Below are 59,057 nucleotides of genomic sequence, written 5' to 3' on the forward strand. Positions count from 1 at the left end.
CAGCAGCTCTCCATGTCTTCTAATATTATTACTGTAAACATTGTTAGAAAGGCAGTGAAATAAGTATATGTAACCTGGAAAAAACACACAGAACAATCAATTTTGAGTGTATGAAATACCAGCAGACATTGTGAGCTAAAAGGAGAAGCTTTGGAAAATGTTTTGAAACTTTACCTAGTGCATCACCTTACTTCTTTCCAGCAGTGATGCAGCTAGCAGTATAAATCGCACTGTAAATAGAAATATTAATTATCCTTTTTTTTTCCATGTTGTGTTATATTTCATACAGGTTGTTATGATGGCTTAGTGTATGTGCTTCAAACCAGTGATGGAGAAATACACTGGACTTTTGTCACAGAAGATACTGTGAAAAGTTCTGCAGTTGTAGACCCTTTCAATGGACTAGTCTACATAGGATCACATGACCAACATGTGTATGCTTTGGATATTTATGTAAGAACACTGACTAACTTGTATGTATAGAAGAATAAATATTCAACTTAGACTCTGTTTGTAGTATAACAAATGAAACTTCACTGGTGTTAGTATTCTCAGGAGTCCACAATTATGCTTTTGAAGTAGTTATGCCTTCTTGAAGTGGTTAGAATTATGTGGTAGCAGTGTTGTCAGCTGTGGTTCTTGTGCTACTATTCCTGGTTGAAACCAAATCTTAAATTTCTTAGTTATTAAATTCTCTGTGAGCGTTTTCAAATAGGGTGCCCAGCTGGAACCAAGACTATGGCTTAATGGTGGAGAGAGTATCTTACATTCTAAAAGGGTAGATGAAGGGAGATGGAAAATAAGACAGGCAGATACTGCCTCTTCACTAGCTGAATTTCTTTACTAAGGAAGTAGCCAGTGGAGTTATGTGTTGCTATAATAGCATGTAGATTGTATCTTAAATTCTTAACTAGTATTTGTTGAGTAAATGTAGTGCTTGATAAGCTTTGACATTTGAAGGTCTTTGTAAGAGTGCTGAACTTGAACTCCAATTGAGGTTTTTTCTTTTATCTTTTTTCTTTTTCTTACAGAAAAAATCATGTATATGGAAGCTGCATTGTGAAGGTGGAGCTGTGTTTTCATCTCCTTGTCTAAGTTCTTTCCCACATCATCTTTATGTTGCTACACTAGGAGGACTATTGCTGGCTGTAAATCCAGTATGTACCTTTGCTTACTTGCCTTTGATCTCAAATTTAAATGAAACCAAATTGCGTTTCTGAAGCTAATATTCTGATGAAAGGAACTGGATCATCATATGTTACCATAAGGTATTTTTCATTTACGGGCCTTGTTATTATACACAAGGTTAATATAATAATTCCTGTATTTCAGAATATCTGGTGATAAGGAGAACTGAAATGACTTGCTAGAATTCACATGCTGACTGTAGACCAAAGTTTGAATCCATGTCTTCTCATTACCTTATACTTACCTTATCAGTTAAACCAGTGAGTGAGAGCTTCTCTATAGATCTTTTTTTCCCCTCCCTCCCTTTGACAATAGGATTAGAAAAACAAAATACACAGAACTTACTGAAATAAGAATAAAGAAGCCCCTTCATTCCTCTTGCTGTTTTCCTCCCCATCTAAGGAGCTGTTCCCCTTAAGCTTGGAGTGCTGTTCTGTTCTCTGCACTGGGGAAATTGTGTTCTTGATAGATGTGGAGCAGTTTCAGGGTTTTCTGCAGCATTGTTGGCTTACAGCTGGTCCTGCCTGATAAAAGGAACAGTCACTTGGAGCAGCTGTTCGTGTTTTTGTACTTGCACAACCCAGAGCATCAGTCCTAACATCTTCACCTCCCACCCACTACAAATTTCCTCAGTAATACTTAGCCTAGTGTTAGAAAAACAGTGTGTGGTTTTGCAGCTTCGGTGGGCTATGGTTAATAAAACACAGGAGTTTTTTTCATAATGCTGTGTAACAGGTACTTGAGAAACTCAGCTGTAACTCCAAGTGATTATTTAGAAAAATAGGAATGTGCAGGTTATGTTAGTAGCTCATTGTGGCAATCACAGATCATGGGTTTCAGCATTTATAGTTTATGACATAATAAATATTACTTGCTTTCAAAATATCCTCTTCTTCATTGATCTTTGTCACATTGAGGAGCTGGGAATGGAATAAAAAAAATTAATCTGTAGTTTATTAGAACTACTACTATAGTATTATCATTATTATTTTGCCAAGGTGGAGGAAGAGAAGGATGAAACAGGAGTATTGCGTATACCAGTGAAAGCAGTGTTTTGTTTTTAGTAAGATTTGAAAAGTGCTTTTGCTGCTGGTATGTGTTTGGGGTGGGAGATGCCTGCTATTCTTTATTGTTGTGGTATTTTCCCCCCTGATTCTTAAGGGATAGGTCAAGCTGTGAAGGGTTGTTCAGCTTCTTACAGTTCTGTTAGGCATCAGATATTCCATGCTGCCAATTCCAGGTGATGGGAAATAAGATTTGGAAAAGCTTCCTGGGAAAACCACTCTTCTCCTCTCCTCATTGCAATGAGAAGTATGTTTGCATTGGCTGTGTGGATGGAAACTTGCATTGTCACACTCATTCTGGAGAAAAGGTAAATGTGGCGGTGTTTTGTTTTTTTTAATGTTCACCACAAAATCCTGAGTAAGATGCTTTATTCATACTGTTTTCTGAGGTTTCATGATTAGCATATACGTTTTCGTAAGCTAAGTATGTCTCTGTTGTTAAAGAGAGGAGAAGGCAGAAAAACTGTTTGCCTAGTGTAGTTCAGGCAGTTCATAGCAAAACTGCAAACTCTGAAGTTGCAGTAACAGAATCTCTAGTTCAGAGCTCACACCCAAAGTAAATGGTTGAGAGTAGTGCCAGCAAATGAAATGGTATGGTTTTGTTTTTGAAGTTTTTCAAGCATGTTTAAAGCCATCACTTGTGTAAGATGGTGGCTATATAGAAGTAAAGATTTCCAACAATGTTTATGCAGTTATCAAAAAAACGCCAAATCATAATTCTGGCAAAATATGTGTCAGCTTTCATGTTGAATTAAATGAGAATAGTTTTTTTATTTCCTCAGAGATTAATGTGGTTTGTATCTGGTGCTGAAAAAACTGATAATGTTTCTGTTTGCCTGAGGTGCAGTATACGTGACAATTCCTAAGCCTTTTCTGTGTTAGCCCATGTCCTGCTGTCTGCTTGCAGCAGTGTTGCAGAACTGATGCTCTCTTAAGGAGGAATCTGCATCATTAGCATATTTGCCTTTTTGAGAGAGCAGCATGTTAACATATTTCTTCACTACTAATTATGGTACAATAGCCCAAGAATAATCTTTTCCCAAGATGTCCATCTTTACATGGACCTCACAGAAGACTGTAACTCTTGTACATCTGTTTTATGAGTCTTTTATCACTCTTTGTGTAAAACTCAACTTTTTAGTAAGTTGACAAGTGTTTACCAGCCCTCACTGAAATCCAATATGCTTTTGAAATAAAATGCTCTCCTCTCAACAACTAATCTATTAAAAAATACAATTGCTGTCAAACTGATAATATGAACAATCTTTGATAAAGGGTGGTTATGTCCTTTCTGTAGGTTTGGCAGTTTTCCACTAATGGACCAGTGTTTTCATCTCCGTGTATCTCCAGTTTAACTGAGCAAGAAATATTTTTTGGCTCCCATGATGGCTTTATCTACTGTTGTAACATGGAGGGTAATTTACTGTGGAAATTTGAAGCCACTTCAAGTGTATATGGAACACCATTTGTTTTCCAAAGTGATGAGTTAAAGAACAAAATTCTTTTGGCAGCAGTATCTACAGATGGCAAAGTGTGGATCCTGAATGCCAAGAGTGGAACAGCAGAAGGAGTAGATAAGCTTCCAGGAGAGGTCTTCTCTTCCCCTGTAGTATGGGGAACAAAGCTTGTTGTGGGCTGCAGAAATGATTATGTTTATTGCCTAGATTTGTATGTAACAGGAAAAAAACATTTAAGATGTTAGGTTGTTTCCTCTTTATTGTTTACATTTGTAAAGTAAGAACTCAGAAGTGCTCTCTGTTTCTCTGCCTGTTTTACTGGAAGCAAGAGGTGCTCTTTGCAAACTTCTCAGGTAGCACCAGGCAATGTCCAGAGTAGGTAAAGATATGTTTGCTGACTTGCTGTACTGATTGAAGGAGGATGGCTGCTCAGCACCAGCCAGAAGTTCCACTCTCCCTCCCTCATTTCCTAGCTTTGAGTCATGAAAGAACGTTTTAGATGGTTTGGATTTGAATGTGATGCTTTGACCTGTGTAGTAAGAAAACAAAAGTCAGTAGTTTGTCTTCAAACACTTGCAGGACTGTGAGAAACTATGCTAAGGTGCCATTCTCTGCAGCATGGAATAACATGCTTGGCTCCCTGAGGGACAAATGTGTTGCTCTCTCTGCATCCAGCCTAACCTGCGCCTGGCTTTTCCATGCATCACACTGGTGTTAGTCTAGTCTAACTTTTATATGTTGTGGCAAGGTAAGCCAAGTCCTTTTCTGATTCTAACTTTTAACTTGATTTCTGAAGACATTGCCTGTGTTGCATATACCTGGTAGTAGTGACCTGTTTACTATAGTTAGCATACACTGGATAGTTTATCTTTTGTGAACCTGGGTCCTCCTTGGCTTCAGTTCAGCCAAGCATATACTTAATTCCGTTGAAGTCAGTAGGAGTTACTTTTTGTATTTTAAAATGGAGAATATACTTACACATGTATATTTATTATATTTCAATGAAGGGAACAGTATGAGTTCCAAGATGAAGTATGCACTGCTGAAATCAATGATTGTAAAATCATTTTTTGAGATACTTGAATTAATAACGCTCTCCCAGTGGCTTTACAGAGAACTATTAATAAAGGGTGTAAATTTGGTTTGGTTGTCTTTACTGCCTTAAAAGGAATTACCAGTGGTCTCAGTAATGTGAATCGAGTATTTGCAGTGACAAAGTACACTTAACCGAGAGTGTCTTCCTGATTATGAGTCCTCTAAGAGAACTATGGTCAAAAGTATTATCCCAGTCTCTCTGAGGAGCCATCTAGTTTGAATTCTAACATCTTGAATTAAAGAGTAGAGTTGCACTGGCTGTGTTGCTCCATCATGTCTGGTTCCTTTGTTTTATCATTAACATAAATGATTAGGCAAGACAGTTGTAGCTCTGTAAGAAGTTCTGTTTATAAAGCAAACCTGAACCACATGGTTAGCAAAAGGTGACACAGAATACGTAGATCACCAAATAGATAATTTTGACTGGGTTATAGTTTAATAAGAATTAAAATGACATTAGTATAATAAACAATTGCACTTTAAAACATTTTAAAAATTAAAAAAGTACACAACAAATACCCCACAATTATACATCTTACAGTTTTTATACATTACTGTATGAACATAGAGGTTAATCATATATAACCTTGTCAGAAGAAATGGTATTTTTTGTGTATAAGTTACAAAAAATTGAGACAATATACTACATAGTGGTTTGTTCGGTTCTTAAAACATTTTTGCTGTTACGTGGTAGTAATGATTCGGTTTTACTTTTACAGTTTTCCAACACTTTATCAGAAATGGTTGCAACAAAGCTAAAGCAAAGTAACACTTCACTTCATTGGTATTTAGTGCAAATTTCTGTTAATTTAACATGAAATGTTGCTGTCGAACGTATACACTTCAGAAATGTTTTCACCAATTACTGTACATAATACAGTTTTCCTTATTACACTAGATACCTTTATGGTTGAAAAAAATCCCTCTGCTTTGAAGTTTTAGATTAAGACCATCCTTAATGAAAGCTCTATTTTATGTGCTATAAATGTATTGTATTGGAAAATTGCATCCTTATGTCATGCACGATAGCACCTAATTTTGCTATGCTCTTCAGAATACCAGTCTCTTAATTCTTTAATTCTGACTTACCTCACCTTCTCTATAGTTGTGCCTGGCTCCTTCTCCTAATAAACAGTTATAAAGATGGCTTTCAGGCAGTTTAGTTCTTCTAATTACAAATACATACTGCAGCTTCTAAACTCAGAATTGTAAATATAACTTAAGAAGCACTAATTCATGGTGCTAGCAGAGCAAAAATGGGCCAGATTCTTTCTTCAGGTAAGTCTGCAGAGATTTGACATTGAAGGCATTGTTGGGTTTTTTCCCAAGCATTTGAGAGTAGTGTTGCCCCATCTCTGTATAAAACATTTTAAATACTTTTATTAAGGGTAAAAAGTTACTCTAGATAACTCTGGTTTTAAATATGAAACTGAGCAAAGTAGATGGCTTAAGAGATGCCAGAAAAACCCACCCCATCTTGCTGCTGCACAGCTGCTCAATCTAACATGTTTACTGTTTGTGCTATTGTAACCATGATACTGAACCACTGTTTTCTGTTTGGTGGGAAATTGTCTTCAAAAATTACTTTTGCTGACAAGCCATTTTTGATTCTTGGAACAGATATGGCAGATTTCATTCTGTTTTCTGCATAATTTAAAGTGCTACTCCTCATGCTGCATACAGCAGTTTGGCTAAAATACTTCTGTGAAACACATCACTGTATAATTTTTTTCTCATGAAAATGTCTTCCTTTATGACACTGTAGGCTTAAAGGTTCCTTTGAGCCTTGTGGTTATAAGGAGATGTTCTAATTTGTTAAAGGCTTCCTTGTAAAATAAACTTGGGTGTGTTACATATTTATTTACTAGGGTACATTTAATATTTCTGTGGGATGTTGAGGATAGTAAAATTTCTATTACATTATGGACTTTATCCTTTTCTATAAGAGGGAAAGAGGTGAACATTTCTATTTTAGTTACAAGAAGTAATAAAGTGTTCAACTGCCACAGGAAAAACCTGAGATAGCGAAAGTAATCTTCTTTCTGAAGTGTTATGGCTGTGTTGGTCAAAGTACAGGAGGTTATCGGAACCATTGAAGTTGAACATGCAGTAAAATCAGGAAGAACGCAGAGTTAAGACTCTTGAGGCTCTCTCTGACTTACCTTTCAGTTCTCATTTAATTTCAGTTCTGCAAGTCTTACTCCTGTGGGAACATACAGAGACTAATACTACAGCTACACAAGCACAGGAGTAGTTTCACTTAGTTTCGTTCCAGTCGATTGATTTAAAGTTGTCATCTGCAATCACTGTCTCTGTGCATCTTAAATATGGCCAAGAATAAACAGTGATGCACTTAAAGGACTAGAAGAAACACTGATGCCCTGGCTTCTTTCTGAAGGCTTTCTCACTTTTGTTCAAATAACTCTTTTAGTTAAGTAGGATGAACTGTTTTCTTCCTAGGAGTAGGGAAGTACAAACATAGTGATGAAAGATCCTATGATGAAAGAAATTACCTCAGCATTTGGAGGGTACCGTCTTGTCATTTGCAGGTGAAAAAATATCTCCTGAAGTTCTTCATTATGGAAGGAGCCATCAGGCAGGTAGAACTGACACTTCATCCAGTTTAACACTTTAGAAAAATTAGGAATAAGAGAAGGGAACACGCATCTTGCCTTAGTTTTCAACAGTGGAGTGCTGAAAAAAATTCTGAGATCTCCACTTAAGTGTGGAGATATAAAATTCCAGAACCAAATGCTCATGGAATTTAAGGAGCTTCTGAACTGAAGTTCTTGCCCTTTTAATGATACATGCTAAAATTTACATCCAGTGTCTGAGCATTCTTGTTTTTTGAGTGTATGGCTCTGAAATTTTTGCCATTACCTCATTTAGCTATTTGTCAAAGCAATAGAATATACAACTTGAGTAGACTTTACCATGAGCTAGAGCAAAATGGTAATCAGTTCAGTTTTCAGTCCTTCAATACATGCATTTTCAGTTTTGTCATGTGTAAAAAGCTGAATAAATAAAAAGAAAGCAATTAATACTCAGCAATAGAGATGTGATTTTACAGTTTACTTTATGATCTGTGGACAGTCACTCCAGGCTTTTGCTTTCCTCTTGGCTAATGCAAGCCAGGCTGGTTCTGTTGACACAGGGTTAGCATCAGGTGTAGAGAACCTCTTGGGAACCTCCTTTGCCAGTGGGGTTGACGGAACAGAATCTGAAATTTCCACTGTTTTTGATGGGGTGGAGAGGGAAAGATATAAAAAACCAAACATTAGCTGAACCCAGTTGCAGGATTCTAGAAGGTTTCACTTCTGTTCTATGTAGGTGTTCTTATCTAACAGTTCATATTTATTTCCAACCCTCTTAATTAAACCTTGCTTTTTATTATCTTTGCAAAATAATCAAGTTAGAAGGAGCCGAGTTTCCCTTTTCTGATGTTTCTCCAAGTAATTAATGTAACTGACAAAAATAGCAACACAATTTTGAGTCTCTGAGATCCAGAGAAACCATTTTCAATTCACTAGTCGTCGTCTTTAGATCAACTGTTTTAATTACATCTACAACGTAGCAAACAATGGGAAATAAAGCTGTTTGTTTTGTTTTCTCTCTTTGGTAATGCAGCTTCTGTGAACAAGTGTAACCAAACTGTATTCAGTAGATTGCATCTTAAATAAGCACAGAGAGGAGAGAAAGTGGTCCCAGTTTTCTGCCTCAGTTAACCACTCCTGTGATACCACCCTGAAGAAGAAATGAACCAGCTTTCTCCAACAGCTGTTTGTCACATTTTCATTAAAATAATGTAAGACAAAGAGCTGCCCTAGCAAGAAAAGGTGTTGAATAAGGAACTGATTTCTAACAAGCAGCTTCACAGAGCAGAACCGTGGAAGTATATTTTAGAAGTCAGGTGGGAATAGTGTTTTATTATGAGACAGTGAATTCTCTGGAAGGCAGCCTGGATAGAATGAGTCCAATCTGAAACCTGTGAGGTAACTCTAAAAATCTTTGTTACAAAATAACTCCTCACTAATACCCCCTCACGTGTTTTGTTCTTTATGAGCCAAAAAGCTTTTTTTGTGTCAATGTTTATAGGCAGTCTGAATTAGTTATAGTTGCATTTAATTTTCAGGTTTTGAATGGTTTAAAAATATTTAAGTTTATTTTTCTTTTTAGTACTTCTTTAATCATGTAGCAAATGCAGCAGTGCAACTTTTAAAAACCTGTTAAAACTATGCACATCCAGCATAATGGCCAGCACATCAGACTGGACAAACGGTGTTGCTCCTTGGTGAAAGCAAATGCATATGTAATTCTAGGAGTATTACAGGAGAAAAAAAATAAATTATTCACTTTCTTAAAAATATGCAATACTATTTCTGAAGTGTATTAGTCATACAGTAAATTTGAATCTCTCACAGTACCTGTCACAGAAGTTGGAAGGGTGTTTGACTTCTTTAGCTGCTCCCTTCTTTCTAGTCTTGACACAGCAGTCTCAGTTTTCTTCTCCCCTTCTTGAGTGGTAGACTTCTGCAGTGTGCTTGTTTTGCTGCTGCTGCTTTTATTATCTGACTGATTGCTTAAAGCAGCCTAGAACAGAAAAGGGAGACTGCTAAATGAAAAACTGTCAGGTAGTGGCTACAAGTAAGAGATGTTACATTTGATGCTTTCATTCATCACCTGTCCTTTCCGTAACCTCCCTTTTCAGCAAAGACTAAAAACATTCTGGTACTTCCAAAACTAGCAGTTATTATAGACTGTAAAAAAATCCCCACAAAGTTAAATTTGTCATGTTGTCATTTCAGTCAAAACATTGAACAGTTTGAGCCAGCCCTACCTATTAAATACAGCCCTGAAACAGTGTGCATCTGTGGGCACTGACACCAGTTATCTATCTCTGTAATTATGCACATGTCCATCAGTAATTCAGGTCTCATAACAAAAAACAAAATATACTTAGTTATCCACATAATCTCCCTTTTCACCACCTCTGGTATCTATATACAGCATCACTGCCTGTATAGCATCATTGCTGTACTGTAAGTAGAATGTTTTTGTTACTAATAGAAAAACCATGGATAGTAAATAGTTGTTTAGAAAACAGGAAAGATATGATACTTTAATTCAGTGCCTGCTTTAAGCATTCGGATGCTTCACATAACAGTTAATTTCTTCCATTTGTCTACATTTTATCTAAATAATCCATGTTATGATAAATTAAAACTTGCTAATATTCACCTATAAATTAGTACTCCAGCTGTTATCTACTCAGGCTTTGGAAGAACCATGCTGCACACAATTTTCCTGTTCCATCACCTGTGCTTATGATTGCCATTAACTATCACCTGATACTAAGGCTTCAGGTTTTACACTTGAATTGCCTCACTACTGCACAGTGTCTTCTCCTGGAAGTCTCAGTTTTTCAAAAGGGAACTCCAAACTTTCAGACTATTTTTACTCACTGTCATTTTAGCTTTTATGAAATCTTGCAAACCAAACATTAAAAAAAATATATCCTTTCACATAATAAAACCAGCTAAGAGTTATAATTCTGGTGTCAGTATTTCTAATGGGCAGGTTTCAAAATATTATTTACATTTTCTTTAGCCAGCTTCTCTGCTTGCTTTGCCTCTCTGGCTTGTCTCCGCTCCTCCCTCGTGGCTTGCTGCTCTCGAAATCCCTTTTGCTTTTGCAGCGCTAGCGTAATCCAAAGTGGTTGTGAAGTTTCAACTTTTTCCATCAATTTAGAGCCATCTAAAGAGTGCCTGCTCTGGAGGACTGGTTTTTCTGAAAGAAAATGGAAAAAAAATGGTTAAATGGTGCACATCTCTTGTTTCAAGCAAACCAGTACAACAACTTCGTTACCTTGTGAAAAACTTGGAGCTGAGCCTGCTGAATGCCATGCCATTGACAGACCTTCTTGGACTGTGTGTCCAATCCTGAAACAGCTTTTGTGCCTCAACAATAAGACCTAATTCAACACACTTCTACAGTTGTCCAAAATTACCCTATTTTGTTAAAAGCCTACTCCAGAATCTTAAGCTATAGCCTGATGTGTACTTCCGCTGCCTGAGCTATTTGAGTGAAAGTGATACATAAGCACTGATTGTTCACACCTCTGATAAAAGGAATCCAGCCACGATATGCTGCAGTTCCCTGGTTTACCAGCCACACTTAAGGGAAGAAGTCAAAACTTCAGGCAAATAAGGGGCACTGAAATTGTGTATGCCCATAAATGCAGCCCCTCTTAAAAAAAAACAACAACAACAAAACAAACAAAAAAACCCCAACACTAAATTGTCATTTGAGCATTTGACTTTCTGTATCCTGCATGAAATGGGAGTTAGCACCCCGTATGGAGCTGTGAGTGGCAGGGAGCAGCACTGGGGTGCAGAGGTGCTCCCACAAGGCTCAGTGAGTGCAGAAACACCCCCAATAGCGCAAGCCCTGCTAACCCAGGCCAGCAGCTCTGCCTCCATTGAGTTTCCATAAATCCTCCTTTTAAAATTGAAGTGAAAGAAAAACATGTAAAAAATAAACAGCAGTTCCACTGAGATATGGTTTTAGAACTGTATTGAAGCTTACAAAATTCAAGAATGGAAAAGATTTGGATTTCCCAATTAAATGCTGAATTTCTTGCTCTTTTGAGTGTTCTTAGGCTTAAAGGACAGCCTTTAATTTTGTGAAGAATACTATTTCAGGACACGGGGTCTTTAAGCCCTCCTCTGAAGAGTCTCTATGGCTACTGTAATTGTTTCTGTTACTAAAGAACGCCTCTGAAATGCAGACTCCTGTGCTCAGCTATATTGGATTAGAGAATTTGCCCAGGTTAGGCACTATACAGGGACGTAGATAATAATATTTTTTAAGCTAGATAAGATTCCCCTAAAAAATAGAAACAACATAATGTAAATTATAAAAAGTACTCCTTTTGCTGTGATGACACCATTGCATGTGGAACACAGAGTCCATCAACTGAATAACTAGGTAACATCTCTGTCAAGGAAAACACACATAGTCTTCAGTTACCTCCTTGAAACTGAATTTCTTAAGCCAGTCACCCTGTTCACGCTGAGTTTGTGTGTGTTGGAATTAAATTGTGGGCATGTGGGAAGTTCATTCAGACACCCCTAGGCAAAATAGTGGTACTCCACAAATTATATGCCAGGTAAAAATTACACCTTAAGACCAAATGTCTGAGTCTGGACCTCCAGTATCTCATCTTGAAAATGTGGACAATAGCTAAATGACCTTCAACAAACACATACCTTTCTTCAATGGCTCAGGCTTTTTGTCATTTTTTTCCCTCCATGGAATGCTTATAGATGGGAAAAATGACTTCTTTTCTCTGATTTCTTCCTCTTCATTTTTGTACTCATTGGGTGGTGTGGGGTGCACTGCATTTGCTCTGTCTTCTTTTCTCCAACCCCTGTCTGATTCAGCTTTCACGAACCTTTGCCCGAGCGTATCAGCTAGGTTTGATCTGTTCATTTTAGAGAGAGGAGATGATGGTGGCGTCTGGCTGGTGGGCTTTGGAGCTAAAGCAGGTTTCTGTGGGACCAGTGACTTGCATGCAGGTTTCTCATGAAGGGCTAAAGCACTCTGGCCTATGGCTGGTAGGACCACTGGTGAGCCTGCTGGTTGTGAAACCTCCACCACAGTAACTGGAGAGTCTTTTGAGTCTTTTAAATTACCAGGGACTCTTCCCATGCCAGGGGATGTACTCTCTTGTGGAGCAAAAACAGGGGATTCTTTCTCATCTTCCGTTGTAACTAGTGGGTCAGGCACACCATCAAAACTATCTCCTGCACTGTATCTTTTCTTTTTCTTCTGTTCTGCCTGTTGATCATAATGGAAACGTAAGGAGTAGTTTGTCCTTCGTAACTTTATCCCAAAAGGAGAAATATTTTCTTCTCCATTTGGTGCTGGTTTATCCACTTTTTTGGTGTTGTTATTCTGCTGATTTTCCAGAGCACTGGGAAGTTCTGTCTGGGGTAGTTCTTTACCCGGAGAATGAGAAAAGCTTGGAACAAGGAAAGATGGAAGATCTTTTGCAAATTTACAGCCTTCTGTGTTGTCTGTCATTTCACTACGGGTTTCCATTTTCTCCTTGGCCTTTTCAGTTAAGTTATCCTTAGAAGTGGAAGCCGCATCCTCCTTCAAATCAGTGGATGAGCCAGTGATTCTATTCACAGCCACTGTTTCACTGCCTTTTGCAACACTTACATTCTCAGTGTGTGAACTGGATTTTGAAGCTTCTGAAAATTTCTGCCATGCTGGCGTTATCGAGAACTTTGCATTCGCAGAGAGGGTTTTCCTCAAGTTGCCATGGGGACCACCTCGTCCTCGGGGTGTCCAGTCATCACTGTGTCTGCAGACACTCCCTCGGTCTCTCTCGTTGTATTTGCCGTTTTCTGCGTTCTTCAGGATCCTGGAGCGGATAGAGGCCCACTCAGCAAGTACTGCCTGGTTGTTCACTGTTTCCTGTGCATATTTAATTTTACTGCTGCTGGTTTTGGGATCCTGTTTTTTTTTCTGGGCCTTCTCTGGTGAGGGAATATCCACATTTTTTCTCTCTTCTGTTAAGCCAAGTAATGATTTACAAGCCGTGTCCTTTATCTGGTTCAAGTTAACTGCTGTGCCACACAGCTGTGCTCCCGTAACCAGAATAGCTGTATGGGGTACACACACAGATGATGGAAGTGTATGAGAGACCTTGCTGGAAGTGTGTGTCCTGTAGTCTTTGATGGATGAAGAAGACAGTCCTGCTTCCTTGACAGGCATGACTGGACTCAGATTTACTTTCTGAAATATGATCTCTTTATCTCCAGAAGACACCTGAAATGTGAAGGGTCTGGATGTGGTTTGTCTTTCATCTACCTCTTGCCACCTTAGTTCTTCCCCTATTCGCTTTTGCTCCTGAGCCTCAACTTCTCTCTTCAGTTTCTCGGCTAGGACTTCTTCTGCTGTTTTATTTCCTTTTTCTGGCTGTTTGAGTTTTGGGGATCCTGATCCTTCTTGAAGCTTCTCCTGTACTGGGTGCCTATCACCCCCTCCAGTACACAACTGAACCTTGTCCTGTTGCTGTTCCAAGAACTTTTCTTGTTGGTTTTGCTGAAGGCTTTTTCCTTTTGTGTCTACTTCCTGCTCTTCCAGCTTATTCCATTCTTGTTCATTGTGTTCCTTTAGCTGCTTCAGTTCATCTTGTGGCACAGTTTCTGCACTTTCCATGTGCATTTGTTTTGTGAGTTTGTGTTTTCTCTGCCCTTCCCATTTCTTTTTCTTATCCATTACTTGCTGGGGATGTTCATTCTCTATCTTTTCTCCTTTCTCTTTCAAATGCTGCCTTTGTTCCTCCTGTTTTTTCTGTTGTTTGAGGCTCTCAGGTTTTTTCTCCTGTCTCTTTATTTCATCTTCTGGAAACTCTTTCTCTTCTAGCTCTTGTCTCTGTTTTTCTTCCTTATCCTTGAGTTCCTTTTGTTTCTCCAGCCAATTTCTTTCTTCTTCCTCTTGATGCCATTTTTCAATCTCTTGTTGCCTTAATTCTTCCTGCTCTAGCCTCTTCTGCTCCTCCAGCTCTTGTCTCTGTTTCTCTTTCAGTTTCTTGCACCTGTGCTCTTCCCATTCCTGGTGCTTCTGTTTCTCCAACTCCTGATGTCTCTGTTGTACCTCCCGTTCTTGGAGCTTCTGCTCCTCCAGTTCTCGTCTCTGTTTTTCCTCTTGTTCTCGGAGCTTCTGCTCCTCCATCTCTCGCCTCTGTTGCTCCTCCTGTTCTTGGAGCTTCTGTTCCTCCATCTCTCGCCTCTGTTGTTCCTCCTGTTCTTGGAGCTTCTGCTCCTCCATCTCTCGTCTCTGTTGCTCCTCCCGCTCTCGGAGCTTTTTTTCCTCCAGCTCTCGTCTCTGCTGCTCCTGTTCTTGGAGCTTTTTTTCCTCCATCTCTCTTCTCTGTATCTCCTCCTGTTCTCGGAGCTTCTGCTCCTCCAGCTCTTGTCTCTGTTTTTCCTCCTGTTCTCGGAGCTTCTGCTCCTCCATCTCTCGTCTCTGTTGCTCCTCCCGTTCTCGGAGCTTCTGCTCCTCCAGCTCTTGTCTCTGTTTTTCCTCCTGTTCTCGGAGCTTCTGCTCCTTCACCTCTCGTCTCTGTTGCTCCTCCCGCTCTCGGAGCTTTTTTTCCTCCAGCTCTCGTCTCTGTTGCTCCTGTTCTTGGAGCTTTTTTTCCTCCATCTCTCTTCTCTGTATCTCCTCCTGTTCTCGGAGCTTTTGTTCCTCCAGCTCTTGTCTCTGTTGTTCCTCCTGTTCTCGGAGCTTTTGTTCCTCCAGCTCTTGTCTCTGTTGTTCCTTCTGTTCTTGGATCTTCTGCTCCTTCACCTCTCGTCTCTGTTGCTCCTCCCATTCCCAGTGCCTCTGCTCCCCCAGTTCTTGTCTCTGTTGCCTCTCCAGTTCCTGGTGCTTCTCCTCCAGCTCTTGAACCTCTTGCTCCTCCAACTTCTTCCACCTCTGCTTCTCCAGCTCTTGGAGCCTCTGCTCCTCCAACTCTTGCCTCTTTTCATCCTCCAGCAGTCTTCTCTCATCTTTATGGCATGTTTGCTCTTCTGTTTCCAAAGTTGTCTCTCCTTCAAGGAGATACTGCCTCCTCTCTTCTTCGCAACACCTTCTCTCCTGCTCTTTCTGCATTTGCTCAAGTTCTTGGCACTTTCGTTCTTCCATTTCTCTTTGTTCTTCCATTTCTACAATCTGCCTTATCCTTTCAGCCTCTAAGATCCCCCAATGGTCTTCCATTATTTTCTCCTCTGCCAGTTGAAGCTGTTTCTGCTCCTCTCTGTTCTGGATTAGTTTGTCTGTTATGATGTGTCCATTATAACTTGGGTATCTGTCTCCATATAGCTGAATTTCTAGGTCCTCTGGTTCAAATTCTGTTATTGTTAAACTTTGTGATCCCTAAAATCAGGAGAAAGTTTTGGAATTACTGAATACTGCATATTGGCTTGTTATTCTTTATAGTGAACAATCAATCAGTTGTAAGTGAAAATTATATATATTTTTTTTAACAATTATTTTGATACAGAGCCAACACATGCACTCCAATGTATGGATCACACCATTATAGATCCCATGCCTCTCACCTATTTGGATGATAGCCTTTAAAAGAAAGAAAACATCCCAACAGTGATTACAGTATAATACTAAATACTCAATCACCATTTGGTGTACATGAGCTAATTTGGATTGAGACCTGCCATTTCAAATTTACAGAGGCCCAGGGAACAGAGCATAAGTTTTGTATGCTTGTTCTACTACTTAGAACTCTGTCCTTTAAGCCTGAAATAATTAGCACCTGCTTAAGGGCGTTACTTTGCCAGTTCTGTCATGGCAAATCTAGCTGTTACTTGCAGAGACAGAAGGTATTGCCTGCAGAAAAGATCTCTGCAATGCTGGCCAGGAAAGAACACTGCTCAAGGAAACACAATTTGCTTGCTTTTCACAGATCCTGAGCTATGATATCTTCCTCGTTAGCTGTGCTGAGACTCCAGTTCTATTGCTAGGATTGTAAGACCGTGCGTGGAGAGAGAACCTAGAGCTCTCCAGCAATATTGTGCTGTACTGAGGCATATGCTACCTGCTACCTGGTTCTCCCTGCCTGCCCCAAAGCCCTGTGGGGCATTCAATAAACTGAATTCAGATTTTCTTCTTAACTTATTCCTTGTCTGTGTAGTGACATGGTCTGAAGATGAGCTGCACCCAAAGACTGCTTCCCAGCACTTTCTGTGAGGAAGACAGCTCAGCTAATGCCCTGTCTAGCTATTACTTGATGAGCCTTCTTCTGGCTTCAGTCAAACATTCTGTATAAACAAGAATTTTAAATTAAATTTTTCATAACAATAGTGATAAATCCATGTACAATGGTGTGGAAGAAAGGACAGTGGCCTCTCCTGAACCCTGTATTAGCTGAATAGTCGTGTTGCATTTACAAGAACTGGTAGGATGTCAGGATTAAAAACAAAATACGCATGCACTAAGTTTACAAAATGAGGATTTGATAATTCACTCTAACTGCAGCAAGAACACTTAGGTCTTATTCTTTCCTACAAGACAATGATTTTACCACTGTCAGAAGCCCTGCCAGTTTTAGAGAGAGATTCTCTTTTTTCCCAAGCAAATTTTGCACTATCTGATTGCCTATACCACAGCAGCATTAATAGTGGCAGGTATCTTTCAGACCTTTATGACCCAATTTTTTTACTAGAAAAACCAGAAGTAGAAAGCTCTCTCAATTTAAAATTCTAGTGTAAGTACCTCAGGGGTAAGTTGTCTTTGTCTCTATATTGGCTCTATTAAATCATAGACTATGCTGAGTTGGAAGGGACCCATCATGATCATTGAGTCCAAATCCTGTCACTGTGTAGGGCACCCCAAGAATCATACCATGTGCCTGAGAGCAGCATTCAAATGCTTCTTGAAACTTATTTGCATCTTCTCTTCAGCTAGGGTTTCATTCTTTAGGTCTCTATCTTGATTTCAAGAGAAAATAAAATAAACATGCATTTTGTTTTGCCTTGAAGACATGAGATTTGTTGAGGAAGCTTTCAATAGCTGTCTCTTACAGTGAGCTAGATAGTTAGTGCCTGGTGCACTCAGTTACAGTTATTTTGCATCCAGCTTCAAAAGCAACACCACCCCTTCCCCACCTCACCTCACTGCCCCCTCCCCACGCCTTGCTATTTGACCAGAGATTGAGCACCTTTGTTAGTTTCTTGTGCTTTCTGGACATCCTCTGCTTTTTTGGCTTCACTGACAGCTTGTGTTTAGCTGCACTGTTGTCTAGACGAGCAACAGCCTGGGGAACTGAATCCAAATTGATTGTTTCAATTGTGCCAGAACAGGAAAATTGTCTTTTTGGTCGAGATGATTTGACTGGAGTGACCTGTTAGTATCAAAAACAAAGAAGCTATTAAGCTATTAGTTCCATTTAAATAAATATGTACATACATACATAGATACCACACACACACACAAAGAAAGAGCTTTTCCAGTTTTGAATCCAAAGGAGTTACTAGTAGAAAATATTTCAAACCCTGTTTTTCCATTATACAAATAATTAACTTTGGCCATGAAAGTTGCAGCTGTAATGTTTTCCTATTTCAACTATTATACAGCTTTACAATTTTTACTTATAAGATAGTTAGACCATTCTAACTGAAATTTTTTTCACAGTTTAGTTCCATACATAAGTTATTTAGAAAAGGAAGACCAGAGGCAGAGTTTTGAGCAACATCAAACACTGGGATATTTCAAAGTTTGCTTATTATGGAAAAAATAGCTACATTTAAAATAATTTAGATTATACACTTCAGGCAAGAGCAAGTCAGTTTGTCTTATCTAAGCATTATAATAAAACAGCTACAGAGCTCTACTATATGCATGGGAGATGACTACAAAATTGGACCTCAGACTGGTACAGTGCCTGCAGAAAACCTTCCCTCCACAGTCAATGTGGAGTTGTCCAAGTTAGTACCAAAGAACAGCAAAAAATAAAATAAGATCATACTGGCTTTGATTGGTGCTTTTTTCTCTTGCCCTTCAAACATTTGGGTTCAGAAGGTGCAAATATGAAGTGATTTAGTGAGACTCCTCTCATGAATAAATACAGTGGAACTGTATGTCTAGACGCGCAAGAGTGAGCCTGTAATCAGTCTGTCCCATAAGTCACCAAGCTGTCATCCCTGAGACCGGTGCTTGGCACAATTCAAATGGATAAAGAAGTCAGAAAAAAAAAAAAAAAAAAAAAGACAGGAAAAAACATCTTCTGTAAGGAAAGAAAATCACATACATTGTTTTCAAGACAGCACTGTAATCTTCCAAGGTTCAACATATGCTAATTAGGGAACCAATTACTTAAAAGCTGATGGAACATTTTGCATACACTTATTGAATTACATGTAGGCATAACAAAGTAGTAGAAGTACTTATGAAAATTATGGCTCTGTGATTAATACATCAATCGCAGGAATGTTGCAAGACTAGCAGACACTCTGTTCTGCTGTTCCCTGCAATCAACTCTTGTAGATTTCTCAATCTTAGTTATTGCTTATTTACTAGCCCCAAAACTGCACAACATTCACAGAATCTTGGATGGTCATGAAAGAATGAAATGTGTAGTAAAGCAAAAACTCTCAGGCTTCTAATAACTAAAATTAGAAAGTAACTTAGTGCACACCAAGGGTAAAAATAATTGTTACCTTTTCTTCCACTTCATGTCCTGTTTCAGGCAAATTCATTGCTCTCAACATATCTGGAGTGTTCGTGGACTAGAAAACAAGAAGATTACCACAGCTAGACACTAAAATGTAAAAGAGCCAAAAGATATAATTCAAAGAACTTGTGAAATTATGCATTTAGAGTAGGATTTTTACAATTTCCTGTCACTGCAGGACTGATGGATAAGCAATTCTTGATTCTAAATGCTGTGAGTTTCTCTTGTTGCTCCTTGTATCGCTGCTGTCTGTACAGAAGCAGATGCTGATACAGGACACCACGAAAGGCAAATTGCTCACGCCTCCTCAGCAAGATACCCAGGTTCCAAATAAATAAATATGTAAATGAAAAAAGTTTTGTAGGATTTCAATCAGCTCTAAATTACTTTATTTCCTCCTGACCTACCCCTAAGGAAAAAATGCAGGAACTTGATCAAACATTAATTCTGCTGCAAAGAGGTTCAACTCCAGGTTCTTGGCAAGTCCTCTTCTTACAAAGCAAACTGGCTACCCTGGAGCAAGCAGAGCCTGGCACTCTGGGATTCCTTAGCTATCATTCCTTTCCAAGCCATCTCACAGGAGGGGATTTTTAAGGCTCAAGGTTTGAAGTGGTGTTCATCATGCCCTGAAACATTGTTTTTAATCATTATATGACCGTACTACTTCATAACCTAATGAATGCTGGGATCCCATTACACCAGGTGCACATAGTTATTAGTATAAGGCCTAAATAATCAGCTTTTCAAGGGCAGACTAAATGAAACCTCAAACTCTTGCCATTGATTCCAGTTACTCAGTTGAGAACGTCAAAAGTCACAAAGCAACACAGGAAATCTTTTTGAAGGACAGCAGTGCTACATGGTCCTTGCCACCAAGTCCTGACAGAGGCCAACCCTGTCACCCCAGGACTATGCAGATAATCATGCAGAGGAGTTACAAGGCCTGAGGCAGAGAAAGGAGCAGACAGCAGGTATGGTGCCATGAAGCAGAAATCTGATCTAGCAGGTAAAGAGTGGGGTGTGGTAAGAGAAGAAGAAAGTACTGAGTGCTTTAGGTCACCCTGTGCATGTAGTATTGGTTTGTTAGTGCCTGCAGTCTCTGAATAGGCATGATTGCTCCTTCAGCTTTTGGAAAAAGAATTATGCAAAAGGACATTAATTTCATCTTGAAAATATAATACTTAAAAGAATAGGTGGTAAGGATGGAGTCTCTCCCTCTTTATTTACAAAAAGATGCTCCATTGTGTTTTTAGTGCTTGAATCATTTTCCCCTTTGAGCTGTAGGACACTAAGTGACATTCGGGTCTCCTGCAGGACCCAGCAGGAAGGCTGGTTGCAGAGAGGGTAGGTTGGTCTCAAACACAGAGTATCACCTAGTACCAGAGTACCTAACCAAAACCTGCCCACAATCCCACTGCACTCTTTGTGCACACAGAGTGCTCTTGATTGACCTTAACTGACTGCTCCTAAAGGGAGTATTTGTGCAGCAGAAGAAATATCCCTTAGTTCGGCTGCGTTTTTATCCTCCCAGACTGCAAAGGGTGAGGCATAAGTGTGCAGGTCCAACCCAAATGCCTGGCTCTCTGACAGATCCGACCACAACCATGAAGGAAGTGGTCAAAGAAGAGCTATGTCGCCCCTTGAAGACTGATGAGGAATTTGGGCCACTAGGCCATAAATCTCCCTTCGGTGTGCCTTCCCCAAGGGTTCTTGGGCACAAAGTCAGCTTCTTCCAGACAGGGATGGGTGTCCTTCTGATCCCTACACTCCCTCCAGCCATTACAGTCATACAGAGAACCAGTCTTGCCTTAGAGGATTTTCAGAGAGCTTCCATCACTGCATTTTTCTGTTGTCTGATCAAGAACCTTCTGGACAACAGAATGTCTACAGGTCGTCGTATAAAATTCAAATGTATAAGTTGAATAATTATTATAATTATACTGGATGTTTGGATTTAGAGAGCATTCTCAAAATGTTTCTCCCTCTTCTTTGCCTTCAGTTTTGCCCATAAGAAATACAGATATTTACCCCAACACCCAATATTTTATGGGTGTGGCTCCAGACCCCTCTCATTTTGGAATTTTTTCCTTTTTGCCATTTGATGCCATGCGCAACTTTCCATGCTGGAAGTCCATATTTCAAGGCATTTTCTGTAAGATAAAAAATTCCTGTCTTCTAGCTACACTGTGAGTGATGTCTGCTTTGTCGGAAGCTCAGAGCAGACGTTCAAATTGGTAATTCTGCGGGACCCAGCTCAGGATGCCAAGAGCACATGCTTCTCGCCAGTCCAAGAAGCATGAGCACATCCCCATGAAGCAGCCCGCTGGGCTCAGCTATGCCTCTCTGGAGACATCTGCTACACTCCAGTGAACTTTACTGTTCTAGTACCACTGTAATGCATACAGTGATTTAAAGTGCTTACTTTATTACCACTGTCAGAGATCACTGTGTCCTGCTGCTGAGCCTCTATCTCCATGGGGCTACTGAGCAACGTATCCTCTTCTGTATTAGTGTTTGCCTCACCCAGTGTCTTCACAGAAATTGTCATTTGTGGAGGCTGCCCAAATTTTATATTCTTGGCCAACTGTTGCTGAAAAACAAGAAAAAAAAAATATAAAAAAATCATATTATGAGCAAAACAAGCCAAGTCTAGCATATGCCCCTTCTCCACGTGAAAGCTGCAGCGAAACACTCTGGGAAACTTCTGACTCTAGAACAAAAAAAACCCAACAAACAATCTTGAAGCTCACATTGCTGCAACATGCTGGCCAGTCCTCTCATTTCTCCCCACAAAGTGACCAAAGTCAGGAATTCACTGCACGACTTTTGATTTTGGCTGCTTAATTTAAGTTCTCATCAGTGTTGTCAACTTTTGCAAACTTCCTGTGAATTTTGAAATGCTCCTTTTTAAATAATAAATCCTAGGTTAAGACTTTGTTTAAACAAGCTAGATATGAAGCCTTTCTGTCACAAAGAAATAAATCATGAGCCAAGTGTACACAGAGAAGTTAAACAGCCCCAAAAGGCAACTGGTTTCTTCTCCAGCCCCTAAACCCTGCATCTCATGCATCTGTAGCTCTTAAGGATATCCTTACGGTGAGGTTTAGTCATAAGTTTTAAATATTAAGGGTGTGGCATAACCTGGTTTTAGAGGAGGCAAAGTCTCAAAGGAGAGGAAACTCAGCTTCTGTAGATGCTTCATCTCATAGGAATAGCACCCAAACTCATGTCTGCTCATGGGCACTGCTGCATCACTGCTTTTGCACAGACAAGTTTATGCAGGGGACATGGAGTAGATGAAAGGATAAAAGCTTTCCCACCATTTATTTTCCTTGTTGATGTAGTCTTCTCTTGTGGGTTACAAGAAAGTACTCTTGAATTATATCAGGCGTTAAGATGAGTAAAATAAGTAGCATATAATATCTGGCCTCTGGTAGGCTGAACTGGAGAAATTACAGCCCTGGCTACTGCAAAGACAAACACCAAACAGTCTTTGAAAGTGAACTTCTCTTTTGTTTAGAGTTATGTGGGGAAGAAAAGAACAATTTCCCACATTGCAAGAGTTGGAAGAAAATCTCTGAAGGAGCAAATGGAACAAGGAACTTTTTTTAATAGATTTTCTTTCAGAAATATTTCTGGGAATCATTGTCAACTAGGAAGGAAGAAGCTGTGGAGTTATTTTCCTGCTTTACTCTCTTTCAAGCACAGAAAATTCCCAAAAGGAAATTTCCAATTCTCTCTTGTGTTACTATGAACATCTACAGCTCAGCAAAACTCAGTTTGACTGTGCAGCTTCTATTCAGTGGGAATGTCAGATACATAGATGGACCCCTGACATGAGTTTGCCCCTAAGAACCGCAAAAGTTTGGAGTAGATAGCATGAAAAACAAAGATTTTTTTTTCTCCTATAGCACAGAATTGGTAGCATGGCTCAGGTAAGCAGTTGGCAAGGGAAGATTTGCTTTGAGCAGCCTGGTCTAGTGGGAAGTGTCCCTGCCCAAGGGACTAGAGGGACCACAGGCACTGGAGACCTTCTTAATAGAATCATCAAGCTGTGCTCCAGACCAGGTTTACCTCTCTTCTATGAGATTCAAGAGGTGCGTGAGTTTGTCTATTCACACCCACCTCAGGTGGCCGTCGGTGCAGTGCCACTCAGCCTAAGGTGAGGGGTAGTGCTGCATGTCTAATAAAGACAAAGAAATATTGGGAATTCAGGGAAAAAAAATGAAATTTGCACTCATCTGATTTATAACATCTTCCTCAACTACTACACCATGACACAGCTCCACTTTTATTTTGTGTAAAATAATTTGCTAAAATGTGATACCATTTACCTGCCATCTTTACACCAGCTTACCATTACTAACATCAGAAATTAAACTCCTAAGTTAAGTTGCTCTACATTGCTTGGCACCTGCAGCAAATTAAAAAGCTTAGACTTTCAAAGCACTCTTTGTGTTTGCATAGGAAATGCCAGAGAACAAACTTTCCATATTAACCGGCAGAGAGCCCAGATTGGGCTGTACATTTCCTCTTTCACTCCAGTTTGGCTCCTCTTCTGTGTACATGCCTGCTTGCATTCATGTTGGATTCAGCCCCCTGAAACCACATCATTCTTACAGCTCTGTGCCTGGAGTGAAGGCAAAGCTGGATCCACTGAGTTGCTTACTCTGTTCAGTTTAAAATCACTAAAAACAGAGTGTACTATTTCAGCTGATTCCATTCAAACAAGTCCTACAAGAGGTGCTGGTAGGATTTGGCCTTCAATACAAATAGCTATTTTTTAAGTCTGTTTGCAATGCCCACGTATATAATGTTTTCTAGTTATATATAATTGTGAAATGATGAGTTAATCAGTAATACTTGGCCTAAGAAAAGCCATACTGTTGAAATTCTTCTCAGTCCTGTACAGTCTTGCACAGTGACCTAAAAAAAAAAAATGCCCTGAGAATAGGTAAGAAAAGGGGGAGCCAATACTGAGATTTTCTTTGTAACGGTCCAATGATTCATGACATCTGAAGACTTTTAGAGTCAATAGCCAGTTGGGAACTTTTATGAATTTGTTTCATTACTCTTTGAAGTTTTATAAATACTTTGTGGAAAACAATGCTGCCTGGTGAGTTATACAGTCCAACTTCCATAAGGAAATGTTTGCTTCAGTTTGAAAGTGTTACTAGTTTAACTGACGTGGTTATTTTTTCCCCCCTCCATCAAAGACAGGGAATAAACTGGACAGCATTATGTGAGGAGTTATGTTGCTAGAGCTGCAGGCTTTAGAAGGTAAAGTAGATGTAAACCTATTGAAAAGGAGGAAAGATTTACCACCAGTCCTGCATACAAGATGCAAGGAGAGAACTATTCCACTCTTCATTGTTGAAGCAGCAGGTGGTTTGGGACATTACACTTCAAGAAGGATTTTGGGACAGTCCAAAATAGAAGAATGGTGAAGAAGCAAATTATATGAAATGACAGGGGAGCCCTAGAGAGATTATTCGGAGCAAACCCAGATGCAAATTAAGATTTCTGCATACAGTGGCAAAGGACTATTTACAGATGGTCATGTGTTAAGAGCAAGATTTTCTGGAGAAGCTTGATGATACTTACAGGATCAAAGACTTTTGTCACCTGACTCTCCCCTTGCAGTGTACCAAAAGCAAAGCAGATGTGAGTAAGGAAAGGGGAAGCTCATTTCCACGGCTTAATATGATCATAGAAAAAAAAGAGGATCTGCCCCAGAAATGCTGGAAAAAATGCTAAAGTCAGTTTATAAAATGAAAACAATTATCAAATGTTATGAAGACAATTAGGTTGCAGTGGCACTAGAAAATATTGGCAGCAAAGAAATTAATTACAAGAAATACAAAGCCAGGCAATCATGCAGTGCAAATTCACTCTCTACTCTACAAGATGCAGAGCACCAAGTTAAAAGATAATACCTTGGAGGTTTAGCAAATGGCTTTGTAGCCTTGTTGAGATCTGGGCAATACCAAACCCAAACAATGGAAATGGCTGGTAGAAGACAGATGTGCAATGCACAGTAGGGGAAGCACTACCTTGATAATTAGCTAAGATACGTTAATGACTAAAAGAAAGGGGATCCAAAACTGAACAGTCGTAAGGTCGGACAAGAAGCAAATGACTTGGCGGCATTTATCACTAAAAAACAGGGAAACTTGAATTTTAAAATCGTCAGTTAGAATTTGACCAAGAAGTCTGGATTCCAAAACCGTGTTTTTATCATAATTTTTTACTATGTAATAAATGGTGGTTTACTAATGTACAGAGCAGAGGCTTTTTTTTTTTTAAACCACATGGCCACATGGAACTGGAAAAGATGTAGCCCAATAGTCCCTAAAAGCAGTAAGCCATATACCATACTCAACATTTAATATTTCTTGCAGCTGAGTGCTGCAGCCTTATGCATGGCAGATGACCTGAATACATTCATTGAAGGCTTAGAGCAGAGAACAAACTGCCCTGCTGCCTCCAGAGGCAGAAGAAGTGCCATGCCACAGTATTGTCACAGTAAAAGGGAGATAACAGCTTAGACCCATCAGGATACTAACACTCAAAACAAGTCCCCACTTTACTTGCTGCAGCTTTTGTTAGTCTGAAACAACAGCAGCCTTCTGTTCATTTGTTGACCGTTTCTGGCAAATATCAGTAGAAAGAAAAGTCACGTCTGTGAAACACAAGGAAGTGGATCTAACACACTTTGATACAAGAAAAAAAACAACACACTACCCTGTGAAACTCCCAGAGCTTCTTTTATGTTTGCTCTGTTGCACTGCTAGACTTAGGTTTTAAACATTCCTTGTGTCCCATTGACAGTCCTGTATGAGAAATAAAGCATCAGATCCCAAGAAACAAAATGAATTCAGTATTAAAACTACCAGTGCCTGAGGTACCATTTCTTTGTGGGAGCAGGTTCGAGCTGACTTTAAGCACTGGATCTTAAAAACTAGGTAATGATAAATCTCAACAGATCCAAAGGACAAGAAAAAGTCTGCTTTTACAACAGCAGGTGCCTTGAGCCAACACGAGTAGCTTCAGGACACACAAAGGCTATTTGGGCTTCTCAGCCTGACTTCAACAACACACTAAAACCTTTTAACATGCCTAAATCTATTTACAGAAACCCAGATAAGAGGAATGCTGCCAATCTTATTATTAATATAAAGATATGAGACCCGGTCCAGAAAGAACTAGTTTACCTTTGCACACAGAAGAGAATTTCTACAATAGGAAGCTGAAGCAGTGCATATGCTGGCCAGCTGCCCAGATTGCTACAGAGTTTTGCACCATTACACAACATTTTTTGTTGGTTCATAAACACTCCAAAGTCAGCAGAAATGAAAGGTGAGGAGGAGGAAATGCTTTGGTGGCGAGCAAAATGAGATCTGGCATCCTCAATATCAAATGGCTTCTATTTCTACTCTGATTTCAAAACACTTCTACTTAAGAATGGTACCTCTTCCAAAGATTTCTGTTTTCCAGGAACATTTTCTGTAAAACCCCCCAAAAATTCATGAAAAGGGTTAAAATCTACAGAGCCTTTGAGAGCTTACAGAGCACAGGGCACTGAATCCTGGCAGCTCTTTTTTACTGAGGAGCATCTTGCCAGGCAAAAGGAAACTGAAGTGCTGTGCTTCCACTGTGACATACAAGCTTGAGCAAACCCACAGTTATGTTCGTGCCTAAGCAATGACTTTACGGGGAGCTGGCCAAAGAACTGGTTTTGAGGAGTGGAACCCTCTTCAGAAGACATGACTGTTTCCTCTTCTTCCACCCCATGAAGAAATACAGATGCTGCCAGTGGGAGTAAGCTTGCAAAAAGGGACTTCAAAGTAGATGCAAGCTTCTGATACCTGAGAACAACTACCAATGTTTTGTGTGATTGTAAAAAGATGCAGCAAAGAGTCTCCTTTCACAAATACTATAGCAGAAGAAAAGGATGGGCTATGAAGTTGTGAGCACATAAAAACCTTCAGAAAGGAGTGACAGTCCAAATAAACTGGTCAGACCTGGGATCCTGCTGTAAGGTCACCTAAGAATGTGCAATGGGATTTTGGCATGATCTTGTCCTAACACTCAGGGAATAGTTACGGAGATCATGGCTAGGGAAACGGTGACATTCATGTGCTGGACAGCAGGTTTTGCAGGTACAAGAGGTGGCCCCTGGGCTTGTTCTATGGACCCTTCCCATGAGGTCATGAAAACAAAATCCATGGACATTCAGATGGATATATAACTCCTCTGTAAACATGTAAATAGACAAAAGTGCAATTTACAATCTATTATACATTTCCTTTCTGATGTAATGGATTGCTCTAGGTATCACCATCTTCCGTAGAGCAGAAAAAGCTGAATTGGGGATGTTGTTACAGGATGGGTTGCAGCTATATTGAAATGATAAAAATAACTACTATCCTCCAATTTTAAATAAAAATGTCAGCATACAGCTAAAACAACACTCTCCCTTAAAATACACCCCCAAAAAAGGTTCATGCAAAGTTCACACAAGCAAGTGTCACTGCCTATTAATTTTGTGACTTTCAAGAGTGACTATTCTTGTTTTAATTTTCTTGAGTTACCATTTGCTTAGTGAAGATGTATGTTAGCATCTGCAATAACTGTACTTTTAATCATATTTCTGTGTTTAGTGAAGGCAATTATCTCCACTGGGAATGTTAAGATGTGTTTGAAAGTGGGAGAAACCACTTCCACCGAGTTCCGAGAAAAACTGATGTACTGAAGCTGAGACCAGAGATGCAACAGAAGTCAGTGGGCTTTGTATCCAAGGAACAGTCAAGCCTTGTGTAAGACAGGTCTAAGCACCTCAGGTCTTTGACCAGTCAGCAGTCATTTAAAAAATAATGATTTCTAGCCTGGAAAGTAGCATGCATTCAATCTACCTGAGCCAGAGAAATTTAAGCTGAAAAACCAGCACAGGGAAATTGAAGCTGTCTTAGCATGGCTTTTGCTTCAAAGTTCATCTACTGTCAGCAAAGCCAATGCTGTTCAGGTGCTCTGTCTGCTGACTGCACTGGGCAGGAAGAGGGAACAATTTCATCCTGAAGGTTGGATCTGCCTACTGTGAGTGATCTCTCACTCACTGGAAAAGATGCACTGTGAGTAGACTTTGGAGGTAAAAGAAATTCAAGGCATTTCACTAGTCAGGAAGAGGGTAACAGCATATACACAGCATTAGGAATTTATCAGCATTTTGACAGGACATGTCAGCCTCCTAAGCAATACTGAAATGTGCATCTGAAGGACAGCTCTTTCAAGGCCTAGATAGGTGTAGAGCTGGGAATCTGATTGATGTACAAGACAAAAATATAGTTACAGCACTAACACGACAGAGTTCTGGAAGGGAAAGCAGGTCATGTAAAGCTGTTCAGAAGCAAATAACCAAATGAAGTGTTTATGTAGTTACATATGTGCTGTTTGCTTTGGAGAGATAAACATATCCACCTTTCATGAGAACCACTGGAAGGACAGGAAGGAACAGCAGGAGAAAAAATAAAAAGTAATGCTTGTAAAAGGATAATTAAATCAGCTTTACAAAGGAGTCTCACTCTGCATGCCATTCCCTGTCACCAACATCACCCTCATTTTTTCATTCAGAACCACATCTGTAGGTCTCAGAACAGTTCAGGACATGCCAAGACCATGAGTTCAAATGAGTTGCACACAACGCCAACACTTCCGCAGCTTTTCTTGCAGCATCACTGCTGTACCTTTCAGGACCAAAACAATGACCTTCTGCAAATTATCAGAATGATTTACATGTCTTTTGGCCAGATATCTTACACGGATGAGAAACCATCCTAAGACTATTGAAAAAGCAACCCACCTTTATCCACATTTAACACATTCTGGAGACCATTTCCCACCACATTTTAAATATTTTCCCCACTTACAATTTCTTACCTGAAGAGTTTTGACTTTTCCTAAAACGTTCTCCTGTGACATTGCTTGGATGGCCTGTTCACCCTCTGTTCTCCCATCAGGTATAAAAATACTGTCATGGGAAAATGCTCGACTGCCCATAGAATAATGGGAGGACCTGTAATTAAAACAGTTGAGAAGTAAATAAGCACAGTGCTTATTTTAGAAGAGTGATCCTTCATATCATAGCTGCTCTACCATATAGATTTCCCCTCACCCTTGCCTTCACCATAAAAGCTTTAAACAGCCTCAGAAGGGACGTATCCAAACATTTTCTCTTATCAAAAATTTAACACATTGTATCTTCATGTACAGATTTTTTTCCCAGAAGAATACTGAGAGGGGTGTTTTTAGTAGGGATGTTGAAAAGTGCAACTGATTTTCCTTAGAAGCCTCAAATCTAAATGGTACTTCTAGGATACTGGGTAGGTGATGATGATATATTCAACATATTTAGAAATGCTGAAATCATGCTTTATCCAGCCAAGGTACAAAAGGCAAGACAGCAGGTCCCAAGCAAAGGTAGCACTACAACACAAAAAGAACGACCTGCTTCTAAAGAGCTACCTCATTTAGTTGATTACTTAGCTGTTCCTATCACCACAAATGTGATCACACTGACAATAATATGCTATTATCAAACCCCCAAACTGATAAGAAGCTTATTACACCATCCCATGCAGGTCTGATTTGCAATAAATAGTGAGAAATGCCCATGTGCTACTGTTGAGCTGGACACCCATGCCAAGGAGGAGAGTGTGTCACCAATGACCTAGTTATATGGCTGCTCTAAATCCACGGGCAAAAAGATTAAGCAAAAAAATATTTTCTTTACTGGAGATTTTAAAGGATCATCAAGAAAACTGAGAATTAATAATAATAATAAAAAAACGCCACAACAAACCATTTGCCTGTTGTTACTTTGGCTTCAGGAGGCATCCTGGGGGAAAATGTTTGAAAGTGATCTTTTGTCTCACTTAGACTATTTTATGGTGAGTGGAAAGCCAGTAAAATACAAACATGACAAAAGCCACAGCAGAAGAAAATTCAGCTGAGAGGTCTTCCTTTAATAATCTATTGACAACTCTGTGGAACCCACTTACAGTTTCAGTAAACCAACAATTTGGGAAAAAAAATGCACTTTTTATACCAATATAACTAACACAAGCTTCTGTTTGATCACCTATGTGATTATAAACTAGAATTTCACCGAAAGCAAAGAGGATTATTCTTCCAGAAAAAGGGATAGGAAAAAGAGGAGGAAAATATAAAGCCTCTCATATTTATGAAAATCAGTATATGACTTTGTTCTGCATTTCAAAAATGTGCTAAAAATATTTCTATTTATACTTCAAAAAATGTTTGGAATATATTTATTACATCTTTATCTCATTTTTTTCCTGCGGTATGAAAAAAACCCTTTCTACTTAAAAATTATAATTAGAATGTTATATAGGGTTATATTAACCTTTTAGAACTGATTAAATGATAGGCTAATCTTGACTTTTATAACAAAATTTCTTACAGAAATCCTGAAAAGAATAAGTAAAAAGCCACCCACAACCTCTTAATGTCTTTAGTGCATATTTAAAACACATTTGCACTCACAAAATAAATCACCTAAGCTTTTGGAGAGAACACACACAGTGCCCTATATTATTTAATCCTCCATGCAAGCAGAGACTAACTGAAAAACTATTTTTAACCCAAAATTAATATTTTAACAACATACTTTGTTTGAAACAAACCAACACACAATCGAGCAAAGAGCTGGTCAATATTTCATAACATTTTTAGCTATCAAGGAGGGGAAACATTTAACTGATGCTAGTGCTATATCCTATTTTAGGTTGTTGGTTTTTTATAGAAAACACAACTTGATTGCCTCGGGCTGCTAAAGGTAATATACCTTATTTTAGAAACCATCTGTTAGAGAAACCATAAAAGTATATTTTTAAATCCTCTTCTAAAAAGGTTTCTATAAGGAATCATCATGACTCAGCCTGTACATAGCACTGTGGTAAAATTGCATGGCATTGCAATACAACCACCTCCCTTCCCCATCCAGGAATCAGCACATGAACCACAGTTTGAGAAATATCCCTTAAATGGAGACAAATTCCTTGCAGGACCAGCTTGCAAAATTAGTGGTTTGACACAAAGCTGAATGAAAGTTGACTTTTCCATACAACCACGTAAGTCTGTCTGAACCAAACTGCATTGCATTCAACAAAGGGGGATAAAAGTCTGTATTCACAACCAAGACTGAGGGGAACATGCAAAATTTGACAAACTAGCCTATGTCAACCCCTCCTTCATTTGCATGGTTTAATACGTGAAGAAACTGCCGCAGGTTCAGAAAGCAAGGCCAGTTTACCTTTCCGCTGAGAGATGTGCTGATGATGCATAATCCAGGTCATATTGTGCTCCAGAGAGGAACATCTCTCACAGATTTTCCCAGCAATTCTGTGGCTCAGATACCTGTGGCTTTGTCTCACAGTTCTTCACTGTGTGTATGACACCATTCTCCTCTTTTACTGTCCAGTGGGTTGGCATTCTCGTACTTAAAATTAGACACCTCATGTTTATCCCTGTTGTTTGCTACAGCTAATTAGTAGGCAAAGGTTGCAATTCAGGCACCAAAGAACTTAGTGACTTGCTTGCAAGTTGTTCTTGACCTTACTAATGAGTTTGTTAATATTTAAGTTGGGAACAGCCATCCTGCAGCTTTTGAACTGGACAGAGTTTGCTAGCAGTTCAAAATCCCAAAACTTCAGCTCACCAGCAGTAGGGATGATCTGGCAGCAGAAACTGCCTGATAACCTGAGTCCCTGAGATGGAATTTTTAAATGAGCAATTAGCAAGAGGACAAGGGGGAATGGTTTTGAAGGGGAGATTTAGATTAGATATTAGGAAGAAATTCTTTATTGAGAGGGCAGTGAGACACTGGAAAAGGTTGCCCAAGAAATTTGTGTGTTCCCTTCCTGGAAGAGTTCAAGGCCAGGCTGGATGGAGCTTTGAGCAACCTGGTATAGTGGAGGCAGAGAGGTTGGAACTAGATCATCTTTAAGGCCCCTTCCAACCCAAACCATTCTGAGATTCTGATTCTATGAAAAGAGAGACTACTGAGGTAGTGCTGGTGAACTGCCTAGGACATGGCTGATGATTATGATCTTCCCCATCCTGCTACAGAGCTAACACCCCTTTTTTCACTCTCCTTGTGTTCTACTTTCAGAAAGACTGATTTTAAGTTATATTACATGATTAATAATTGAGTTCCCTTCCCTGCTACCACCATTCCCATCTCTAAAGATTTTCTCAGAAGCCTTTACACAGTACCATCCTCCCAATCTCCATCTACAGTAGACTGTGTAGAAAGCCCTCCCTTGTGTGCTGGGAATGGCTTTTGACAGGTTTGTGGTGTGTCAGAGACCTAGGCTATAGTTGTAGCTATAGTTAATGGTAACACAGTTTCAAACTGCCATTTCACTTCCAAGAGATGTGGGAAAACAAGTGGCATCAGTTTATGATCACTTCTGTGGATAACACTGATGATGACACTTCAGAGGCTGTTTCTGCTGAAAATAATGGAATTGTCATCTGACTCACTTCCAGAAACCTGACTGAATTAAATGAATTATGGATGTGCTATAGCAAAATGCAAAGTACTTTCAGCAAATCCTTTGAGATATTCTCTCTGAAGATGTGTTGTAACCCAAGTATCATGTTCCTGTTTCAGTTCCAAACCAAAAATTTTCAAAATTAGTTTCCCATTGTCAAAGTGAAGTTAAATTCTGTGCGTTCTCAGAGGAGTTTTTTGACATACCTGTGTCCCTCTTCAGATTCCTGAAGGCAAGTAGAAATACTTGGCTTCTCAGCAAAACTAAGGACATACTTTTCACTTTTTGTTATTAGGATGAAATTATCAAAACCTACTGCATTTTAGAGAATGTCTGAGGGGTTCTCTGAAATATGTGGGCTTTGACACACAGAGTGCACCAGAATATGTCTTATCTTCAGAGTACCCCAAGAGCATAAAAGTGCAGCAGAGCCAAGCATCCCATAGGATTTTTACAAATTATGAAGCCAGTGGTGTCAAAGGTGTGGGGAATAGAGCAAGACATGGAGTACAAGGATCACACCATATCTTGACATTCTAACCTGAGTTTGACTGTATTTAGCTGTAAAAAGTGATGCACAGAATACATTGCATTCCAAACTAGGGTTCTTCTGTGCAAAATGCATCTTTATCAGACCCTTTGTGAAATTAGGTGCTGATAAATTCATTCCCCTTGAAAGGGAGAGCACCTTCTATTGTATTTCAAACTTCTGGAAGATTCCCAGAAAACGAGAGGTAAAACAGACCACATAGGTACTGAAATTATCACAGATCTAATGCTTCTATACATGAAACTGGCTGGCAAAAACCTCTGTACAGTGGACCCTCTTCCCCTTATTCACTCTAGGTGAAGTGTTTGTGTGTGCTAAGAATCTAGGAAATGTCAAACAAATCCCTCACAGTGGAATGGAGCCACTCTGAGCCTACAAGAAAAGTCCTACTCTTCTCCCATGAAGACCAGCAAACTCAGAGGGATTTCTCTTTGGATCCCCATCAGCCACCATTGCTATGCATCTGCACCTGTTCAGGATGCCATCTGCTCTCAGCTCTAGCTGCTCCAAGTCAGGACTGGGTGAGGTATCACCCTTTCTTCCTTTATCTTCCATCCCCCATGTTCCCATCACTTCTTTTTTAACTATTCAGTGCTTATGGTTCACATGAGAGAATTCAAAAAGCTGTTCTGGCTGAACAACTAACTCCAAAAACACCCAAACCAAACAAAGAACATATCACCAAATCCCCAGAGATCCCACACAGCTTTCTGGTTCAGCTGAGCAAACACTGCCACAAACATTCATGACAGCTGCATAGCAGGAGAGCTGCTGGACAGAGTTAGACAACTGCAGTCCAGGCTTTGACCAGCTCATTCTGCTGTGGGACTACACCTTGAAGTACATCAGAATCTGTACAGGGGTGATACTGCAAAGAATACCTCAGTACTACCTCAGTACTGGTGGCTATTATGTTTTAGACCCCATTTTCCTCCGGAGCTACTTTTCCTCTCTAAGACAAATGGGGGGTCCTTAAAAAGGGGAATTTTTGGCAATAGGGAACACGGAGTCCTCAGCTCTTGCATAACCCCAAATCAGTGCATTACTGTTAGTACAGAAAGCTCACACCACCAATTGCCTCTTCGATGTGTCATAAGTGTGCCTCCCACTCTGATATTAAAGAGTTAGAAATAGAAACTGGAAAATAAAGGGAAAAAATTAGTTGTTCTGTTCTTTCATGTTTGTAGAGATTAAGAAAAAAAATATCTCATGACTTTCACTGTTCTAGATTTCCACTAAAAAACGATTCTGTAATCAGTAGAAAACAGAGCCAACTTTTTAACACACAGCCACTTTTAGCAATAAAAAATTCACAAAATATTCAAAGCAAGAACAAATTTGTTTTAGCTAGGTATTGACCCATAGTATAATCCCTTCAAAGACATCTGAGAGTCACCTCTCAAAATAGTGCCCCAGGGAAATGACAAGAGCAGTGACAGGATGCCTTTGCTTAATGTTTTGTTTTAAAAAAGAAATCTGATTCCAACACTTTGCATCTCCCATGAATGTTCCCAGGGCAGTTAGAGATGAAAAAATTAAATTACATTTTCTAGTCAATCCAGAGATGCATCAATACTTTAACAGTAGAAAATTAACCGTAATTTTGAACTGTATTTTTAGTGTCCTCTCTTTCATCTGCCATGCTGGAATGTGAATTTTGGTTCTAACTCACGCCTGGAACATTATCCGTGCTGCAACATAACTCTGAGTTACAGCTGTGCTCAGACAGCACGTCACTTCATTGCATTAACCAATCTGGACTATAAACAGGGTCCTTACAAGCTGAACAGACAAAAGTGAGATATTTTTACCAGGACAGTTGAAGGATTATTTTTCATAAAGTTTTTTAGTTAAAGGATTATTTTTCATAAAGTTAACTTCGGGACCAGTTCTGAGCTCAATCTAAAGATGTCTCTGTATTGCCCTTGGGAACTGCCAAACCTCAGGGCAGTAATTCTGGGAAAGCTGCAGTCCCATTGTTATGACCCACCAGTCCCACTGATGCCAATCACCTGTCTTGCAGCTTGTGTGTTAGCAGCCCTGCTCATTTCAAAAGACATAATGCAACATTATCTTATACAAAGCTAATAAGGTAACTAACGTCATGATCATCAAGGGCATAAAAAGTAATCATGGGAAGTGTCAGGGTCATGACTGTATTAATAAGCTTCAATATCCCTGACCAGCCTCACTTAGGTCCTCCACCCACACACAAGGGTCCAGAAGCTCACTTAAGATCACAGTTGAGGCTTTGGTCCCCGCCTGAGCTATGCTGGAAGGGTGCTGGTCTCCAGTTCAGCCACAACTGTGTGTAGCCACAAAGCCCCTTGATCTAGACCTCTGACTGCAGACTGAGTTCCCAACTTGCCCTTGGCCCTGCCTTCTCACTGTGGACCTGCAGGGTGATAATTTGATCTGACCCTCACCTGCACACTGACTTTCTGGCTCAGTTTCTGGACTGCCTTAACATCCAGATACTGCCTTATCTGTATTGCTGGTTGGATCTGGCCACCATCCCAGAAAATGTCCTGCTTGTTTCACTCAGATACTGTGGGGACTGGGCCCCAGGTGGTGAGGCCCCTATGCTGCCGTGGGATCTCCCTTGCTGCCTCACTTGCCTTCCCTGAAGAAGCAGCTCTGTCCTTGCTGCTTTCTGACAAGAAAGTACTGGGGTGGGACTAGATAGTTCTTTATACACAAATTTAATTTAATTGCTCACCAACTCCCCCTACCTCAGAAAGTCTCAGTATGCAAAGAAACATTATCACTCTCTTTTCTAGCAATTCTGCAAGTGAACTCCTAACACAACTTGAGGGTTGTGGACAAGTTGCCAGTTGTTACAGAAACACACAGGCTAGTGGAAGAAACGGGGATCTAAACGGTCCAGCTTCACACACCACCTGGTAATCCACTGCGTGTGACAGTATTCTATCAAACAGCAGCACAGGTTTATACAAAACTTCATCAACTTCATAAGGCAAAGTGTAGAAAAAAGAGGAAACCCTGAATTTGCTCTGTAGATACACTTTTCCACAATCCTGGAATATCTTATAATATAAAATGTATCTTTGGTCTTAAATTCAGTTTTAAAAAAAACAGCACCTCATGATTTATAACTTGTATTCAGCCTCATAGTTGTTGGTGTTAATAGCAAGTGTGGGACCTACAGGAAAGCTCGGGAGGGACTTTTTATAAGGGCATGTAGTGGTAGGACGGGGGGTAGCAATTTCAAACTGGAAGAGGGGAGACTTAGGTATTAGGAAGAAATTCTTTACTGTGAAGGTGGTGAGACACTGGAACAGGTTGCTCAGGGAAGTTGTGGAAGCCCCCTCCCTGGAGGTGTTCAAGGCCAGGTTGGATGGGGCTCTGAGCAACCTAGTCTAGTGGGAGGTGCCCCTGCCCATGCAGGGAGGTTGGAACTAAAGGATCTTTAAGGTCCCTTCCAACCCAAACCATTCTATGATTCTGTGAAAAGGAAGTGAAAAGTCTCAGCCTTGGTGAGAATAAGTGCTATATAGTGATTGTATTTAGCTCATAAGGAAGAAAGGGAGAGGAAATAAGACAGCACGTTATAACACAGAGGACAACTCTGCTTGGTTCTGGAGCCCAGCCCTAGACCTTGCCAGGTGCAGAAAAGGCAGTTGCTGTGCAGAATCTGCAAGGAAGTAAAGTATATGATGATTAGGAGGGGGAATGCAATTAAAACATCTGAAAGAGAGGCAAGGGAAAAGACTGTTAATGGCTGTTGCAGAGAGAAAGCCTGCTGAAGAGTTCTCAGGATCACATGCAAACTGCAGTGTACACAATGAGACATCTTTGCACTTGGGTACCAGCTGAAAAAAAAATCCTTGACAAGTTGATGGTATTTAGTGCAAATTTCTGATATGTAATAAAATGGAAAGAAGTGGTTATAAGTTCTAGCTCTCGTATCTGAGAACAAATCTTCTGGAGCACAAAGACCTCAACAAATCAGTAACAGGAGGGAGGAGCATTAGAGCTGAGTTGTCAGGAGATGGTAAGAACAAGTGAAACACTGAGCATGATGTTAGTCTTATGTTCTGCTAAGACACCTGGGAACATTTCAGGAAGGCTTGCCCCACTCCTCTGCTCTGACCATGTGCCACTCAGTGCATGTCAGAAATGGCCACTGATATGGTGCTTGTGGCTCCTCTCTCGTGATACTCAGCTGCAATATAAATTACAGAAAAGGTAAAATAACTCTAATTGCACCAAAACCTGTAATGAATCTTATAAAGGATCCATGCAAATGAAGAACTGAAGAAAGCAAAGTTGCTCTTTGTTGCAACCTTTTCTGTTCTGGAACACACTTTTGTTCCTGCAATACACCTTGTAATCCAGAGATAAACTCATTCAACATAGATCCATGTCAGATGACACAAGTGAAGACAATACAGACACACTTTGTTTCTAAAAGCCTTACAATGGCCTTATGTTGCTTTGCTCTTCTTGGACTTGAAGAGATACATACTGAAATTAGTGCTGCTAAGATGCAGGCTCTGGGAGAAGGCAGCCATCAAGTACCACTGCACCAAGGCACACCCCCTGGAGTCAGGAAGGCACTTAAACGAGGCAATGACAAGGGAAATTAAGAGACTGACAAAAGCCAATTGCAGAAATCAGGCTGATAAGCAACAGAAAAAAAGAGTTACTTAGTGTATGAAAATTGGATGTGACAAATGGAAGATACCTTGTAGTAGTGGTTGAAATTGTCCAAGAAAGAATCAGGACACTCCCTGGGACCCAAAACGCAACAGACTCTGATTCTCTACATCTGGTTGTTTTCATGTTTAACCATTGGGATTTATGAATGCATAGGTACACTACTAGCTAATAAACCAATACATCAAATACAGTTTTCTTATTCTTCCTATTTTAACAAAGCAGACTCTTACAAGTTATCACTTATAGGCTGCTGGGTTTCCCTCCTCCCTGCTCTCAAATTTAGAAACTGAGCAGCTGAACTGGTGGTGAGTCATTTTCATGAGATGAACTCTATTAGCCATGCAGAAACAACAATGCACTGACATTAATAGCTTCTACATTAGGCTTACAAGTTTGAGCTGGAGGTACAAGCAAGACTTAACTTGATGAAGATCTGAAAATATCATGAGCTGTTTTTTGGAATATTCGGGACAGATTGTACAACAACAACTATTTTGATAAGTCTGCTTTGTAAGACTCCATCTAAATTATATGCTGAAACCAGACTGTCGATGAAATCCCTGAGGTGGACAGGAGCAGGAACATCAAATTTCAAGTCCTGCCACTGACTGTCATCTGCACCAAATTTTATATTTACAGCTAGTACAGGAATGCTAATATAAAACAAACATAATGTCTGTCCTACTCTTTTCACTGTTGCCCACCAAAGTAACATAAGAGACACTCTCCACCTGAAGTGCATCACTGACTGAGATGACATGGAAGTCTGAGCTGCAAGGTGAATGTGCCATCAGAACACAGGGCGAAATTGCTGAAGAGGCAACAGGAAGCCCAGAAATAAAGAGACCAAGCATTTTCTCCTGATCATTATTATTTTTTGCCTTACTTAATCAATCAACACATATTCTTTCAAGGTACATGTCAGGTAATTACCTGAGCAATAATAAAAGAGCCTCCTGAGAGATGAGGAAAATATAATTACATACATTTTTAAGGCCAGTCTCTATGACAACGAGAGTGAATGCCATTGATCAGCAGTTAGTAACCAAGGCCACTTTTGATGCAGATGAGTTTTTCTCCTTCACATGAGATGCAAAATGAAACTTAAATATTCAGAAACTAAAACAGAGGTACAAGAGATGGGTAACAGTGAATAAACTGTATCACCTCCTAAACGTAACTTATATAACATGCTGCTACTGGAGGAGTGGAAGACCACAAATACCTGCAGAAATTCCCAAGCTGAGCATGGTATTAAGAAAAATCAGATAAACAATTTTGGTTTTTGAGGTAAACACTCAGCTGGGAAGAATCACAGAAAGGATAGCTGAGCAAAGAACAAGCCTCTCCTGTCTCTAAATTCTGTGAAAATGAGCACAAGAATACAGGTCCCAGTCGGCACCTTCCAGAACATGTTTTATTTATTGTACATATTCTCTGAAATCTGTGATGTTCCTGCTCTCTGTGTATGCATAAACCCCATATAAATTGCATCCACAGTAGCAAAGTTCACGCAGGCTAAAACCAGAAAGTACACCTAGTGCTGCTTTTTTTTTTGTTTTTTTTTTTTTTTTTTTGTTTTTTTTTTTTTTTTTTTGTTTTTTTTTTTTTTTTTTTGTTTTTTTTTTTTTTTTTTTGTTTTTTTTTTTTTTTTTTTGTTTTTTTTTTTTTTTTTTTGTTTTTTTTTTTTTTTTTTTTGGTATGAAGATGAAAATTTAAAAGGGACCGAAATTGTGACTTTCTTGCTGTCACTTGTTGCCATCATTCCCTCCTTGCTTACACAGAATGAGCTCTTCACTTAGTCTTCCCCTATCAGTAAAGACTTCATAAAATGTCTCATACTTTATATCCCTCAGCAATTAATTTTATTTTTTTTTTTCCACTTTCTGTAGGTTTCTTTCTCAGATTTCAATCCATCAAAGAGGTTGTGGCTTAGCTATGTTGATAGCTATGCTTCCTAACCTTTCTCTCCCTGAAAATGTGTGTTTGTGCCCTTTGTGTCCATTCAGGAACAGAATTCAAATTAATGTAAAATTAAAATTTATACTTTAGAGGTCAAATATCTCTTAGATAAACAACAGCTGTGTGGAATTTATTTCTGATACCACAATTTAACTGACTGATCAAATCTTGATCATATTATTTGTACTCCATAAAACAGTTTGAGGAAGGACACTAGTGGCCAAGTATCTACCAAGACACATGCTGTGTAGGTGCCCCATGCCATGGAAGCTGCACCTACTCATCGCTGACATTCTTTCCACCACTTCCCTTGGTCACTCTTTAGCAGGAGAAGCCAAATTTGCACTACAGAAGCTGCTGGCTGGTATGAAGCCACCTTCAGATGGTGGCATTTGGACTCAGGAGTAAATCAGCAATGAAACAGCCCAACTCACCTAGTCTCTGACAAAAAATTACCTTTAGCAAATTACTTAATTAAGGCTTCTTAAGATGACAATGAAACAGATTGTTTTCCTCTCCCCAGTCCTTCTTCCGGTCTTTTCAAACTCAAAGATACTCTCTTGGCATTGGCAGGTAGACTGACCAGAGAAATTCAAGAGACTACCACGAGACTCCTGCTCACACAGCCCGCAGCTCCGTACGCAGCTACATACATGTGGCCTGACATGTACTGCATTTTTGGCACAACATCCTGCTTTGTCACCCTGGGGCTTCCCCCCTGGGAACTTTCCATCAGAAGCAATAAAACTCCTGACGCATCTTGGGAACACACTGTAGTCCTTGCCACAGCTTTGGTCCATAACCATTTTATTGTTTGTTTTGCTTATCTGCATAAGCTAGTGATGAGAACTGTGCAAAATACTTGCCTTAAATCCACGCAAAGCTTGTCTTTGGGAGTCTACAGTGGACAAATATTACAAAAGTACTAACTTTTTTTCCTTCAGCCCTGCGTATGCCCAGTTTACATTTCTAGAATTAAAGCTTTCTGGCAAGATGTCAGGACAATTGTTAAAGAAAGATGATTTTGGAGTTCTGCTGGTAAACTTGTCAGAAACCAAACTTCACATTTGCAAAGGAATGCTTTCAGCTTTGACAATCATGGAAGAGACACGGTGCAATTATACAATCTATCTGAGTTATCAAGTGCAACAAGGGTATACCTTGAATAGAAAATACCAAATCTGCTTGCCAAAATGAGGCATTTTCAAAGAACTAGTACATTTGGAGGAATCACACAGCTTATCCACATGGTCTCCACAAGCAGAAAAGAAGCTGAATTAATTGGCTGAGCAGGAGCTGCTGTACCGTTCAGCACTGCTCTACTAGGTAAAGAGCCAGGTGATTCACGGTCCATTCCCAATAACAATTCATACTGAGGATGGTTCAGCAAATACCCAGGAAAGTTATTTACTAGACTGGACATCTCACACTTTTCTTCTTCACAGGCTATCTTCCTCAGCATATAGCAAGAACTGACATATCTAGGTGTTTTTTTCATAGCGAGCATGACTTTATGTTGGTAGCCTGAGAAGATGTTTTATAGGGATTATGTGGAACTTGGTGGGGATTTACAAGTAAAGGGGTCTCATTTCACAGACAGGCACATTCAAGAGACTGAAGTTTGCTGAGAGTTTTCCCTGGAAGATGATCAATGTTGTCACACTTGAGTCTTAAAGACTTGACAGGTCTACTTTCAGGTCCTTTGAAATATTGCATTCAACTCAAGTAAAGGCATTCTAATGTATCCTCTATAAGAAAGATGTAATTCCCTGATGCCTCTCCACATCAGCCTGGGATGACAAACTTTTTGCATGGTGCTGCACAGGTGCACTTCCAGGTATGTCCTCACAAAGCTTGCTTAGTGTCAACTGTGACGAAAAAGACACAACCAAAATCTTCTAAAGTGCCAAACCATAGCCTCAGAACAGAAGCTTCTGGAGACTTTAGTGAAGCTTCACAAATGCAATTTAACTTGTCTTGTAATAAAAACTTCTATCTCCCAGCTCACAAGGTTAGGACAGAAAGTTAATGAATAGAGTTTTAACTTTGTAAACTCAAGAAGCACAATATAAAAGTGGGAAAAGGAATTCCAGTTTGTCACAGTGCATGGCAAGATGAACTGCAGTGGCAAACTTCTGACTTGGGATTTTTCAAAACAACATGTATGAATAAACAGGTTGAAGTGTGCATACATCAGGACACCAAGCAAGTTATTTGCATTAGATTAATCCAGGAAGCAGCTGAAAGGATGGACAGACAGATGTCTCAGACTGCTTCCAACTCAGCTAGTCAATCTACACCATATGCAGATTACCTAAATAACTCCTGGTATGTCTGCATCACGCAGTTGGGCACAGTCTCTATTAAAGATTCAGGCATTAGCTCTGAGCAGACTTGTAAACAAATACAGCACACAGTGAAATACTAGCTTAGGTCTTGGAAGCAATACAGATGTCTTATTTAGCCTATATTAATTTATTTTCTTGTCTCTACCTCCTGAATCAGCTTTGTTCCTTAATATCTTTTCAAAATAACAGCCTCCTCTGCCCAAAACAAAAGTTCACATGAAACATCTGTAGATAACAAATTAATGCACTTTGCAGGTTGATGAAGAAATATAGCTCTATTGAGGGAATGTAGAACTAGAAGTTTGATTAAGCTTTTTAAAACATATGGTTATTGCACATTCTTAAAGAGTTTGAGGCAGATGGCTTGTTTTATTTTTTGTTATATAAATATACTACTAAATATACTACTTGTAATTCATATTTGCTCTGGTTCTTTTCTATGTGAATAATAGAAGGCATTGTAATGTACTGTTAGAACACTTGTAAACAACTGTCTGCATATTATTCCAGTTAGATTGCCTACCTCATAAATTCATAAACATTTGAAATCGTACTAAAGGCATAAAAATATATAGGATGGAAGGCATGCTGCTGAAAGCAGAAAGTGAGCTCCCTAAAGCAATATAATGCAGTGCACTGAACATCTCTGCTTGTTGTAACATGGCAAATACTACCTGTGACCTGAAAATTATTATCAAGTCCCACCCATGTTTGCACCATGAAGCCTGACAGGGAAAATTGAGTTCTGACTGAGTGTTCTTGGAAAGCTAAACCAGAAGCATCTCTCACAAATCATGGGTACAAAAAGAAATGTTCCACTTGAGATGAGTCTTGGGACCCTTCACATTTGCTAACTCCCTGTGACTTAAATTGTGCAGTCTGACTTATTCCATTAAAGACTTGAGTTTAACACAATTAGAAAAATCAATACATTAAAAGTGCAAGCATTTAACAGTCTCACAAGGATCTGCCACACCTTCACTTCACCGCTGAGGAACTAGACAAGTACATAGAATTAAGAAAAATCATAGACTTGCTTGGGTTGGAAGGGACTTTTCCTGGACGCAGCACTGACTTTTCCGTTACACTGAATGAGAAATCCCCAATAGCGAGATGATGATATCTCTTGTTTTCCTAATGTTCACTAGTTTGCTCTTGGGGCAAAAGATACTGGTAATTTCCAGCAGTGGCTCAGCATCATGTGCATAGGGAATGTAATGCAATAGCTATCAGTCGTGTCTCCATCTACAGTGTGGCTATGCCCAGTCTTGATTTTCTGAAAAGTTGGGACAGGCAAAAGAGATGTACAAGATTGCATTGCAGCTACCAAAGTGGAAACCTAGAACTTACAGAATTTCACAGAATGGAACAAAATTTCCAGAAGCTAAAAAAAACAACAAAACCAACACCCCACACACACACACATTTTCACAGCTATGACTTTGCACCATTGAAAATACTGTGCAAGGTGATGTTTCTGATACACATATCTCCTGTGAGCAGAGGAATTTGGTGTGGTTTTTAAATCTTTTCAGATTTGTTATTAATTTCAGATAGACAAAGTCCCCAGTGCACACAGTTCCTTTTCTTCCAAAGAAGCAGAATTTTAGGGGTCAACTAACTGAGACTTTCAGCTAGAAAGTGAAATAAGTTTTACTGACCAAATTAGTTTGTGTGTCTGCTCCTGTTTTTATGTTGTTGGGGTGGTGGGTTTTTTGGGGTTGTTTTGATTTTTTCCTGTTCTGTTCCTAGGTAGAAATTGCTGACTAGTTAACTTGTACAGGTTTTTTCTCCTGTAACTTCTACAGCAAATTCTCACCCTATCCTTCTGTCATTCTCTCATCACTGGAATATGATCCAATTTCTTGGTTCCTCTCTCCCCTCTCGTTCTTCTTCTACTCTACATTCAAATTAGATGAGGGTGAAGACAGCCTGTTTGTTTACCCCAATTACGATGCAAAACCTGTACAGGATAGATTCAGAAAGCACATGTCTATCCTGACCCAGAGATACCACCTTGCAGGGAAAGTATGCCATGAAGTACCTGCAGCATCTGTAGCTGGCAGCAGATGCATGTGAGCTTACCTCAGACCACTATTGGGCTCTTCATCGGAGGAGGAGGTGCTGTTGCAGACGTTGCCGAAGGAGTGACTGGGCTTCAGTTTGGCTTCCTCGCAGTCTGAGGCAGGCTCTCTTTTCTTCCTCTTACTGAAGAGCTTCTTGAAAGGCTGGAATTTGCCTGCTTTTTTCTTGTCTGCGGATGACAAGACAAAGAGGCTGAGGGACGCGGTGGCTCGGCGCGGCTGCAGGCAGGCACGACGGCAGCAGGTTCAAAGGAGGAATGAGGTCAAAGAGCAAATCACCAGCCCCAGCAGCCTGGCGCTTGCAATGTAAATGCAGGGCTGCAACTCGCTGTTGACGTGTCACATTGACAAAGCAAACCTAAGAGCATTAAAACATCTGCTCTTGGGTTTAAGGATCTGCTTGGAGGTGTTAGTGCAGCTGAACATTTGGATGAAGGGATAATTTTGTGGAGCCAGAATTTATTTATTATTTGAGGCTCATTTTTAGGCTTTACAGCACACTTTTGTTTTGACCTTTTCACCAATAGACAAGCATGGCTTTGGTCACCATGTAGGTGGCTGCTGGATCCTCCCTCTGAATTAAAAACAATTGAAAATAACCTGCTCTATTTTACTTTCATAGCCTCATAAATAGACAAGTCAATTTACAAATGACAGAACAGAACAGAGTTCTGTTGGCTTGCTGGTGGGTTACTTCAATAAACTTCCAGCTTTATATTAACAAATATTAATATTATATTTTTCCGACCTTTTCCCCCCATGTAACTGAGGACAGAATTTGACCATGCATTTCTTCCTTGAGATGCTTAAATTTTGAAAGCTGCACCAAAAAAAGCACAACAAAAAAACCAAACAGACGTGAAGACAAGACCAAGAAATTCAAAGATTAGCCACAAATAAAGTAACTTTTTGGTTTTTTCACCAAAGACTGACTAAAATGTATATAGCTTCAAACTACTTTCCCCACATGTATTAAAAAAAAAAGTAGCCAGGGTTTCTTGTTAACCATTGCCAAGAAGAGGTCAATTTCTCTGAGTTAGGATGCACCAAAGAATTTCTAAAATATCCTCAGTAGCAAAGCACTTAACTTATTTTCTGCCTCTACTTAATTTTGCATTAAATCTACTCAAAACAAGCTAGTTTAAAATAAAAATCCCAAGAAACTTTAGGCCTCTCATTATAATACACTTTGAGATGTGCCATGTACTGGTGACAAATACCTTCATAAACTATTTTAATTCCTGTATGTGCTTTTCTCCCAGGCTGCATGCATACACACTGCTTCTGCACGCTCTACTCTTCCCTAGGAGCTGCTGTTCTGCAGAAACCAGTGGTTTGGTTGCAAAGGACACAGAAGGCCTGTGTAGGAACATTTCACCAGGAAACGTGAAAGATCTTCTGTAGCACCAGCCTTCTCCAGTATCTCATCAATTTTTACACTCCGCTCTGCTCTGCGTGTGCACGCCTATGCCACATCTGGGTACCATCCCCTTGCAGTTGCTGGAGGCATAACTGGAGGGCATTTAGAGAGAGAATATGTACCCAAGCACGTTGCAATTTTGCTGCTTCCAGTGAAAAGTGGTTTGCAAATTATCATGGTCCCTGCAAGCATGCATTGAACCCAGGGAAGGGATCGAACTTGTTATACTCAGTTGCAAGGAGTAGTTCTCTTACTCTTTGTGTATCTGTACCTGATTATGGTTGAAGCAGGAAACTTAGACTGAAGTAATAAAGTCAAAGATGCTACAGACAGTAATTCTGCATTTCCTTTACAGATTCTTAACAAGTTTACACAGGTATCATTCTTGTCATTGGGCAGTCAAGATACACAGTATTCATGCAACTTCATTAAGACAAAAAGGCATCCCAGTAGCAGCATAAAGGTAAAAAACTGAATTAGAAACCTCAAATTCAGGCCCAGCATTAGAATTTTTCGATCCAGAATTGTTGACCCACAATGAGCAGGTGAGGAAAAAAAACACCACTGAAGCAGCAGATTTACCAGCATAGAAGAAAAAGGGTTACAGAAGTTCAGTCTTCCTGTCCGTTAGTTCTGCTTTCCATAAGCTCACCAACTCACATCTCCAGCCAGACCAACTGCTTGCTGCTGAATTCTGACTTTAGAGAAATACATTCTTACACTAAATCCCTAACAGACAGGCAAGCAGTCATGCAGAGAAAGAGAGAAATTATTGCTCTAGGCCACAGCTGCCCCAACTCTTCACACACTTCAGAGACTGCCTGCAAAAAACCTCATAAATCAAATAGCAGAGCTTGCAGGAGAAAAAGCATGAGTATCAGACACAAGACTTGGTGGAAGAGCTGTTTTCCATAGTTCCTACTGTACCTATTTCCTCAGCCTTCTTTGAAAGGGAAGGATGCTTGATGCCATTTCTACATTTCTACTATTCAATGACAGTGTTTTTAAAGAAGGTGTTTAGCATGTCATTCATCTGCATTACCCTCATTCCCTCCCCTTTTGGAAGTCTTCAGATGTAACTGTGAATTACCTCATCAATTCCAAATCTACTGTGCTGATTCACCAACTATGAATCTAGGTGTTGGACAAGTGAGACAGGTCAACACAGCTTTCATTTAATCAAAATGGGTGAAAGCCAACATGGTTATCTCCAGCCAAGATCTGCTTTTCTCCATGTGATTTAACGTGTCGCTCAGCTATTTCCCTGCTCCATACCCCACCATCACAATTATCACATTACTCAGAGTGAATTCTTTAAATTAGTCTTTGTGACTCATTGCAAAACCAATAAGCACTCTTCCCTGCACAGGCTGCACACACAATTCCCCATCCTGCCAGTACAGAGATAAGGAGCAGCCAGCTGTTCCAGGATTCTAAGGAGGCAATGCCTGACCACTAAAGCAAAGTCTATTTATGTACATTTTTCATGAGATCTTACGGGGGAAGATGTGGGATCATAACACCTACAGGGTAAAATGCTTCCTATAACAGTAAAAAAACTACACAAAGGAATACAAACAAGGGCAATACAACAGACAATTCCCTGCATATAAGCCTTTTGAGTCACTAATGCTAGAGCTCAAACATTATTCATCTCTCCAGTCTATACTGCAGAAATAAAAAGGGGACGGGAAAGGCTGAAGTCTGGGACACCCAAGGTTGTCAAGGGCAATTGTTGAGACAGCTGGGAAACAAGTCTGCTTACATGGGCCATTTGCTTCTCTCCTTAATCACTCAGATGGGACTTCTACAGATCCAGCCCCAGGAGCACGTGAGAAATCAGCAATTAAACCTTTTTCCTGTCTGTCTTACTAGCCTCTCTTGTTCAAATCTCTGCAAACAGTTAACAGTAAATCAGTTCTGAATCACAGGAAAACAGGAGGTGTGAAGGCGACAGATAAATAAGTTTGGATACACTAGCTAGAACAACACAGCACATATGGCAAATGCTCCCTCCTCAGCTTATTCCAGAACAGTAGCAGAGCATATTAGAATAATCTTTAACCTGTCATATACTTTGTCAGCTACATAAAAGCAGGCAGTGCTGAACACAGAGCCAGTTAAAACAGAGAGTGTCAGCATCATGGAGGCAGAACATGGTCCCTCCACCCCTAACAACAGAGGGGAGACTGACACGAACAGCTACTCCTCTTACACTCTCACTTTCACTCCAAGACACCCTCCCAGAAAGATGAAGGTTGGTGCAATGGACTTCATTGTCAGTAAATCAGGCACTTCCTTTGGACTTCAGCTGGAAAAGCCTTAGCAAAGCACCAGCTGACAAATCCCCATAAGATAGCTTGTAGTTAAACTGCTCAAATGTCACCCAAATCCATTTGGATTCCTAGGCTGTGATGCCTTTCAAGAACAGAACAGAGCCATCACAACACAAGCACAGGTCAAATAAAGATTCAGCTACTGCTCTTACAGAGGGAAGAGATGGAAATGACTGGAAAGAGAGTGAGCAATGTAACCCAACCAACAGACACAATACAGAGGTGAGGCTACGCCCTGGGTGGGACAAAGATGTGAATGCCACTAGAAACATCTGAAAAATCACTTTCAAGCAAAGCAAGCTTCACACGAGAAACAGAAAGTCTCACATAATCACAGAAGATAGACCTAAATATGTAACAATGTGTCTGTTCCTTGCAGCTTCTGCTCCTTGCTACAAGTGCTGGGGGCACTCAAAGCACCTTGGGTGAGAAAAAACTGTAGGGAGAGACCTCTCTGAGCAGAGCTGACCAAGAAAATGCATCAGCAGGTGGGCAGAAAGATGATCACTGAGGGGAAAAAGAAATGAAAGCAGAATTTAAAGTGACTTTTTAAAGCTGAAGTTATTGTGGGCAAGATTTTTCAAACCTCAGATTTGCAATGGGATTTGCAGAGATTTCACTGACATTTTTTCATTATGTGAAATGCAGCACCTGTCTGTAATACCTGTCTGTTGTATGAGATATTGTACAGTAGCAGTCTCCAAAGAAATGTGTTCCACGTAAATTAATTTAATACCTATAGAATATGATGTTATAGGCTAGATTAATGAGGGTATGAATTATTAAATTGAATAAGAATTTCTATAAAGAGTTTAGAGAACAGTAATCCTCATGCATGCAGAATTATGAACTGCATTGCAGGCAGAGGGCAGGCGGACTACTGGGCTGTAGGGACACTACAGCAGCTGAGGCAAAAAAATGAAACTAAAAAGTCCTGTTAGAAGTGGACTAATCACATCTCTAATCACATCCCTGCAACAGGAAAAGTCTGTTATTACGTACACTTCTAGTGTCAGTAATAAAAAAACCAAAACAAACAAACAAAAACCAAAACCTTGATTTTAAGCTAGTGGTGTGCTTATTCATGCTCTTTTTAAAACAACTCAAAGCAGCCACTACCATACACACTGCCCTTTTGAGCTCTGGGTTGGCCATGCATCTGCACAAAATTCTTAGCTTTTCAGGTCCCCACCGAAAAAGCCACTCTGTCTCCCCTGGTGCAGCCTGTGCTTGCAAGGCACAGAGTTTCCTTGTGCAAACCAGGACTCACACTTGCCTCCAGCCTTCCCACCCACTCCATGCCTCAGTACATCCATTTCTGGGTGTCCCCAGAGCTGCTTGTTAGTGCCAATACATTTGTGTTCAGAGCCAGGGAGCCGCGCTCCATGGAGAGGTGTCTCCACTCCTCCACGAAAGGGAAACAAATTGTCTGGGATCAAGAAGGAGGAGGGCAAACTCCGCTCTCCTTAATCATATTCCCACATTTTTAAATAGGCATGAGCTCCTGTACCTATTGTGGTTCATCAGATTTCACAGGGAAGGTTGGTTTCTGGCTATTTTCTGCCTCCTTAACCTGCCCTCAGTACCTTGCCCTCTCTTCCAGAGGCAGGTAGAAAAAAAGCCTGGGGTTGATAGATGGACAGAGCTCAGATATACAAAGCAGACACAAACAACAACGAGCCCAAGGAAACACTTAAGATAACACAAAGGGAATAAAGATTGACATAAAAAAAAAGACTGATGCTCAGATTTGATAACAGAACTTCTCAGCAATGAGATCAACTGCGTGAGACACTTAGCAACAGCACCTAACACTTGCAAAGCACACAGTATGCACTAGCCCCATGATGACAGAGATAAGACAATATAACCAGAGATTAAATCAATAACTGAGAAACATTAAATGAAAACAAGATTGAGAGGGATCGAAGGCAACAAATTGCTGTAGCCACAGTAGTTTCATGAACCACTGAGGCAAAGGAAAGAAAAAATAGAATGCTAATGCTTGCCTGTTTCTCCAAGAGTATCAAGTGATCTTACAAGAGATACTATTTCTTGCAAACCTTGTCTCACACAGAAGATGAGGTATTCTTGGATTACCTGATATAAACTAGTAATACTACCTAAAGTATCCATAACACAGCAAGAACCAACCTTACTTTCCAGAAACGCCTGTTTTTCCTTGCCACCTGCAGAAGCAAAAGCATTTCCATAAACAACAGCTCATTTAGTGATTTTTCTTCCTCTCAAAGATTGTATCTTCCAAAGAAACCATATGTAGCTGAGATAGCCAGCTGTTGAAATGCCCATGAATCAGCATAACAGTCTATTAATGTTCAAACACTGTATCATATACTTTATCATCCAGAGCAAGGAAAGAGCCATTTCAACACTTCTGTTGATGCAACCAGGAAGTAAATAGGGAAAGTATAACTCTATTTTACTCACTTCAAGGTAAAAGGACTTAACCTCCACTGCATGAGGATTGGCATGGTGGTCTTTCACATCAAGGAAAAGTATTAATGGAGACAGGGATTAAAGAGCAGTTTTAAAATGTTTAGATGACAATAAACAGAAGAACTAGAGCAAAGTAAACACTGTTCCTATCTACTTCTTCACTCTCATTTACTCTGGCAAGAGTCTTACCTCCCTTCCTTTTTGAGATCCTGTTTTCCTCTTTTTCCCATCTATAAATTAAAGCCTTCACAGCCAGTCTTTGTATTTTTATGCCTGTTATTTTTACTAAGTATCACAATCTGAGGTTCTAGATGTCAGAAAGCCTTATGGTCCTTGCCTGACTCCTTGTTTTATCCTGCCTCCCTAATCCATCCGACTGCCAGCTTTGGACAGTACCTTTGGGGATGGGGAAGATGCTGCTTTCTGAAAAGCATAGCGAAACGCAGAGCAGGCAGGTCACTCTGGGAACAAGTGGGACAGGATAGGGACAGTGGGGACTCCCAGCAGGGAAGAAAGTATGAGAAAGTCAATACAAACGTCAGCAGCAAACATCACTGAAGCCAGGGAGTTTCCTCCTTTCTCAGCTTCCAGGGAGGAAGCCCCAGGTACAGATTATACAGTGAGTAGTCAGGGGGCTTAAAACAACTTGGGATACATGTCCTGAGCCCAGTGACAGCAGTTAGTGGAGTTCATACATATAAGAACATTTGTAAAAGGGTTAAGTAAATGTGATAGATGTTACTAAGGTGCTGAGCTGCACTGCAGAACATATGGGATAAGATAAAATTAGCTTATAATAGCTCTGGGCTCAGTGATGCATGTGAGACTTTTAGAAAGGAAGAGACTGCAATAGCTTCTGATTCACCAACAAAACATTAATCCATTACGCAACAGAAGGGAGAAAGTTTTATTTTACTAGGGCAAGACTTATTAACTAAACTTCTTCATGGAAGAACCTTTTGGTATGTTGGGTTTTATCTGAGGCTTCCAGATCTGCCTTAAACACTTGAGGTCAACACGGTAAAGAGATGTTGGCTCATTATTTCCTTCTCAGATAAAAAGAAAATAAATTTTAAAAAAAGTAAAACATGGAATTTCCTCAGCAGATTAATTTCTTGTATCAGACAATTACTGCTTGAAACATTTAAAACCTGAACTACTGGCCAAGTTACAGATGAAAGGATAAGCCTTCCAAAGGCAAGGTGACTTGCCGGAGGCTCATTCCCAAGTCCAAGGAATACAGCCCCACCTGGCCAAACACCTCTCCGCTGCCCCCCCCTGCTTCCCCAGCTGCTGGAGGTCCTCTGTACCCCCTCAAGGCCAGCACAAGCTGCCGCCAGTCGGATCCTACACTTAAATCACTGTTACTAAGATCATTCTTGCGATAGACTCCGCTATATGAATGGCTTTTTCTCCCCCCCACCAGCCCTTAGAACAAGTCCTGTATTACATCAGTCAACTTTTGGATCATACTGCTCCATTTTTTTTTTAGCACCAACAACAGAAGGAGCATTTCATCCTCACAGAAACTACTGGCTTACCATAGAAAAACTTTAATTTTCACAAAGGAAGCATGAGACTCATAGACTGAACCTCTTCAGTGATCAGGCACAAGCACTAACAGCATGCTACTATGTATTAATACGACAAAGTTGAGAGGGATCCTGAACTCAAAAGGAGAGTCAGAGTGCCATGCCAAAAACACTGGATGGCTGGAGGACTGGCATAACAGAAATGAGACACAATGTTGAAGTATTATGTACAAACTCATTCATTTAGGGCATATTGCTGAGATGTTCTAATAACTTTGCCCTGATCAGCTAGAAATGGGTGCGAAGACAGACCTAGCCACACCAACTGATCACAGAATAATTAGAAGGCAGCACTGTGGTGCAACACCAAAAAAAAATGTCAACCTATGGAACGGGCTCCTGGAACAGATAGGTGTTAATACCTGCAAAACGGGGTGGAGAGCAAACTGGCTAATGAATCATTAGGGGCTAATAAATCAAGGTTGAAAGCAAGCAGGTACATCCAATGCATTTTTGTTCGGGATTCAGATTTTTCTCCTTCTTTTATCAGAGAAAGAACAAACTAATAAATTGCTAACGTGTTTTGACACAGAACAAATTCTTTCCTGAATGTCACATAAGGGCAATCTTATTGGATAAAATTTGTCATGGGGCAATATTAGATACAGTATTTCTGCTTTTGCTGCCTAACAAACTGAAACCAGTAAAGACCTACTGTGACATGCACTAGCTACAAACACTAAAAGTAGCAATTCAGGGAGCAGTTTCAAAGTGTGTCAATATTCAGAACAATAATAACCACTTAATGCAGATTAAAAAAATGCTTTTTTGATTCACTGTGACTGGCAATAGTAAAAGAAAGGCTCTGAGTGATATTTTTTTTTCTTTTTTGCACAGTTTGTGTTTAAGACATTTTACTACTGACAAACATGTATACGAATTTTACTCTTGCAATTTGAATGGAATGACACAATATTTCCAGTAAGTCAGATGAGATTAAGAGAGTCACATCTTATGAACTTAGTCCCCAGTCATAAGGAATATATGATCATTGTGATTGGTTTTTTTGGAAAGTACCAATATTCCTTTTGAGTTAGAGCAGCTCCACGGATCACAAGGGAGATTACCATGTATGTTCTATGAAGTCAAAATACACTTTAAAATGTTCAGGCATAGGTCTGTAGGCAAATCTAGCCATGGGGGAAGGAAAAAAAGTCATTACTTTATGTCTGTGTCATCTTTCAAAGTTCTGAGAGTTACAAAGGTATTCTGAAAAGCCAAGATTAATCCGGATCTTATTCCAACTAAATTACTGACCACTGCAGTGGAAACATTATTTTAATAATTTCCTTATTAAATTTTATAAAGTTAAAGCTGAACAGAAAGCAATGAATCCATCTTCCCTCTGCAAATTTACAGGATTGGAATCTCCGAACCATCTCTAAATTTTGCAAGGAGTCAAAAGAACCCGTATTTAAGTGACTTGATAAACAAGTCAAAACTAAACTCAGGCTCAACGTGTCTGAAATAAATAAATCACTTGTGACCATTTCTGGTTTCATAGAATTAAAATCATGCTGTCATGGTTTACAGCTGGGTAGCAAAGTAAAGAAAGTCAACTCTTTTTTAAGAAAAGAACAGCACAAACCATGGCATTCAGAAATCCTCCAGCTAGTTTCAGTAAGAAAGCAAGGACCAAAGTGAATGCTTACATTGTGAAAACCCCAGTGAAGTAGGGAGCTGGGAAGGGGTTTGCTTTCGTTAGGGCTTGTGTTTTTTTCCTGAAGAAGTTCAAACCTCAACCACATTATTCTGTTGGGCAAGGCAGTCAGAAGGAATTGTGGCACTCATTTCCCAGACTAGATTTTCACCAAAACAACATGGGGAATAACATCAGTAACAGCACAAGGGGTGAAGAACCCACTCTGTGTTCCCCTCCAAAGCCTGGAAACACTACGCTGCTGCAAGGAGCCACCTCTTCTGCTGCACCTCTCTGCTGGAGCCCTGCAGAGCCAGGGGAGAAGGACATCCTGCCCTCCTCATGGCTCCTCCTCTGCCTTCCTGCTGCAAGCTCTCTGTTCTCAACTGCTCCCCCAGGATCACTTACTCCTTCTGATAACCAAATCCTCTTTGCACAAATTGACATCAATTGTCGTCAGATTAAGACTTGGGACAGCTGGCCTGAGTCTGTGAGTTTGCCTATTTATCCAACAGCTGTTTTTTTCCACTGCTTGAGCAGCTTTCACTACATACATTGAATGCAAGCCCAGATCATGCCCCTCTTGAGGAACAGAAGACACAACACTGAGACATTCTCTGTTCTTCTGTGCAGGAACAAGATTTTCCTACTGGGCACACAAGCAGGAGACTCTGCCACAGATCCTTAGAATACTGAAATATGGCAGACCTGGGTAGTTCTTCACTGCAAGTTGGAGAGGATTTCCCCACACTCACACACAGCTTCCGTGATTGACTTGAATGCTATGGAAGAGAAAAACTCCACCTGAGCCAGCACTTAAACAACACTGTTAACAGCAACATCACTAACAAGATTTTGAGTGGTTAAACGGATTGTGGAAACAAACCACAAAATTAATCATTAGTATTAATCACTAATTATACTAGTATTGTATTTCAAATTTTAAAGCATTTTACAAACCTTAACTAGTCACTTATGCATCAGTTGCTCCTTTGTGGTAAGCAGGCAACAGACTGAGCCACAAAGACAAATTCCAAACAACTTTTTCACAGAGTAGAGTCAAAGACAGAACTGGGAACACAAAATGGCTTTTCCACCTTTGCACTGGAGCCCTTAGCCTTCATCACCTCCAGGTCAAGCATGGACACAAGATCCACATAAGAGATTTTTGTTACAGAAAGAGGACTATAAATGTCAGGGTTGAAGTTCTGGCAACTTTCTTAAACACTAGATCTGCTTTGGAAAAGGAGCTTAAAATTGACTCAATTCCTCATCTTGTCATCAATGTAATAAAATATGTAGACTAATGCTGTTTATTAAGAAAGAAACAGAACATATGCCCAAACCAATACAATTAGTGTATTTTCAGTGAAGCTCTTGCTATTTGGAGGCAACTGAAGAACTGAGGTGATCATGATTTGCCTTTGTTTTCCAGAATTAAAAGAGATAAATAGGGCATCTCAAGAAACACTGATCGACTGGTAATCTCAGAGAAAGCTGACAAAATTTTCCAACTTAGACTTCCCTGTAAATATCTAAGAAATAAAAATATCTTCAATATTTTTCTTCTGATCTGTATGAATGTTAAAAAAGTAATACAAATAAAAAGATATTAGTGAGATCTGTACCATCAAGCTGCTACTGTGATGCTGTGAAATCTCCTGCTATCTATTCTATTTCATAGTGATAGAAGAACATTAATTAGTCATGAAGAGGAATATTCAAAGAGAAGAGAAGCAGTCATAAAGAGATGATACTCAAACATATCAAAACCTAAACCTTAAAGCAAATATTTAAAATTATAAAAATATAACAAGGCCTCTGCAGAAATGAACAACTCTTTCTATCCCAGAACTAGAACAACCAGACACTGCCTTTCCAAACATCATTCCTTCAGGCAGCGGGAAGAAAGAGAAAAAACTATCTTCTGTTTTCATGCTGGTTCAGTACCAGGTGATGATTTGCCAAGCTAGGATGTTACTGGCCATGCTGATCACACATTGTGTCACTGTGCTGAGATTACAAAGCATTATCACCACTAAACTGGTGAAATACATCAAATTTAGCCACACAGCTTGGACACAATTAAAATTCAATGCAAAAGGAGATGATGCTTTCTCTCCAACATTGCCTACCCACACTGGAATTTATTTACTATTGAGTGTGTCCTAGAACAAAACAGAATGGAGGGGACCCAGGTGGCCGGGCAAAGCACAAAATATCCTGTGCTGGTGAGGATGGTTAAATGCAACTTAAGGGAAATTAACGTATTAGAGGTTCTAGGATATGACATCAACGTGGACCCTAGAATGAAAAATATTCAAGTGTGTAGTTTATCTGCCGTGGAAGGACATTGGGAAAATATGTTATGTTTGTTGCACTCTGAGGGGCTACAGCAGCCATAAAAGCCATGAAGACCAGCCAAGTGCAATATTTCCTGATGCAGCACCATTACAGAACATGTCAGGGTGTCTTCTGGCAGATCAGGTAGCCTCCAGCTCTTCCAGTATGGTGAAAGAGCAAGAAACAGAAATTCTGCTCCTGGTATTGATAAATGCCAGGGTCTGACTGTCAAGTATGAATGGATGTGGGAGTCCATTTCAGCAGCTCTGAACACTTATTCACCAGCTGCTGAAGAGCATTTTGAATCCCTGCAAGCAGCTTGGAACAGGAATTGGGACATTGTCTGTCCAGTCAAGGGAAATTTGAAATGAGATTCAGGGGAAGCCCATGCTGATCAAGCTGTACTTAGCTCCCTTAACTGCTTCTTGGACACCGTGGGCTTCCTGCCACCCTGCACTAAACACTCCTTCACCTAATACCTCTGCTCTACTTGTACAAGTCGAGGCTCAAGAGCAATCACTGTAAAAGAAATCCCAGAGAGCAAACGTGGGAAAGGGGTGGAGGCAGAGGAAAGAGGCCCTCTTTCTAGATGAATTAAAACTCACCTAGTTTAAACATTTTTTACTTGCATCTAATGAGGCATTAATTTATTTAGACTACAAGTGTTCAGTAGTGGAAACAGTATTTTTTTCATCTCTGTAAAACACTGCCCAGCATTACAGCAGCACATGTAATTTTGAAAGAATCATAACAATACAAAAATAATAAACAGGCTGAAAGAAAAGTTTCTAAAAATAATCAGTTTCCATTATGGACTAAGCAGCCTCAAGAGATGCACACTCTCTTTCCTTGAAGCATTCTGAAGCTGAGATACTGTAAAGCACCTCGAAGCAAAACCAGGTTGCACTTTACATCTTTGCCATGTGACCATTTCTGAAAGACTTTTCAGCTGTGAGTATGGAAACATCAGTAGTTGTTAACTTGCACTGTGGGCAATCTTTTTAATCATGGCATACATAAAGGGGAAATTAACCTTTACAACCAAAAGTCCTAGGTGAAGAGTATAGTCATCCCAGTGCTGCACGTTGGTCCTCTGCAAGATGCCCAGATCCCCACACTAGGTTTTCTACTGCATTTTTTGAAAAATCCTGATGCTCTATCTGACTATGCTAAACTTGATACTTCTTTAAACAGTGAAGCTAAAGCCCAGAAACCATATGTGCAGTAACACCCCACAGGACAGTCCCAGGAAAAAAAAGCATTAAATTTAGGCATATGAAATGGCAGCATTTCAGTTATACAAAGGTAACTTTGCACAACGTACAAGTTAAGCTCAGGCTTCTCCCACCCCTTTGTCCCCTCTTCTCCAGTTTTTAAAGATGAAGACTTGCATATTATATGGAAGAAAGTTGTGGGGCAGGGACACATTGTAATGTCAATGCAGAACAACATTTTCTCCAGGATTTTCCATCAGAAGGTATGTGTCAATTGCAAAAGAAACACCTTTTCTACTGTATATTATTTGGAGCCAAACCATAAAATGCTCAACCACATCAGAACAAAATAGGATGCTATTGTGCCTCAACAGGCATGACCTCACTCCAAATCTTCTGATTTTCAGACTGGATTTATCTATCAGCTATTTTAAACCTGATGGTAGGTGCATGACATATGCCAGGGTATGGATGTTCACGATATGTTAGCAGAAAACATTACTCTGAGTGAATGAAATTCTAGCTGCTTTGTTTAGCCATTAATGCGATGCAGATCTGCTCTCTGATAGACTGACTCACGCAAACAAGTTTAAGTATTTCGTACTGTGAACTGGAAATTTACAAGAGACAAATAATCCGCTGTACAACCTGAGAATTCACTGGTTTAGTAACATTCCAACAAAAGCTAAATGAAGATGAGCACAGAGACTTACATTTCTGTTCATGAAATTTATCACGTAGCTACATACTGCAGATCACTGATGAATCTTGAAAAAAATCCTGGAAAGGATACACACAGCTACCTGGCATTATATACCCATATTCATTAATAGTAGGGCAGCTGCTATTTAACTTCAAAGGTGCTAGTTTGGAAACCACAGTCAAACATGTGACTGAAAGTTCTTCAGATAGGTGTATTTGATTTTGGCAAGCAGATTCCTATAAGGGTATCACCCACATTGTATCTTAAAGCTGCAGGAATGGTAAGGTGATGCAGATAGTATCAGCTGGATAATCACTTATCCAAAAAACAGAAAATAAGAGAGCAATGAGATTTCACTACTTTGTAGCACGAACAATTTGGACTGCTTTAAAAATAAAGAAATATTTTTACTAAGTTCTTCCAAAAGCACAGGGAAGCGTTTCCCCCAATCTTATTGAAAGAAAACATTCAGAGCAAAGTGGAAAGGGACACTGGATAGAAGCTGAAGCAGGTTTGTCTACCTGTATCTGTTCCTCTTCGAGGTGCTCCGGCAACGCCTACATCCAAGCAACCCACAGTGAGCTGCAAAGCTCCCTGGCTGGTGAGTGTTTCAGCCTGACAGCACCTAGGGCAGCATGATCCTGTGTGGACACCACACGTTCTGCACATCACTGTAAAACAGGCCAAAAGCCCCTTAACCACAGAATCTATCATGACGGAGGAAGAGGGCAGAAAGGACAGGCGTGAAAAACCATGCAAGACCTTATGTCTCAGAGAAGGAAGGACAAGAAGGTGGCAATCTGTGTTACTTCCTTGTAACACCAAATGCTTGTTTACTTACACCATCTGCCACAAGAACTCTCTGTAGAAAAGTCCTCAGAACCCTCAATGAAACGAAGTCCCCCAAAGACTGTGTCAGCCTTTACCCCCATGGAGGAAACACAGTTCTCCCTTACAGCACAAGAGGAACCCAAGCATCAGCTCCAGAGATGTTGGTCCTGGGTAATTCACGCAGACTCATCACCAGCATTGTATGGCCTCTAGCAGAATAAGCCCAAATTGAAGGGGGTTTGTTTCACTTTTTTTTTTTTTTTTTTTTT

The 59,057-nt window shown here is 39.9% G+C and overlaps 2 protein-coding genes across 2 annotated transcripts in view; one reads left to right on the top strand and one right to left on the bottom strand.

Moving 5' to 3' along the window:
• Positions 1-3,954, top strand: part of AASDH (aminoadipate-semialdehyde dehydrogenase) — a 19,653-nt gene extending 15,699 nt beyond the window's left edge. The window contains exons 11-14 of the mRNA XM_010002492.1: positions 290-453; positions 1,032-1,157; positions 2,429-2,560; positions 3,550-3,954. Coding sequence (XP_010000794.1) covers positions 290-453; positions 1,032-1,157; positions 2,429-2,560; positions 3,550-3,954 — 827 coding nt within the window. The remainder of the gene's footprint in view (positions 1-289; positions 454-1,031; positions 1,158-2,428; positions 2,561-3,549) is intronic.
• Positions 3,955-7,381: 3,427 nt separating this feature from the next.
• Positions 7,382-44,440, bottom strand: KIAA1211 (KIAA1211 ortholog). The gene is made up of 11 exons (XM_010002520.1): positions 44,255-44,440; positions 28,989-29,124; positions 21,475-21,642; positions 19,039-19,107; positions 17,493-17,723; positions 15,495-15,739; positions 14,295-15,320; positions 12,073-13,847; positions 10,401-10,591; positions 9,229-9,394; positions 7,382-8,036 (listed from the first exon to the last, which is right to left on the bottom strand). Exons 2-11 carry the CDS (start codon positions 29,106-29,108, stop codon positions 7,876-7,878), a joined length of 4,152 nt encoding a protein of 1,383 aa, XP_010000822.1. The 5' UTR covers positions 29,109-29,124; positions 44,255-44,440; the 3' UTR covers positions 7,382-7,875.
• Positions 44,441-59,057: the final 14,617 nt, after the last annotated feature.

This window comes from Chaetura pelagica, unplaced genomic scaffold (genome assembly GCF_000747805.2).
Source record: "Chaetura pelagica isolate M959 unplaced genomic scaffold, ChaPel_1.0 scaffold67, whole genome shotgun sequence".
NCBI lineage: Eukaryota > Metazoa > Chordata > Aves > Apodiformes > Apodidae > Chaetura > Chaetura pelagica.

Excerpts from the sequence above, each read along its gene's own strand:
- KIAA1211 (XM_010002520.1), bottom strand. The coding sequence starts at position 29,108 with ATGGGCAGTCGAGCATTTTCCCATGACAGTATTTTTATACCTGATGGG. Across the intron at positions 21,643-28,988 it reads GAAAAGTCAAAACTCTTCAG|CAACAGTTGGCCAAGAATAT; the intron begins GTAAGAAATTGT and ends CTTGTTTTTCAG. Across the intron at positions 15,321-15,494 it reads AGAGAAATGGAAGAACGAAA|GCTCCAAGAGCTGGAGAAGC; the intron begins GTGCCAAGAACT and ends GGAGGAGCAGAG.